Consider the following 69,941-nt stretch of genomic DNA (forward strand, 5'->3'; position numbering starts at 1 on the left):
AAATACCGATAACAAATATTCATGTATTATAATTAAAATACCACGATATTAACTTTCATAATAAATATTATTTAACAATTCAAGATTATTCCAATATTTAAATATTGTTTTTGTCTTAATAATTTGAAATAATCAAACATATGCATAAATCAAATTGATTAATCCAAAATATAAAAAAAGGTTATGAAAAGATAGTGTAAGACAAGTTGACTCCGTAATTCAATCATAAACTATAAATCATTAGTTCATTAACTTTTAGGTAAGTTGTGGTCATTAAACTTTAAAATATTAAAACTTTCAATTCTTAGAGAGAAAATATATTTTGCATTGATAATGCAAAATAATTTATAAAAAGTTTAAAGATTTTTATAACTATTCACCATAAAAGTCATATTAACATAATGTTTCATGCGTAAAGAAATTATGATTTTTCATTAATTAACAATATAAAACTGGTTTACACATGACTATCAAATTATTTTTCAAAACCGCAATCTGACATATTAAGAAACCTAATTTTGATCATATAAAAGTTCAAACTTTAAACTTTATCACTACCACAAAAAAAAATCAACATTATTAAAAAAAATTTAATTATGAATCTAAATCTGTAGGGAAATTTAATATTATCTACTGATATTATCTATAGACAACATTACTTACGGATATTATCCATATATCTGAATTCGTAGGTAAATTCAACATTACTTACCAATTCTTATCCATAGATCTTTATTATCTATGAACTATTACCCACAAATTTTTTTTATTATCTACCAACTATTATCCACGAATTTTTAATTACCTACCAACTATTATCCACAGTTTTATTACCTATCAATTATTATCCATAAATCTCTATTACCTACCAATTATTAGCCACAGATCTCTATTACCTACCAATTATTATCCACAGGTCTCTATACCTATCAACTATTATCATAATAATTATATACATAATATCAAAAATATTATTATAATACGAATAATAATAAAATTATAACTAATGTTCATAAATAATAATAAATATACATATTATTAATATTATAAAATTAATAATACTAATATAATAATATAAATAATATTATTAGAATTATATTAATAATATCAACAATATTCTTATTAATAATATTAATAGTATTAGTAATATTAATAGTATTAATAATATTAATAATATTAATAATATAAATAAAATTAATAATATTAGTAATATAATAAAATATTAATATTATTTATAATATTAACACTATTTATAATATTTAATAATACTATTAATATTTAGTAATATTAATAATATTTAGTAATATTAATAATATTTAGTAATATTAATAATATTTAGTAATATTAATAATATTTAGTAATATTAATAATATTTAGTAATATTAATAATATTTAGTAATATTAATAATATTTAGTAATATTAATAATATTTAGTAATATTAATAATATTTAGTAATATTAATAATATTTAGTAATATTAATAATATTTAGTAATATTAATAATATTTAATAATATTTAATAATATTAATAATATTTAATTGTATTAATAATATTTAATTTTATTAATAATATTTAATAATATTAATAATCTATAAAAAAAAATTATTTACAAAATTAGTTCTTATTTTGATCCTTATTTCAATATTTATTTTGTTATTTCATATGAATTACTTAAAAAATAAAATTATTGTTTAATTTTTTAAACTAATATTAAAATACAGTTTTTATTCGCAAACTAACTTCTCCCCTCTTTCCTTAATTCCTTATTTTAAGGCAACAATAGAAAGAAAGAAAGAGTATACTCTCACTCATTCCCACACCAACTAGTGTTTATGCTAATATTTAATAATATTAATACTATTTAATAATATTAATAATCTTTAATAATATTATGGTATTTAATAATATTAATGATATTAATAGTATTAGTGATATTAATAATATTTAATAAAAATATTTTAATAATATTTAATAATATTAATAATTTTTAATATTAATAATATTTAATAATATCATTAATATTAATAATATTTAATAATACTTAATAATATTTAATAATATTAATAGCATTATTATTCAAATTAATAATGTTATTAATTTGAATAATAATAATATTAATAACATTATTAATATTTAATAATATCAATAACATTAATAATATTTAATAATATCAATAACATTAATAATATTTAATAATATTAATAACATTAATAATATTTAATAATATTATTAATTATTAATAATGTTATTAATTTGAATAAAAATAATAAAATAAATTATGTTAAATATATGAATAATATTAATAATATTTATATTAATAATTATATTAATATTGATAATCATACTAATAAGTATAATAATAATCATAACATGACAACAAAACTTGAGTGATGTAATGGGTTAAAACTTCTTTGGTCATTCTCCAAGAGACTTGGTATTCAAGTCCCACTTGCTGCTATATAATATATATTAATTGTTAATTATAAATTAGTAGATATAAATCAATTTTAGACACATATAATAATTAATTCTTTTTCCTAAAATAAATTTCAATTTAATAATTTTCTAATAGTTTATAAGTTAAACTTATATACATTCATCTTCTTAAAACATTTTGGCATTAATTCTTTTCTAGATGTAATAATCCCTTAGATATGGGTTGAATCTATCAGTATAAAAAAATACATTGAATGAAAACAAATTCCATAAATGGATATGAAAAAACATTAAGAAAAAACAAAATCATGGTAGGCATGCATGTGCATTGTCCTAACTAGATACCAAGTAAGAGTTATAACTTTGTAATTAATGAGGTAGTTAAATGCATTTACATTTTTTTTTCAAATTTTTTAAATTTTCTTCTTCCAAGTCTCCTTTTATGACTACAACGTCTTTTTTTTTTTTCATGTTCTTTCACACAACATCACATAAAATCATTTTAACCACTTATTTTACATGTTGTTGAATATATAACAATACAATAAATTATATTGAATAATAGCGTAGAAAAAGTTTTATGTTGATACTTAAACCTTTTGATAAAGATATGTTGTTAAAGTCGTGGATTTGGAGAGGTTTTGAAGAAGCTAAACTTTGATTAAGTTGAATCTTCCAGAGCTTGTTGAGAAAATATCGAGTGAATGTTAATTTGGAGAAGATTTTCCAATGTTGAAGTTAGTAAAATTTTAGGAATTTATTTTAGAAGTATTTAATAAATAAATAAAAAGATATTGATTAAGTATTTTATAGAGAATCATGTTATAATTATTAACTTTTGGGTATAGGTTAATATCCAAAGATAAGTTGGATATTTCACTAATCAATTTGTTATCAGAAAGGAAAATGTTATTTTGACAACTGCACATTGAAAAGACATTAATTTACAACTGTAAATTTACAATTTTAAAATTGTTCCATTTCAGTAAAATATTATTTTTCTATCTTGTTGTAATATGACTGAGGATTATTAACATATCAATCATGTACGATCGGAACTAGACGGGTCCTATTAGCCTCGGTACCTAGTTCTGATCGATTGATATGTTTAAAATACATTACTTTCAAAAGAAAATTAACAAGACTAAGTTGTACGAAAAACTAGGTAATATACCTCTAGTCAATATCCGTACGTTAATCTCGACCCAACAATAACGATGTTCATTACAAACATATAAATAAGCACAACTTTCAAGAAAATGGTACGTCATTATTATGCATTAATTGTACCGAGCATTGGATACTGAATACTTATTTGAGCGTCAGAGTAACTTTTGCAGGTGTTCTCTCAATCCAGAGCCTATGAAAGAAGCGAGAGTGAAGAAAGAAAGAGTTAACCGAACAAATATGAAAAGTGAATGAAGATATAGATACCGACTGACCAAAACGAAGAAGGGAATTGTTTGGTCGGTAAAATTTCTCTCAATCTATTTTATATGAAAATAAATACTTTATAACAAAATCACATTTTCAAGTTATTCTAAATTTTTTGGATTCACTTAATAGTAATAGTTGGGTGGTACAAGATAGGTCGAATTAAAAATCATTTTATGCATGGTTTTTAGAATATTACCATGATGAAATTAAAAAATTTACTATATGTAATAAAACATGATCGAAAGATGATAAGAAAATGAATTATATTGTTAGTCAATATGCATTAAATTAGTACTTTGAGTTTTTCTTCTCTCTTATCATTTGCTTTATTTTATTAATTAACTTCTTCATCTCTATCTAATTATTTGTCTCCCAGTTTGTCACTTTCTTTGTCCTGTATTGTCACTCTTAGATTCCCTTCTATTTATCTTCACAACCGAAACAAAATCACTTCTGTTGGTTCACTTCTAGATTTTGTTTTTCCCCCTTTTTCTGTGAAGTCAAAATGCACTTCAGTGGTAACTGGTAACTCATTCAATATTCAAAATGAACTACAATTTCAAGAAATTTATTCATTAACAGAAACTACACAATACTATAAAAATTAACATAATCATTATACAATACATGATTATACGACAATGTCTGCTCATCAAAATTGATTAATATTTGAAGGATCCTAACTAAATTAATAGAAGAGGATTAGATACTGGGATCATCAGTTAGATTTTTGTGTGACTTATGCATCTTTTAAGAATTGTTGTCCAAAAATATAAAAAAAAGTCCACTTGAGTTTAATTAAATTAGTAATAGTTTCAAAATTTAACATTCATTTATTATTTGTTATGGTTGTAATCAGAAACTAAATCCATCTTATTTGTAAAGAATAGGAACTAAATACATCAACTACAAAGTATAGGGATACTAATCCATTCTAACCAAAAGTTGTAAAAAAATATTATATGCACTAATAAGTGATACAATTTAAGAGGAAAGGAGGAAAAGAAAAGGTGAAAAAAAAAATAACACCGTCATGTCTTGCAGCTTCAAAAAATGAAACAGCGTTGAAATATCTAAACATAGCAATGGAGACACTGTTGTAGTGTCTTTTCGATGTTAGCATGGTGAAAAGGGTAAAAGGTTCATCATTATATTAAAATTATAATAATTAAAAAGGGGGGAAACATCTATAAATTAGTAATAAATTAAAAAACAGGGGGAAACGTTAGTTATTACTAAATTGTATTATTACTTTGTTGAAAAATTGATTAATTTTACTACAGTAAGTTTAAAAAAATTACTGTAAGTTATTTATTTCTAATGCATAAAAATGTTATTAGAAGGCCTAAAAGTACCACATAATTTTTTTTAACTCTTAAAAAATAAAATGAAAAAAAATAAAAACAGTAAGTAAAAAAAAGTAAAGTAATTCTCTTATAATTAACTATTTAATATAATAAATAAATAAAAATAGGTGGTTTATAGTATATTGAGATATAAAAGATATAATCGTGAGTAATCTGTTGTAACATTGCCCTTAACCTGTTGTAATCCTTAAAGAAACTCAATTTTCTACTGTGCCACATTTTTCTAATCTTTGTCTTATGTGACCCTTTTTGTTTTTGCTTATTTTCAAAAGGCTCTGTTACCATTCCCTCTTTATCCTTATAAAAAGGCTATGCACATTCAGTTATTCACTCATACACCTTACAATTTTGTACAAACCCTCAAACAAATGAGGATTTTTCACAGCCTCACATGTTTGGTTCTTACCTTCATCTCCTTCAACCCTTGTAATGCTGAACAAGCACAAACTATTTTAGATGTCCTTAGCAGTAAACATCTCCTACAGAAAATATATGAATGGGGAAATGGTGCACAAGGATTCCAAGAAGCCCAGATTCAATTTTCAGGCCCTATAGTGCTGGCAGGAGTATTGTGTTTCATTGCTTCTTCTATATCCAGTGCTGGTGGTATTGGTGGTGGTGGACTTTTCATTCCAATATTGACTATTGTGGCTGGCCTAGACCTCAAAATAGCTTCAAGTTTGTCAGCTTTCATGGTCACAGGAGGGTCTATTGCAAATGTCATGTGCAATCTTTGTGCCACAAGTCCTAAATTTGGTGGCAAGTCATTGATTGACTATGACATAGCACTTTTATCAGAACCATGTATGCTGCTAGGAGTGAGTATTGGAGTCATATGCAACCTTGTATTCCCAGAATGGTTGATTACTATGCTGTTTGCTGTCTTTCTCACATGGTCTACCTCAAAGACTTGCAACAGTGGAGTGCTGTTTTGGAAGATTGAATCAGAAGAGAGGAGGAAAAATGATGGATTTGAGGGGCTTGAAAACAGACTATTAGAACATGGTGGTGGTGAAGTAAGGGAAGGGGGAATGAAGGTGAACAAAGAAAAAGAAGGGATGAAAAGTGTTGAAGAACAGGTTCTGGTTCCTGAAGAAAATATCAGGGTGAGAATCCCTTTGCTGAAATTGGTGGTCTTACTCTTGGTCTGGTTCACTTTCTTCTCCCTCTATCTTCTTCGTGGCAATAAATATGGACAGGTTAGATTTTACTCTTCCTTACTTTTGGCTGTGTAGTGATGTTATAGATCAGTTATAAATAAGCATAAGTGCAGGAGAACAATAATAGGGTCCCTGAGTTCACTAAATTCAAGATTGAGGGTGTCTTTAATTTCTGTTTCAAAAAATTAGTTTTAGTTAGTACATAAGCAAAGTTGCTCAGATAACTGGTGGAGGGTGGTGCAAGGTATACTAATGGAGCAGGGTGTAGAATTGAGGAAGTGAAAAATGATGGAAACATATGTGAAAACATCTTACTTGGTTTCTGTTTTTCATTTTTAAAATATTTGCTTTGAAAACAATCTTCAAAATTTAATAAATTTTAGATGAGAAATTGATGCTAAGTAGCATATAATTAAATAATTTTTAAAAGCAAAAGGTGAGAGAAAATCAAATCCTCAGAATTCTGTTGTCTATTCTTCTCTCTTTTGTTGTCATTTCAAGTCCTTTTCTTTGTGGTGGAATATAGTGTTTGGAGTTGTGATTATACATGCATAAGATGAATGAAGTTGTGATGCAATTGTTGTAATAATAGAGTATCATTCCAATGGAGCCATGTGGTGTGGGATACTGGATTCTTTCATCAGCTCAACTCCCTCTTGCCTTATTTTTCACTGCTTGGATTGTATACAGAAAAGATAGCCATGAAGATCAAAATCTCACGCAAGAGGTTCGTAAAACATCATACACTGAAAACTAACACTTGAATGTTGCTTAAAGTTACAACCTGATTCAATCAAATTGGATGCAGGACCCATGCCTATCCTCAAGGGGACCATCAAACAAGCTTATTTTTCCAATGATGGCACTGCTAGCAGGGATATTGGGTGGTGTCTTTGGAATTGGAGGTGGAATGCTGATAAGTCCACTTCTTCTGCATGTTGGAATAGCTCCTGAGGTAAGTTTCATGAACATATTAACATCAGATTCAGATGTACTTCCTTCTATCTTCGACATAATAAAAACAATAATCATACTGAATAAAAATGATAGTTAATTTTATTTTTTTTCTCAATCTTATTTAAAAAATAACTTCATTTATAAACTTACCCCTTTATGTTACTTGATGGAAAACTACAAATTTATGAAAACTTGTTCCATTTTAAAGGTCTTGTGGTTGATATCAAAACAAACAGTACTTTGAGATGATTTTGTTAAATAAGATGAAAAATTAGTTGATATTGATAAAAAAAAATTCTTATATTCCATACAAGATGAAGCAACACATCATGATGATTAACATAAAGCATTAGTGGCTAGTCCAATTCATCAACTCACTAATGATTACAGTGCTTGGCTAATAAACTGGCATTGACTAAGCACTCAAATTATTTTGTTGCATAGGTGACAGCAGCAACATGTTCTTTCATGGTTTTCTTCTCATCTACCATGTCAGCATTGCAATACCTGTTGTTGGGCATGGATCACATAGAGACTGGCCTAATCTTGGCCATAATATGCTTTGTTGCATCACTTCTTGGGTTGTTAGTGGTGCAGAGAGCAATTCAAAGCTATGGAAGACCATCCTTAATAGTATTTTCGGTTAGCATAGTGATGACTTTAAGTGTTGTTCTAATGACTAGCTTTGGAATGATTCGAACATGGAAAGACTATATATCAGGGAGATACATGGGATTCAAACTACCATGTTGAAAACCAATTTTGTTCAATGAGTGTCTCATTCTATGCTAGTTATGTCTCACTAAATTTGAGTGTCAACATCAGAGTATAAAGTTATGAATCAGGTAAATTTTTTGGACCTTTTGTATTTAATGCAAAACACTTTACTAGGGAACACTGTGTGCCTATGATATTCTCGGATCAAGAACATGTGACATCTTGCCAGAAAAACATATAAATGAAAGTTGTCATCTGTTAAAAGAAATTCTCTTGACATATTCTGTCACAAATAAGAACCTAAAAAGTGTTGGTTGAAGAAAGGATTGAAAACCCTGCACAGGTGGTCTTGGTTCCATCACAAGATTTTTATGTTACAATGAAAAAATACAGTTGAAAAGAGTCTCATTTTCGCTCCCAACAGTTCCTGTAAAGAATCAGAACACCAAAACATAAGAAAATTGAGGAAATTGAAGATCTATGTTTTCAGTTTTCAATGCTCTACGTATCTTTTACCGGAATTATGAAAAAGTGAATTTCTCTTCAAAGGAAAACCAAATCCTTTAAAGAATTAATTCTAAACTTTTAATCACTTGTGTGTTTACCCGCATTTGTGTATAATCCTGTAACTGAGGATCATTTCATAAAGTTAAAAAGTTATTTGAGTTTTGCACTAATTGAATCTATACCGTCCTTAATGTTAAAATTACAACTTCATGATCTGAAAATTAATTATTCATAATAAATTTAAACTTATTTATGTTAAACAATTTGTCAACAGCGTAGATTATCATTTTAGTTATGCAGTCCGTGATACAAAGTTCACCTTTTTAATTCATATGATTAAAAATCATTCCTTTTACTGTACACACATTTTTTAATCTCTATTTTACATTATCTATACACTTAAGAATTAAAAAAGATTAAAAATACCATGATAGAAGCTAAAAAATATTAAGTGTAAAGCTTATACTTTTATTTATCTGTGAAAATCAAATAAGGTATCAAATTAATGTAAAATTTACACCCATATATATGAAATAATCGTTCATCCGTATCAAATTTCATTATTCCTCATTGACAAATCATATTTTGAGTTTTGTTGTAAGGGTTGAAATTCAGATAAATCAATTTTTATTCACTTGAAAGTAATAATTGTGTCATATTTCAATTACTCAATTTGACTTAATTCAACCCAAATAATTAGGTTGATGATTTATTGAAACTGAACTCAATCTGATTTAATCTTGATAAAGTATTTATGTGAAACCCAAGATGTAATTTCATTAAAATTATCAAGTAACATTAATAAAAAAATAGCAATATAAATATTATTAAACTTATTTTAATATTTTATTTACCAAATGTATATTTTTTAAATATTAAATAAGAGTCTATCTTAAAAAAGTCTAAAAAAGTGGTTTGAAAATTATCAATTTTAAGAAAATATTACAAATTTTATGATCAGAAACTTAATATTGAATTTAATAAAAAGATATATAGAAATTCAATTCAATTCAACCCTACCCTAAATTCTTTTATTAGAATAGATGAAGGATTTATCTCAGTAGCCAGCCTATAAATATAAATAAATGGATACACGGCAAACAAAATTGCTCAAGTGGGATTGAATCCCACCGCCCCCCTTGTTGCGTTGTTCAAGGCTCATCTTACAGATGTCATCTAAAATTATGTCCAAACGAAGCTTAACCTCTTAAATAGTGAGGGAAGAAAAGGACCAAGAATTTTGCTAACATCCTGGGGGCAAAGAATGCTTTCTTAGCAAAGAATCATTAGAATAGCAAGTGCTAAATATAAATTAAGAATTATCTCATGTCGCATCTGAATGATAAACAAAGTATTGGTAGTACATATATTTCACTGGAGGCTAAAGCCAAGCCTCTACAACCAATTTACACAAAAAGGCTAGATTCTCTTTTACACTCTCGTACAATAGCAGCAAAAGGAATATATATTTTTTCTTCATTCTGCCGCTAAAGCAGGACAAATAAACAAAAATAATTTTGGTCATGGTTGAAACCTATTGTTAGGCAAAGCTCTCTTTTAACCATAGCTCAAACGGGAGGACAAATAAACAAAAATAATTTTGCTCATGATTGAAACCTATGGTTAGGCAAAGCTCTCTTTTAACCATAGCTCAAACGGGATTCTGAGGAGCGTGTTGATGAAGTATGAGTTTGACGCCGTGGAATCCCAATTTCACATGCATTGACTCTGGCTGCAAAGCGAAGAGAGCATAGTGACTCACTAGTGGAAGATTGATCAGGTGAGATGTTGACAAACATCAACGTTTTGGAGTCGCCACCTAGACATGGCTGCCATGAATAATAGTTAAGAAGCATTACAAAATAAAGCAATTTTAAACTAAGCATATTTAAGTAGGAGTTATAACATTTTCAGTTTTTAATTTGAATACAGTAAGAGCAACTACATCAATTTATCAATGAAAATTTTAACAGGGGCAAACCTGAAGAAGGTACGTCAACTTGGAATTCCTAAAAGGAATATGCTCTTCTTTCTTTCCTCCCAAAGCAAATATGACATCGCTTAAAGACGATAGACTTTTGTTGATAGCCTAAACGAGACCGTAAATAAAATCACTGTTATTACAATAAAAGTAGAATGGTTAGTATGCTTAATAGCATGCAGATCAATAGATACCTGAGTTTCCTTCAACCGATCTCCCATTGCCCCACTCCTTGAGAGTCTTTCACTCCCCGCAAGATCAATCAGGTTCAAGACACCTTGGACTTGTTGTTCAGTGTTCTATAAAATAGAGGGTGTCACAAAATAATTCAGGAGAAAAAATGAACATAAACAAAAATATTGTACCTCATTTTTCCCACTTATACGCAAGGTAAAGACAAAGTGGCTTCTCGATGACTGTTCATTCATTTGTGTTCTTCCCACTGACCTGAAAAAAAAGAGTCTCACAATTTTTTATTTTCTTTGTTTATGATCCAATTATACATCAATTGTAGACCAATAACAAGAGCACAGTGTCCATAATAAATTATTATTAGATTTTCTAACTGTACCATCTACAGAAACTTAGCAGCTTCTATTGTTTAGTTGAAAAGAAATAACTAGTCATCTGACATTCATTGTTGCACACATCTATCCAGAAAGGTCAAAGAACCTTTTTCAAACAAGGAAGACATATACCTGCTTTGTGCAGCCTGCTGTAAGAGGGAGGAAATCTCATCTGCGCTACAAACATCCTTTATGGTAAGGTCCGAAACATGTGTGTTTCCATTTGCATCATGTTTGATAGTGTACTGCTTGCTGCTGGAAGCACCATTTTCCTTTCGTGCATATGATAACAAATCTCTGATGGTCTCATTATATATTTCGAGTATTGATGCCTGGAATTGTTTAATTAAAATTTTCAGTTTCCATCGGTAGATGTGGCCACATGAAAATTGAAAATCAGATGCAGTATACTAACCTGCATTGTGTACTTCCATCCCTGGTCTTTTAGAGACTGGCTAGTCTGGAATATCTGTTCTAAAGAACGTGGTATCAATCCTTTCAGATCTGGCGCATCAGGCCTACCCATCATAGTATAGGTTTTACCTGAACCCGTCTGTCCATATGCAAAGATGCACACCTGCCATAGTAACCATTGCCCTCAGTGTCAAAAGACTTTAGACCCAAATCAACACAAACAAAAACAAGAAAAAATATGAATGAAAAGGATAAGCCTCGTGCGAGGCATATTTAAAATTGTATGTGACCCATTCCTCCTCTGTTCTGCATCTCACGACTGAGACAACTTTTCAAGAAATAAACAGAACTGAGTTGTCTTCAGCCATCTTAATAGTCTATTTGAACAAGTTCATAATAAATAACAAATTTAAAGAATATGTGCTTGAAGCGTTGATAGTATACTCAACAAGAGATAGTTAACAACAACCAAAGTAATCATTAATTAATGATTTTTTCCTATAAAGGGCAAAAGACAGACAATCATACACTACAAACAATAATAATAACATTAATCTTTATCCAACACGCACTGTGTTTCATTTAAATAAATAAATAAAAAGTATCCGAAAGCTAAGTCATCCCTGTATTTTAAAAAATGAAAATCATTGTCCCAAACATAGGCACTAGGATACGGTACTTTTTTTTGTTCCCAACACCAATGGCTATTTTTTTTCGTGCTCATTTTGATCATTATTTCTTGTGTACTGTGATCTGCCACACAAATACAGATACTGAACAGAGGAGGCAAACTAGAAATTACCTTGTAGCCATCAAGTGCACTTTGTACCAGCTGTGAAATCTCTACAAAAACGTCACGCTGAGAAGCTTCCTGATCGAATACCTTATCAAATGTGAAATTGTACTTCTGCCCTGCTGAATAATATTAATGGATGGGATTGTAATGCTCGTCAAAGCATGTATTTGTAAATCATAAAATACAATAGCTGTACAAAAATGTTTGTATATATACTGCTTTGTGACAATTCAATGTCCCGACCAAGCGCTTCTGTTGACGTAGGGAAAGAAACAACCGTGTCTGTTCCCGTATTCTCATCTGGTAGGAGCGGCCGTACACGGCAGAAAACACGAATATTTCCTTTTAGTTCCTGAAATATAATTTAATTAGAAACCATTGACCTATAAGTGGAGATTTACATCATAAAAACCAAAGTAAATATATATGAAAAGCAAGCAATACCAGAATAGTGTTATGCAGTTTTTTCCTTAGCTTCTCTCCTTCAACTACTTGAAATTCTTTATCTGCCAAACGATCCTGTAGTTTCTGTATAATTTTATTCTGCTCTTCAAACACTATTCTTGTTTCTGAAGCTGATAGATCAGCATTCTAACAGAAAGAAAATAAAGTTGTTTCAGGTCTAGTTGTATGGTAAACAAGAAAATTAGAAAATTATATGGTAAACAACTATTCCATGTCAAGAATAAAAACCAACGACATTACCTTTAACTTTTCTTTTTCCGCAAACAACTGCTTCTGCAGTATATGTATTTGATCTTTTTGAGATGAACAAGTCTCCTATAAAGAAACCCCACAATAACATAAATCCACCGGACACAAAAGTGCAAGTTAATGAACCAAAAAAACAAAATATATAGAAGTGAACAAAACAAATTAACAAACCTCAATAGCATTTGTTTTAATCGTCAACTTATCTAAGTGTGTACATATTTTCCCAGTATATTCTTCGTGACATACTACTTTTTCGGTTAATTCATGTACTTGTCCCAATAAATGGTCACGATGATCTTTAATTTTCTTTAAGTCTTCGTTCTGCTTTATAAGCTCGTTATGTGAAACCTAAAAAAAAATTAAAAAAATTAGAAAAAATAAAGGCAACGAACACAGAAAGGAGAGCGACTATCAAGATACTTCAACGACAACAGGGAGTTAATGCTAATAATAACGGTACCAGTAAAATACAATAGGTTCTTCACAAAGGTAAGCTATTTCCAGTTAATCACTTCCATTTCGCACCCAATGTAGCAAAATAATTATCAAAATGTTCACATAATAATTCATATGGTTTTAAAAAATTATACAAATCAGTGGGAAAAATTCACAAAACAACACAGTTCACGGACAAAAAATCATACAACACTTTAGAGAAAGAGAGAAAATACAGACAACTTACTTTAAGAGATGACAACTGATCCTGCACTGCCTTATAGTGGCATCTTACATTGCTAAGGCTCTCAACAATGGTTGTTTTCTCTGTTTCAACTCGTTTAAGGGCCTCGTTACATGTTTCAAGTTGAGATTGAAGTCTACTATTGTACTGCAGTAAGTTCATATTATACTCCTGTGAGAAAGTGGCCTGCAAAACTCAATAGTTTTAAAAGGAACAGATAATGAGGGAGGCTGTAGGATTCAAATAACAGAAAACATGAAAATCTTTTTTAAGTGCAGAATTTACCCAAGAGAGCAATAATTTTGTATAACTCGGAGGTAAAGTTCAATAGTCCAATATTTTACCAATAATAATCTTATACAGAATATAGCATTAAATCACCTGCTTCTCAGCAACTGATTTCTCATCCCGAACTTTCTCAAGCTCAGCTGATTTCTCATCCCGAACTTTCTCAAGCTCAGCTGATTTCTCATCCCGAACTTTCTCAGCTTCAGTTCTGACTTCCTTTTCTTTACCATAACAATTAATCGCTTCCTAGATTTGAAGTCACAAAAAAATATATCATTGGGAAATAAAGTAACTTCTCTTGAGATATTCCACAACAAAGATAGCAGGCAGCTTTACCAATTTATCTGATTCTTCCTTCACAATTCTCTCTTCCAGAGAAGAATTTTTCATCCTCAAATCAGATAGAGTCTCCTTCAACTCATCAATCTTATTCTTCATCTCAGTTTCTGAGAAAACAGAAATGTATGGTGATAAAATAATTGTGCTTTCCATATGAATTTTCTGAACTGACAACTAAAGATAATAAGTTCTATCCGGACTTTAAGGGACTATAGAGTCAATCTTATTCTTCATCTCAATCTCTGAGAAAACAGAAATGTATGGTCATAAAATAATTTTCCTTTCCATATGAATTTTATGGTCTGACAACCAAAAATAATAAATTCTATTCGGGCAAAGGACTATAGAGTCAATCACAGAAAATTTAAAATAAAAATTACTAAACAAAATATATAATCCCTCAACAAGCTAAATACATCACCAAATGATTACAATAGCCATATTACTATTTCACTGTGTATTGAAGAACGAACGTCTCTATCTATGAGTAAACTCTACTTCACCTAAATCCCTACCTGCTTCTAGCCACACAGCAAACTATACAACAATATACAAATACCTTCTCCCGCTCAACACATAAGTACAGCACAAATAGTAGCTAGCATACTTCAAGCGCAATTTTAAGAGATTTTCAATAGTATATCAGCATATCGACTCAACTTATTCTCAAAAATTTCCGAAGAGATGAAACTCACCAGTATCATTGCACTTCTTCTCAGAAGCCTCTAGCTCAGACTGAAGCTTTTCCTTTTCTTGAACATGCCCTTCTTCTATCCTTTTATACCAGCGAACGCAGGCCTTAAGGCGCTTAATAAGAACCGTCATCTGGTCCATATTTTTCTGCCAAACAAACCACAAAACAGTAAAGAACAAAAGGAAAAAAAATTGTTGACTAATTGATTAAATTAAGAACATCACAAAACAAACCTTATTATTATCATAGGTATTCCCCTTCTTCTTTTCCTTCTTTTCATTCAGCAAAGTCTCCACCTCCTCCTTCGTGAAATCAACCGCCTCGGTGACATCACTCGTCGTGTTAAGATCGGAGCGATTGGTGACAACGGAAAACGGTGTTCTAGCCCTCCCAGCAGAAGCGGCACCGCCCTGTGGCTCCATCTTCTCAGCTCCGATGCCCCTGCGACGCATGTTCGGAGTAGCTTCGTCGGGGCCTAACTTTTTCTGGAAGCAAAAACGAAGTGGTTTAGGGAAATGCTGCAATGTTTGGATTGTAAGAAAACGAAATAAAGATTTGAGTTTGGAGGAGCAAAGGCTTTACATACATTACTCTGATTGCGGGAAGCCATGTGAGGCTTCGGAAATGGAGGTTGTGAAGCGAGTTGGTAGGTTAGGGTTCAGAGAGAGAAGTGCGTGGAGCGCGAATTTTGAACTTGGATCTGGCGGTCAAGGTACTCTTCCGTCTTCTTCTGTTTATGGAAGTAAGTGCTGTTACTCTTGTTTTCAAATTATTATCAATTTTGAAACCAACGTTCACATTCGTCGCTCTTCAACTATACAAGAAAATAAATAATTCTCATAATAGTCAGTGGCTATTATTTAAAAAAATTTAAAATAGTAAAGTTTTCAATTTATTAAATTTGTAATTTTCAAATTTTTCCTTTCTTTTCTTGTGTGCCTTGTATATCTCACGTTCATTTCTATTATTTTTTACCTTTTATAGTGTGGCGTTTGTCAATGCCATTCTATCATAATGTTACTGTAAATGCCATGACCAATGTGTTATCATAATTTATTACATTAAAATGGATAAATTATCTTCTTTTTTATGTATTGAGTATATCAACTTTAGTCTATGTTTTGTATAACGTGATAATATATGAAAGATTATTATCTCAGAATTTTTAAAAAAAAACATGTATATCTATAGGCTAAATTAAAATTTCCTTGATATTCAAAAATAGAATTATCAAATAAATTCACCCCAATATACATTTATTGTTCGAGCAATATAAAAAAAAAAAGAGGTTATCATATTTTCACAAACAAATCAATATCAAAATAATTAAGACTAAATATAAAAAAAAAATATAGTTATAAATGTGGAAAAAAGTGCTATGATTTAGTAAATTGATAGTTTTTGTACTACAAACTATGATTTTGTATAAATGGAAAAACATGTGCAAACTTAAGCAGAAAGAGGGATTGGGAATTAAAGACATAGAATTTATCAATAAAGATTTTTTACTAAATGGAAATGGAGAATGGGCTCGGTGAGCAAGGCTTATGGATATATATATATATATATACTAGAGTCAAAATATGGAACATTGAGAAGTCTTAATGGAAAGAGTCCTGATATATTGATACCCTCTGCACATGACACACATTTGACGCTATAGACGTGATAATGACTTGTCAGAGTGAGATTGCGTGCGAATGAGCAGCGCGAGCTCCAAAATAGGATAAAAAAAGAATATATTACATCGGTTCTTAGAAACAACCGATGTAATATATTTTTTTTTAACTCACAATGACCCATATTACACCGATTAAGTCATCTAACCGATGTAATATATGACTCATATTAAAAAAATTGATTTTTTTTCATAAAGAGTGGGTGGATCATAAACATCACATAGGTAACTACTTTCAGACACACAGGTAACCAATTTTGCGCGTGCCAGAACCTGTGGCTGGGAACCAGCTCTGGTAGGATTATTACATCGGTTAAACTATCTAACCGATGTAATATATGGTTTTTATTAAAAAAAATTGATTTTTTTCATGAAGAGTGGGTGATCATAAATGTCACGTAGGTAACCACTTACAGACACACGGGTAACCAACTTAGCGTGAGCCAGTATATGTGGAAGAACCTGTGGCTGGGTAGTTCTGGTAGGGTTATTACACCGGTTAAGTCATCTAATCGATGTAATATATGGTTGTTATTACAAAAAATGAATTTTTTTTCATAAAGAGTGGGTGACCATAAACGACACATAAGTAATCACTTACACACATGGGTACCCAGTTTTGTGCGCGTCACATAAGTAACCACTTACAGACACACGGGTAACCAGTTTTGCATGTGCTACGAGTCATATATTATAATATAGAGCCAGTGTCACATCCTCACCAAATGTCATGTCTGCAGCGTTAATTAATGTCACGCAAACAGTGTCAAGTCTGTATTAATGACAGAGGATGCTAATAAAACATTTTTCTAATGGAAAATAAAGTAAGTAATATGAGTCATTCTGGTAGAGAGATTTATGAGAGGTACGTGGGGTTAGGGCATTAAGGGAGGTGTTTCGACAATAATATTGAGTGGTAAGTGGGTAAGGGGACTAAAATAAAGTTTTTGGAAGATAATTGTGTGGGAGAAGTTTCATTAATTGACAAGTACCCTGTGTTATACGCTAATTCATCGAAAAAATGGAGCATAACTTGTATTCTTCGGGTACTGGTACAATAATATGTAGGAATGGAGTTTGCCTTGAAGGAGAGAGTGGTTTGAGGGTGAAAGGAACCAAGAAATTGAGTTATTGAAAGACATAAAAGAGAAAGACTTATGCATTGATAGGGAAGATATATTGATATGGAAAGACATGGAAGTGAAAGGGTACACGATAAAATCTGCATACTCCAAAATGCAACAGGTAGTTTACAGGGAAGACTCTGAAATGTACACTACCCTTTGGAGTATAAGGGTTGTGCCATCTACATACCACTTCGTGTGGAAGGTATTATTGAATAGACCTGCAACAAAAGGGAACCTTAGAAAAAGATGTACAGATGTAGGAAATATATTGTGTGTACTGCATCCCACCTTCGAGTGGTACAAAACTATATACGAGACATGACTAGATACTATAGATTTTGGACAACTGCAAGTTCATATAATGTGTTGGACATTTCGGATGGTTTGATCTAATGTGATGTAGATAACTATGATGACGTAGTTATTTTGTTTGAGGAAGAACCACAAGATGTCCTACCATATATGCATTAGTACATATGTTCCATAAACAGTGATCTTTGTGGGTCTTTGGCACATTAGTGTATTGGTGATTGTGTCATGTAGCTAATGCTAGATAGCTCCATGGAAGTGAATATTTTAAACAAAAATTGGTAATCATTTCATGTTAAAATTGGAGTTAAAAGCTTGAATTTCTAAATTAAAACATTTTAAACAATCGGAAGTTAAAGGGTCACACCATGTTAATCATTTCATATAAAATGTTAAAATATCTATATTGTAAAATTTTTATTCAAACTAAAATATTTAAAAAAAAAAAATTAAAAAATAAATAAGAACAGATTTCTTATCTAATGAATATAATAGTTGTACATTTCTTGTCTAATGAATTGGTAACAAAGAGAACGGTGATTAAGGATGGCCAACAATGGGGTTTCCTTGCCTCTTTTCTTCCCTTCTTGTGGCAGTTACAGAGACATAATAGACAATGGTGAACAAGCCATGTATGAAGCACAAAATCCCTCCAATCGATAGAAAACGACTGTTTGATATTCCACACGATTCTCTTGATCTTGAGTTGGCCAAGGTCCCTAATACCAGCAAGGAGAAAGAAATTGCTAATACTATCCTGCAATGAACACCACTATTCAGTCACTAACAATTGATTTCAGTATCTAACAAGTGATAGAATCAATGAGTATCAACATGGATCAAAGAAGAAACTTGTGGTAACATATGACATGAGATTTGAAGCAGCAGTATAAAGAGAAGCAACACATGTTGAAAAAGACTTACCATGATAAGATTAGAAAGGCCACTGCTAATTGTCTATTGGCTGTGGCTCTCTCGCATTCTTCTTTGGACCGCATGCAAATGCACCTACCAAGCAAGTGAGCAAATGCATGAGCAAAGACCAAGAAAATGGAAGCACAAACTCCTAGCTTGAAGGCTTCATAGTTAGGGTCCCTACACACCAGTGCCCACATCTTCAAGTCCTTAACCTGTTTCCATCCCAAAACATCAAAACAAGGCTCATTGCTAAGAGTTCTCTTCTCTCACCAACATTGAGATTTCAGATATATATACACATGTTTTTGGTCATAAAGAAGTACCTTGTTTTGAGCTATTTCTGCTTGAATTCCAAGTATGCCAGCAACAATATCCAATACCAAGACAAAAATGCAGACAAGGAAACCATAGTTTTGGGCCATTTTCACAAAATTCAAGGCAATGCACTATGGCTAAGATGTTAACTACAGATAACTTGTTCATAACTCCTTACTTTAATAGTGGAGCAGTGTGATATTTAATAGAGGAATACGAATAAAGGTTTGCTGCATATTATCATATATGCATGAAATTAGCTGTGATCTATGGCTAAAAGCTGCTTTCCTCCTCAAGTTTACACTTTATTCTTCGTTTCTCTTTCTCTTTCCCTTTTCAATATTCCTTCCATGAGGGACAAGGAAAACAGAGTCACCAAGCCAAGGTCACATCCATGGCTTTGATTATGGTTGTTAAGTTGCTGCAATATTATGCTGTGAATTAAAAACTGATTGCAGTTACCCATATGCTAATCAAAACTTGTATGTATTAAGCTTTTAGACTTTAATCCATGAAATTTTGTAAATATATAATTTTGATTCTTATAAGTTTGATAAGGACCAAAGTGGTGTGTTCTCCATCTTCGATAATCCACGTTTGTAATTCGTAGATTTCGTGTTCCTTTAGTAACGAATAATACTGCTGTCTACTATAGCAAATAGATTTGAAGCTAAAATCATAAACATCGTGATATTGGTTTAAATTAAATTAAACACAATTTCTTTAAATTAAACAAGTCATTTACGTACGACTCAATAAAATAAGACTTTTGTTTATAAATAACATTTTTGTTTATAAACAATTCTCAGAAATCATTTTCACTAAAAAGCTGTTCTAAGCACCTGTTAAAAATGATTTAAGTGTTTTTAAAAAATGGAAGACTCACATTAAAATAATATTTTTATATTTAAATGACTCTTCTAAATCATTCCCAATAAAAATGTTTTTAACATCTCTCACTCGAAATGATTCAAGTATTTCGCGCTTAATATAGCCTGAACATCTCCCATTAAAAGTGTTCTAAGCATTCAAGAAGAGAAGTTAAGAAAAAATTAATAAACGAAGAAGAAAAACTACTACATTATTAATTAAATGATTTAAATTAGCGTAAAAATATAAAAAAATATTAAATAAAAAATAATTTTACATGAAAAAATAATTAGCTATTATATTGATTAAATTAAATATAATTGAAAATTAATAAAATTATTAATTTTTAAAGTAATTTCTATTATTAATAAATAATTTTTAAATTAATATTTAATTATCAATGTTTTAATTACTAAATATTTATATTTTAAAGTTGATGACTAAAATACTAGTACTTAAATATATATCAATTTAAAAATTATTTATTAATAATAGAAACTAATATAAATACTAATAATATTTTTATTTTCTAAAAAATATATATAATTTAATAAATATAATTATTAATTATTTTTAATTTTTAATTAGTAATTTTTTTAGTGGAAATTAAATTATATAAATTTGATGTAAGGAATGGTGTGCATAACATCAATGTTGTTACTTAAAGCACCTTATTTCTTAACTACTGGAAAGAAATAATGAGAAAAAAAACTAGTCAAATTTAGGTTTTTTCGTTATGCAGAAGATCAGGCTTAAAGAGTACTTATATAAGCAATAACAACTTTTAAATTTAACTAACAAATTATGAAGAAAAAAAACAAGAAAAATATTTCCACCTTGTGTTTAGATAAAAAAAAAATATACTCCATTATTTAATTTTTTTTATATTATATTAAATTTCAATTATTTTTTTCATTTTTTAAATATTTTGTATGTAACATCTCTAATTTTTATCCTTATATAATAAAATAAAAATAAAACAAGCAATATGTAATGTGTAGAACTATCTCAAAAAGATATTGCTTTTCATATATACACCAAAAGTTTTTGAAACAAAAACAAAACATTCAAATGAAAGTTATCTCATCCTCCAGCTTGTTCATTAAGAAATTTTATTACCTACAACCTCATCTGCTCTTGTGTAATACGATCATCACAGATAAAGAAACAAACACAAACAAAGAACATGTAAGTTAACTATATAAATATTTCTATATAATTCATCAAGTCTTATACAATTTCTCAAACCATTAAGTGTTTATTAAAATTCATAAATTCATCTTTCACATGTCAAACTTCTACTGACTCACAACACATAGACACTTGACTCTACTTCCGGAAGACTTGTGCGTTGACTTAGACTCAGAGATTTACACCTGTTATATTATCTCAATGTGAAATCCACACAGTTATGCACATAAATAATTTCAATATCATCTTTCCTAGTATCACAGGGTTAACTCATATAACAAGTCAAGTTAGTTATCTTTCAACAACTTACTCATTCATATTAACCTCCCTCAACTCTCACCACATGAATAACTTCATCTATATGATTTTATTGTCTCAAGAGAGTCAGGATATCTCCGTCTAGATGAATCCCTAGTCAATGCACATCCTAAACAATCTTAACACGGTATTTTCTTTCCTGAAAATACTATGTCTTGATTAAAATTCATATTCCACATCTCACAATATCCTAAATGTCACAATTAAATCATACCAAAGCTTAGAATTTCATTTAACTCATAATTTCATAAAACTACACATGACATTAACAGTTCATGTTCAGCATTATACAAGCACTCTCATTGATTCAATTAGCTATTATGTCAATATATATATATGATTTCTAAACCAAAATCATTTAAAATCAAACAATCAATTCTCATCAAACATTTCATTTGAATTAATTCAACAAACTATTCAAATACATTCAATTTCAAACTCATACATTCTACAACATTTATTATATCTACACTTTCACATTTCAATCTCAAACAAATCTCAATCTACTAAAAAACAAGAAATCCTGCAAGAAAATTTGAGATTGGTGACCACGTCACCCCACATTCAGATCTTCTAGCCTAGGATTCTATTGACAATTTAAATTAGCTTCCCTTACCTGAACTTGAGCATATGCTCCTTAAGAGCTCTAAACTACCAAAAGCTCAAGGGTAACCTAACCTGTACCACTGAGTCTTGATAAAAAAAAATCTAACTATACCACTAGGACTCTGAGCTAACATAGACTACTTTTGAACATAAAAGCATTACATGCAAGCTTAAACTAAAGACAAACCTAACCCGATCAAAACTAACTCAAAGAAAAAGGAGTCAAGAATGAACTTACTTTATCTAAGATTTTGATTGGGTAATCTTGTAGAGTTCACAACCAAGAGTCCAATGGCAGACTTCGATCGTTAAACTGATAAGCGAGGAAGTTAGAATCTTAGAGAGAAAGGAGAGGAAAGAAAAAAATTAACAAAAATGAACTTATTCTATTACAGATTTTGATCGGGCAGTCTTGTAGTCTTTGTTGCCATGACTCTAATGGTGTATTCTGATCGTCAAACTATCAAAATCTTAGAGAGAAGACAGAAGAAAAGAAAATGGAGTTTTTAGAGAGGTGATGATTCTTTTAAAATGAAACCTTAATAATAATTGATTTTTTTTATATGCTCCTTTAAATTTAATAATAGAATATTCAGGTGTCATTTTATTTATACCACTTCTACTATACAATTATTTTTTCGGTCCTTCCATTATATATGTAAGAAAATGATTAAACTTTGATTATTGTCAACTATCACTAAATAAAAAAAATATTAAATAATGTTTAATAATTTAAAAGTATTAGTAGGTGATGTTTTTTCTAATCTTAATTGATGTAAGAAATAGCATAAACCTAATATTCTCTACCGATTTCTTAATATTAAAGAATTGTAGTTGACATGAGTTTGAAAAATGATATCAATGATAATACCCTAAGTGAGGAGGCAAAGTTGACAAAATTCTAATCAAGAACGAATAATAATAATACTACAATAAGAGAGTATGAAAAGAAGAGATATAATCGAGAGAAAAAAGAGAGTATGAGAATTTTCAAAAATTTTGCATTTTTAACTGCAATTTTAAATTTTATAGTTTTAAACAATCAAATTAACTTTACAAATATATGACCTTTTTTAAAAAAAAAAATCTATCCAAAAATATATTTTTACTGTAAAATGGCTTGTGAGTTTTAAGTAATGGAAAAATTAGAAGAAAAATATTCTTTGACATTACCTTAAAGATCTTAAACACTTGACCAAATGGTTTTTTATTTCATCGAAGAGACAAAAATATTTAAAAGTTCATATCAACTTTTCATTAGTAAACCTAAGTATAATGGGAATATTCATCAATAAAAATGATAAAATAACGAAATTCAAAGGATAAAACATAACTTAAATTTCAAATATTAGAATGAATAGAAAAGACAAAGTAGTACCTGAAATTTGTTCTTTTTGGAAAAAAATCTTAAGTTTGTATAGATATTTATGATTACGAATTATTCTCTTATATAAATATATTAAAAACTTACAATTTGTTTTAAATTTAGCTTTATTTTATTATATTTTGTATGAAATTATTATATTCATATTTGTCACGAGATTATATAATATTATAGAAAAGAACTATAACAAACAAAACTACGAGTAGGGACATCTCAATACCTTGCTTCCCCTTTTTTTCTTTATTGATTTAAAGTTGGCTATCTAAGCAAACATAATAATTGTTATTCTTTAACTTCTATTTTTTATTTCTTTATATATATATATATATATATATATATTTGGGAAATATGGAGTTTCAAGAAAATATATAAAGATTATTTATATGTTAATTTCAATCTAAATATTTTAGAGTGTTACACGTGTTAGCAAAATCAAGTTAGTTCATTATATTCATTCATATTTTCTAGCTAACTATGAATTATCACTTTCAATGTAATAATACATTTGTATGGTGCTGCAAATAGTTTACATCATAAGGTTTATACAAATTGAAAAATATACTGTATAGAGTGCTTAGTGTTTTTTTTTTTATCAGCAATAAATAAATAAAATTATGAGGGATACTTAAGGGGTATCCCAACCCGTATACAACAGCCACATAGTTACTTCTTCGAACGGGAAGGATAATCAAAGTGTGACATATCCTGCAAAAGCTATATCCCCAGCCAGTTCACAAAATTGTACCAACATGACAGTAAACTACAGAAAAAACCAGCAGCTTCCCAACCCCAACACCATTCCAAAAGATATAGCAGAGCATCTCCTAGTACTCCCCCTGCACCCTGCAATCCAGCCCTCTATACCAGAGTAGATTTTCGTTCTTCCGTCTACCAACCCCGCTCCAACAGTCTCTACTTCCTACTTTCCTTTTAATACCAACACACCACTATAATTGTGCACCCAAGCTCGCTCTTTGCTTGCTTAACAGCTATAGTGACTTTAGAATAAGTGAAAAGCACAAGCACATCAGCCTTTTTCCTTCACCCACCATCTCCTTCACCTATGTATTGACCAGCCAGCAACCTCCCAAACCTGCCAGCCGCTACAAATCAGCCACGAATTTACAAAACACCATGTTACCACCTTACTTTCTCTGCATAGTAACATCACGCCCCTATTCCAGACTGAGTCAGACCCCCTGAATAGCGTGATGATGACTTTTTACGGCAAGTGCACCGCGTTTGTCAGAAGTAATAATTGTCCCTAAGGACGGATATCGATCCCACAAAGAACAGTGAATCATCGAGTACAATATTCGTTAAATATAACAACAGAACAATAAAAAAGAGTGTGAAGTGATTATGTTGGCACTGATCAATAAGAAAACAAACAAAGAATTAGTTGCTTCAATTGGAAAAATTGGGATTAAGTTTCATCTCTCTCACTCTCATGTATTTTGATTAGCATGTTAATATTAAGTTCTTTAATTGAAATTGATGCCCGTATAAAAATCATTTATATCGATTCCTCGCATATAAAATCCTTAAGAATGTTCCCTAACTATCGATCCCTCGCATACTTATAAGAACAACTTAGAACGAAGCTCAGACGTTTAATAGCAATTAACATTTCAAGTCTATTCCTAGCACTCAAATATGTTAAGTATTGTTGTTTAGGTCCGAACCCTAAAAATACCTCCCGGTCAGATTTAAGATTCTCAATTTGTCACGGAGAATTAAAAGTAAAACAACAATACCAATAATCAATCAAGAACTGAATATTAATATATAAAATATCACCTCAATACATAAGAGTTTGAGCAGATTACTCCCAATCCCAAAGGGTAGAATTAGCCACGCATACTTCTATCACCTTCCATTCTCCCAATTGGGTTACAATTCACTCTATGGTGTTTTCCTCTCAATCTGGCACCCTAAGGTTGAGCCTCTAGCCCTCTATTTATCCTAGTTTTCTAGGGTTAGGTTGTTTATTGTGTCGCGCTAATGGGCTAAATGATAAAACACATAAAAAAGGCCCAATCTTTCTTTGCATCTTTTTCATTCTGGGACCTTCTATCTTTATCTTTTAAGCTCAAATCATTCATCTTTAATCCAAATCTCTAATCTTCCTTAGAAATCTGCAATTAACACCAAATTTGGGAATAAAATACTCTTATTCAAATAAAGATCATAAAAAATGTAAAAAGGTATAAATTCATAAATTAGGGATTATTTTATATGTAAATTAGCAATAAATCCTCATAAGTGTCTATATTTTAATATGAAATATTACTGAAATTAGATACTTATCACGTGACAATTCCATCCTCAGAGAATCGGCTGCACCCATGGTATCACTTCAAACAGCCACCCCTCCTTTGGTACTGGTGCGTCACACCCATACCAGCGTGCTCCCTTTTTAACATATATGCTCTCCTTAACAATCTGCTTCTGATTCCTACAAATAACATTAACAGAGGCCACCCCCGAAACAAGAAGCAGCAACCCAATTCCCTGCCTGGAGAAAACCATCTAATCCATAAGGAACCCAAACCATCACTATAACAGATTCCTACCTACCAGAGACTTCACATGAGGCCAATCCAGAAGTAACAACCATCTTCTTCATAACCATCACAGACGCATGTAAGCCAGAAAATTTTAGCAGCTTCTAATGCAAATATTTGGGTTAAGGACCCAATCTACAAAGGAATAAGAAAACGAGCGAGCTTTATGCTTCATCCACAACCAAGACTTCAGTTGAGCCCTCTGGAAAACCTCCTCAGCATCTACTACCCCTTGCTGGAATGCAATCAAGTTCCTCTGGTCCCATAAACTTCTAATGACATTTGCCCATACCCCTTTCCAGATCCTATTCTGCTTATTACTAACTTGAAACAGGTGAAAACTTTGGAAATGCAGCTGCAGATCATGTTGATGTACGAATGAAATATCTACCCACTGAAAGCATAGAGACCAAACCTTCTGGGCATATTTACACTCCATGAAAAGGTGATGGCAGGTCTCCTCCTGTAACTGGCACAAGGGACACATCATTGAGTTCACCACTACCCCTCTCCGGCTCAGACTCACTCTTGTAGGAAGTCTTCCCATCAGTACCCTCCAGGCTGTCACTATCACATTTGGAAAAGCCTTCACCCTCCACAAGAGTTTATACACTTCTCCCTGGTTCCCTCTACCATGCTTAGCTAGACAGTCATAGGCAGAGCTCACCGAAAACAACCCCGGAACCTCCTTCCCCCATACCTGGGTGTCCTGGACTCTTCCTGAAACCACCATTTACCTCCTCCCTCCTTACACATCTTAGAGAGGTCTCTCCACCACCAAGATTGATATTTGACAGGTGTAAGACTGCTTTCTACTCCCAAATCGTATTTGGAGTCCAACAACTTCTTCCATCTTCCATTCTCTTCTGAAAGACACCGCCATCTCCATTTCGCTAAGAGAGCTTTATTAAACAAATGTATATCCCTACACCCCAGCCCTCCCTCCTCTTTTGGTCTGCATACATCTTTCCAGCTAACCCAAGCAATTGGCTTAGTTAGTTTCCCCCAACCCCACAAGAATCTTGTTTGAATACTGATAATCCTTTTACACACCGAGGTCGGTACTCTAAACAGGGAGATATAATACAAGGGAATAGCAGTTAGAACAGAATTGATTAAGCAGATCCTCCCTGCCATGGATAAAAACCTCCCCTTCCAAACATTGAGCTTTGCTTTCAGTTTGGTTATAATTGGGTCCCAGAATTGTTTCTTTCTTGGATTCCCTCCCACCTTCAGTCCTAGATACTTGAAAGGCACCTCCATCTGGATACAATTCAACGTCTTGGTGAAACACCCTATAGTACTGCTTTGTACGTTAATGCCTGCTAACCTTGATTTATGGAAGTTGATCTTCAATCCTGAGGCTAACTCAAAGCCCCTCAGGATGGCCTTCAGGGTTAACACATTCCCAAAGGTATCCTCACATAGAAAAAGAGTATCGTCCGCAAACTGTAGAATACACATCTCCACCTCATGCCTTCCTATCTTAAGGCCCGTCAGCATATTAACCTTCAAAGCTTGTCTTACTAGCCCAGCAAGTCCTTCAGCAACCACAATGAACAGAAAAGGTGCTAGGGGGTCGCCCTGACGCAACCCTCTAGAAGGCTTAAACTCCTCCGTAGGACTCCCATTAACTAAAACTGACACAGTAGCTGATTCCAAGCAACCTCTGATCCACAAGATCCATACAGAGTGGAAACCCAGTTTGTGTAACATAACATACAGGAAATCCCATCGAACCGAGTCGTAAGCCTTCTCAAAGTCCACTTTTAGGCAGATACCACTTCTCCCCTTTTTCCTGAGATCCTCCACCACTTCATTTGCCATAAGGACACTATCCAAGATTCCTCTACCCTTTAGGAAAGCTTATTGGTTTTCATCTATGATTGCAGGCAAGACCTTCTTCAATCTCCCAGCCAACACCTTAGTAATGATTTTATAAATGACACCAACCAAAGAAATGGGTCTACACTGCTCCAGCTTAGTGGGGTCCCTCACCTTCGGGATAAGCGCAATAAATGAAGCATTACAACCCTTCGGGATGTTTCCAGTCGCATGAAACAAAGCCATTGCTTCCATTAAATCTGCTTTAACAAAGTCCCAGCTTTTCCGGATAAAATTGAAGTTGAACCCATCTGGACCAGGGCTCTTAGACCCTTCACACTGCCACACTGCATCTTTAACCTCTTTTTCTGTGAAACCAGCCACAAGCCTCTCATTATCTCTCAAAGTTAGAGTCTTAAACTCCACCTCATCCAACCTCACCCCTAGATCTTTCGTTGCATTGAACCTAGCTTCAAACAGCTTTTTCGCCTCCAACCGGACAGTACCTAGTTCCTCACACCATCTGTCACCCACCTGAACACCCTTCACTTCATTCCTGAGTCTTCTCCACCTCAGAGATGAGTGAAAGAACCTAGTACAAGAATCACCACTCTTGAACCAACTTGCTCTAGCCTTTTGGCACATAAGAGATTCGAGTTTTTTGTCATTTTCTACCAATCGACTTGTCAACGCTATTCTATTAAGCCTTTCACTTTCCTTCAGACCCCCGATACAATCTCTGTTGTCTAGCTCCTCCAGCTCCTGTAGAATCCTCCTCTTCGCAGAATGGAGGTTACCAAACACCTCTCTGTTCCACACTTTCAGCTCTGACGTGAGGAGTTTCAATTTCTCCTTAAAATTAACTATTTCGTTCCCTTGGACTGGGAAGGATTTCCATTTATCCTTAACCATGATGTTAAACCCCCTCTCCATAAACTAAGCGTCAATCGATCTAAAGGGTTTAGGACCCCAATCCTTCTCCACAGATTTTATCACCAAAGCACAATGATCAGATACTTCCCTTCGAAGAACATACTGTTTGCACATGGGCCACTTCAATAGCCATTCTTCCGTGACTAGCCCTCTAACAATTATACTTTTAGCTGTTCCATCCGGTCTAAACCACGTATAATTCTTGCCAACCAATGGTAAGTCTAACAAGGACATGTAATCAATGAAGCTGTTAAAACCATATATCTCTCTTACCTGATCATTCCTACCCCTGACTCCTTTCCTCTCAGACCTGCTTCTCACAGCATTGAAGTCACCACAACAACACCAGATTGATTCTTGTGACGCCATTTTAACATTAGAGAGATCCTCCCATAGAGTCTTCTTTGCATTCAGTGCACAGGGAGAGTAAACGTTGGCCACAACACACCTAACGGACGATTTTACATGTTGACCAACAACCACAATAAAACCTTTCCCCATCAAGTGGTATTCATAACTAAAACCTTCTTTGTGCCACATGGACAAAAGGCTTCCACTCCCCTCCTCCCCTTTATTGTGTAACCAGCCTACATTATTATCACCCCACAAAGCAAAGCACCTAGCATCCGAGATGTCCTTAGCCTTTATTTCTTGTATACAAACAAAGTTCGCCTCCTCCCTTCCTATTAAATGCCTCATGTACCTTGACTTGGTACCACCCCCAGACCTCTTATATTTAAACTGACAATAATCATAAAAGACCTCCCTTCTTCCCTTCCTCTACACAACTCATGGTCTTCAAATCCCTTTCCTCTAGACTCGAGAACTCCTGGATAACCTCCTGTTCGTCCTTACGACACCTTATCCCAACTTTCCTACTAATCTCCCACAGCTTAATCGGTTCCTCTGGCGAATCAGACTCACGCAGCCTTAGGTTGCAGTTATCAATATCTCCATCAGAAAGAGAGACTATGGGCATACCTTGTCTAAAAAGAAAGGATAGAGCATTCTGCGGGCATTTGTTTCTGATTCTAACAGATCGCCTTGGGTGTGACTTGGAGCCTTCCAGATCAACAAGGGCTTTGATTTTCCGCCGACGCTGTGTGGTTGTGACTCCCCTTTCCTCATGCCCACCACCTTCTCCGCTCCCCAACAGCAACCCTCCTCTTCTGCGGTGAGTTCCGATCCCAAGAACATCGTCCTGGGTTTCGGAAGAGACGTTGCCAGCTTGTGCCCCTTCGTGCTCCATCGGTTTCTTCTTCTACGTACTCTCCAACTCCAGATATATGTTTCTGCTACCTTCCTTCACAGCGTTCTTATTGTTCCACTGTTCTTGCGAAGCATTCATTCCCTCTCCTCGTGCTCCCCCCTGTCTTCCTCCAGTTCGAAATCTCGTCTCCAACTCGGATCCATGGTCCGACAGAGAATTACCAGGCCTTGACCCGGAATAGCCCACTCCCATACCCGTCTGCAACACTTCTTCTTGGGCTTCCTTTCTACCCTGGCCCAAACCTAGCACGTACATGTCTTGGTTATACATACTTTCAACATCCACCACTAATCTGGCCAGCTCAGCATGTGTGGAATAGCTACAAAGAGAACGCTTGCAGGCCTCGACAGCAGCGTTGCCAAAGTCAGGTTCCTCAAATAGCTTCTGCCTTTGACTTTCCTCATCAGTGAAAGGATTGCCACCTTTTTCCTGACACGAACAGAACCCTGCAGAGAGCTCCCCTAAACGAACATTCAATCGTTGCGCTTGACCTTCGTCCTCTTCTCCACCTCCGACCACCTTCGACCACCTTCCCCTTCGTCTGACTCCGTACTATAGTCCTTCCGACTCCCCCCTCCTCGTTGCTTTTCACCGAGAAAGTCGATTCCTCCATGTAGGTTTCGGTTGAGGTGATACTGTCTGAAGAATCATAGATACGATGTGAGTCTTTGCACTGGCCTGCTAATACCACTGGGTGTTCCTCCTCAATAAAAACACTTATATTTTGATCATTGATCCTATACTTCCTTGCCACCCTTATGAACCGATTATTCTCGATTCTCACTTTCAGACGTGCGAACTCTAGATTTTCCCACATCAACGTGGCATCATCAATATCAATCAGCATAGCTATGTCTCCAACCACTCTAGCGAAGCACTCTCTGTTTCATAAGGTTATTGGCAGACCAAGACACCTTACCCAAACCACTCTATGACTCACTGTGAACGATGCTGACCACGACTGCATCTTGACAAAAACATTATCAAACCATTCTCTGTTTAAGTTTATAATCTCCTCCATCTTCTCCCCACCTCTTGATGTTAAAAGAGCAAGGTTATCCCCCATCGCTCTTACTCTGACCATGCTCATACCTCCTCTAACGAATTCTTCTCCTAACTGTTCAAAATCCATATCAGCATTGAAACGCCTTACCACACTTCCCTCCATCCACGGCAATGACTGTTGCTTTGCGGTAATGACTGGTCCCTTCCATGCCCACCTTTCCTGTCCTCTAACTGCATCAACAAAAGATTTCTTCTCCCCCTTCTCCACCCAGACCTCCTTCCCTTTGTATGACTTGTTTACCTCCGTTTCAACCCGCTCCTTCACCCCATGCTCAAGCCTCCCCGTCTCCACCGAGCTTTTGTTCCCTCCTTCCTCCCTTGACACATCCACACGGTGGTACTTCGGTATGTTCACAAAGAGTTTTGTACTCCCAATGTATATTTGGTCAAGTTCCCGCTCTAGTTTTTCCACATTCTTCACATCAAACAGCCTCACAAACCCAAATCTTTTGCCCCACTTGTTAAGCCTTCGTGAAATAAAAACATCTTGCACCCTTGCCCACCTTTGAAAGATTTTAAGCATGTCTTTCTCTCCAAACCCGTTGTGAAAATTTGAAAAGAAAAACGTTGTAGATTTACTAGCCTTACAAGGTTGGAGGTTTGGTTTCCGGCGAGATCTCTGCTCACCCTGCCTATCAAAAGAAAACACCTTACTATTCCGATATACTCCCCACTCCCTCCATTTTGAATAATGGACAAGTTCACAGAGTGCTTAGTGTTAATATTTGGAGTTCGGTGCATATGTGTGGCATATGAGTGGGTAGGTCATCACGGTAACTAAACCCATGATGTGGAGAATGAGTTTTGGCTCAATTATATTAGTAAGTTTGTTAAATAATAATTAAAATAATATTCTTATTATATACTAATATAAAATTATTAGTAGAATATATTTGATCTAAGTGTGCGTTTTAGTGATGAAGTGATTAAGTTATATATATTGAAAAGATAACGTTGTACTGCGAGTAAAACATTTGACTTTGCATAATATTATTATTATTATTATTATTAATAAGAATCCAAATCGCAGTTAAATATAAATCAAAGGAAAAAAAATTACACTAAAAGATTTGCAACGGCATAGAAAATTAAAAAAAAAAGAAAAAAAAAGAAGACAAAAAGTTAACTTTTTTTTAAAAAAAAAATTCAATAAATTATGGATTTCCACAAACATTAAAATATTAATGTTTAGTAATAAGTTGTATACTTGCGTCAGTTGTTTTCGTATTTGTTTTTATCATTTGTTTATGTTCTGATATTTCATATTTCACTGCATTCGTTTTTATCTATAAAACCACTCTTTAGATAATTTGCTTTTTTAAGCTATTTTGCAGTTGAATAATGTATAATTATTATTTTTATAAGATATTTTTAATTAATCGACATGTATTTACTGAAAAAAAATTAATAAGTATTTGAAATAAATTTTCTCTCCTGATTTCTAGAATATAAACATGCATAAATAATTTAGGAACAATAACGGATTTATTTATTGTTTCAAGTAATTACATTACATTATTATTACAAAAAGCAAATACATAAACACGTGTAACAGCGTCGTCGTACTTGTGTTGGATGAATAGCAATTCCTCTTCGAGCGTTTTCTAGAACCAGCTTCATTCTTCTCCTCTGTTCTCATGATAACTACTCCTATCTTCTTTCTCAGGTAAGAAAGACCGCGTTTGGGAGAAAGGAAGGGGAAATCCAAAGCAAAGGAATACACGGAACTGGAATTTCTCTTGTAACTACATAACAATGTCTGCGTCCCTATGGAAGAGGAGGTATGCATTTAACGAGGATCGTCTCGACAAGCCTCGTCGTTTCGGCGTCACCGAGATTCCAGTCCCCAATTTCAATCCTTTCTCACGCAGCCTTCTTCAGGTAACACCATTTCCCTTTCATTTCATCACTCTCTTTTCTCTTCAATTCCACTTACAAACTTGGCTTTTCATTACTACTATCCGTTACCATGTTCCCTATGTCACTACACTTGTTTTTATTGACCTATCTGTAATTAGTTGTACTCTTTTGGAATGTTTATTGCAGGATATTTTTGAATCTAGGGGGGATTATGTTGATGGGTTGAAGTTACCTGGAGGTTCTTACAGCTTGATGCCAAAGACTATTATCAAGCAAGTGATTGATCTAGCCCATCAGCACGGCGTTTATGTTAGTACTGGTGATTGGGACGAGCACGTGATTCCCAAAACTCCTTCAGATTTCAAAGAATACGTGGAGGTCTCTGCCCGTCTTATTCAGTAATCATTTTGTTATTACTTTTATTATTTTATGATGAGTTTTGTTTTGTGATTGCTGGAGTAGTGGTTTGGTTACATGGATTTTTGTGTTATTATAGGAATGCAAGCAGTTGGGGTTTGACACAATTGAGCTTAATGCTGGTTCACTTGGGATTCCTGAAGAAACCTTTCTGAAATTTGTCCGCTTGGTCAAAAGTGCTGGTCTGAAAGCTAGGCCTCATTTTCAAGTGAAGTTTAATGCGTCTGATATTCCCAAAGGTGGTAATAGAGCCTATGGAGCTTATATTCCCCCAGAACCTAGATCATCTGGTAAGGACATTTGACTCTGCATATTGTGCACGTGCTTCTCTCTCTCTAATCTGAATTGTACCAATAAAGTATACTAAAACAGTAAAATTTATATATAACAAGTGACGTGATATAATCTTAAGAGTTTAATGGAATGACTTTAAAGATAGTCATTGTTTTACATCATTATTGCAAAACCTATTTGTAATGCTACTTGCTGATGTAATTTTGGTGAATGCAGCAAGGGGAGTCACATAAGGATGATATCTTTCTATCTTCTTGCCGTTTGATCATTCCTTTCCAAATTTTGAGCTAAAGCATTAGTTTTTATGTTCTGAAGAATTGTTTTATCATAAGAAAGTGTACATGAAGGGAAAACATCTAAATTTGGAAGTTGAAAGGGGTTTTGGTTCCAATTTGGATAAACTGCTTAATCAAATGGATGAATGTAGAAGATATATGCTTATTATGGATAAACTGCTTCACATAAATTGGCTGTGAATGTACATAGCATCAAATAGGTAGAGGGGGAGGCAGGGGTTCAGTACCGTATGAGGTGTATTTATTTGACATTTTAAATTCTACTATTTTCTTGTTTGAATGGTGTTATGAAATTTTCTGTCAATACCGAAGGTAAAAGTGTAGAATCAACGCAATATATTGGTTTAACCTTGGTTGAATTTTTTTCCTCAGAATTTGTAGAAGATGTGGATCTCTTGATCAGAAGGGCCGAGAGATGTCTAAAGGAAGATGCAGACATGATAGTGATTGATGCTGATGGGGTCAGCAAACATGCTGATAACATGCGTGGGGATATTGTTGCCAAGATCATAGGGCGCCTTGGTCTTGAGAAGACTATGTTTGAAGCATCAAATCAGAGAATATCTGAGTGGTTCATCAAACAATATAGTCCAAAGGTAAATGTTCCACAAAATAATTTCATTTTATTTAGTCTTATTTTTCCTTATACTAAACAAGAATAAGAAACCTATGTTAATTGACATTATTTTTTCGCTTTGTTCAGGTGAACCTCTTCATTGATCATTCGCATGTGCTGGACGTGGAATGCATCAGGGGACGCAACTCGGGTAGCAATCATGCTTTTGTCTTTGGCCCTTCATCTCTGTTCTAAAGTGATGGGAGTTCGTCTAGCATATTAGAATCCACTGGGATTGATTTGTCTGTAATACTATTATAATACAAGTTTGTGTTTTATTTGGTGTGTTAATATTTCCATTAAGATTGGGGAAGTTTAGACGGAGACTCAAATAAATGTAACATTGTCTTCCATGAAATTTATTTCCCTTCTTAAATTTGTCTTGGATTATTATTCATTGAAAAAACACCTAATCCTAAGAAATAATAAATGTCAGTAGAGATAGAATTCAAAATAACATATAAAAATAATTCCGTATTAATGTCATGGTTAATAAAATTTGACAAACTCGTAATAATATACCTTACAGCTTTCTAACTTATCGTGATAGTTTAAATATTGGTCTGACTTGTCAAAGTTGATGGTTCAAGGCTTTTCGGCTCCATTTGTAGACCAAGACAGTGTTTTTGTCGTGCTCTTAAGGGCTAACTTTCGCAGTTACTGTAGCCAATTAGGTAAGTAGTTTTTAAAATTATAAAAGTTAACCTAAAACTATTAAAATGTTACTTTATTCTTGAAATTAAAATTGTTAACTATAATATTATTTATTTTTATATTTTAAGAATTAAAGTGATATTTTTGTGATTCAAAATTAATTTAACTTGCGCTAGTTTTTTATAATTAATTTAATGTATTATTCCAAATAAAATGATTTTTGGTATTATTTATAAATTTCAAAAATGACAAAGATGAATTTAGACATTTTGCTTGAGTTGAACCAGATTAGTTAAGCATGATTATTTATTTCTACCAATGCAACTATGTAAGAAAATCATGAAATAAAAATTAATTTGTAGAAATCAAAATAATTAGTTGTAACAAAAATTAAAAATAATTAATTGTAACAAAAATTAATTTGTAGAAATCAAAATAATTAGTTGTAACAGTAACTAAATTAGAGAGCATTTTAAAAACTAAAAAAAAAATTTATTTTTAAATTTTTATTATTGTTAAATAGTTTCTAAATTGGTATCTAATTAGCAAGATTTTTACTATCAAATTTAGAAACTAAATAATTAGTAGTTAAAACCTTTGCTAATTAGATATCAATTTATAAACTATTTAACAATAATAGAAACTAATTTAGAAATCAATTTTCTTTTTAGTTTCTAAAATAATTTCTATTTTAATTTTTATTGTAATTAATTATTTTGATCTTTAAAAATTATTTCTATTTTAGTGATTTTTTAAAATTATAGTTTAACAAATAATTTAATACGGCAATAATTGTAACCCAGGATCCCAAATATAATGGATAATTGTGGTTTCGTCCATTGAATTTTTTGTGTTAACTTATACTTAAAATAATTTAAAAATATGTTCAAATCCAATATATGAATATCATATTTTTTTTTTCATTTTTTTGTAATTACAAAAAATGAAACAGTAGAATACAATGTACACCAATATCATTTAGTAAATACATAAAAAAAAATGTAGTGATTCTTTATATAATAAAATTAATATATAAATTATTTAGCAAAAAAATGTGTTGAAGAATCAAGAATGTATAATGCTGATAGTTATCATTTTTCCAGTAAAATGGACGTTCTGTATTTTTTTAATAAAGTTATGAAGTTTTGGTATCATGAGAATTTTTCTGTTTAGCTTGTTGTACTAGTTCAATATATTACTATTAGAAGCATAGTACTTTACTATTTGCAATTATAACCCTTCAAAAACAGACAATCAGTAACTTTTAAAAATTGATAACGGTAATTAAATATTATTAATTAATAACATTCTTTAATTCATTGCCTCGATGCGCTGACATAAATGCTTTAATTACAAAAGTTGATATGGTAGCTTACCTCTATTTGTTCTAATAAAAACTTTAAGAAAAAACTATTTATAAATGAAAAATAAAATTAATTTATTTAAAAACAAATCTATAAGTTAATTTATAATTTTTTAAATAATATTTATATTTTTTATTTTCAATTTATGTTTAAATTAATGTTTTTTATTTTTATTTTTTTCTAGATCTAGTTTGGTTGGATAAGGGCCACAAAATTCTTTCAAAACTTTTGTATTAAATTTTTGTTTTTAACTACAAGTTTCTTCAACATGATTTATTCAATGATATTTATTAACAATTTAAATTAAACTATACAATGAGTAATGGAAGTACAGAGCTACTAAATTATTGAAAAATGTATAAATAGTTAGACAAAATTAGCAGTTATGGATTGATTTAAAAGTAGAATTTTCTTAATTTTTCCATTGATCTATTTAGTGTAAAGGGCCGTTTAACGTTATTGGTTGAAGATGGTTCCTCTAACAATGGCATCACACTCACCAATTTTCCATCTATGGTTGTTACATTACAACCTTAGTGCTCTTCTTCACGAAACAAGCGCTTTTTTCACGACCTTCGAAATCAAGGGTAACGCTTTTTCTTTTCTTCTCTCTTCTTCACTCCACTAACCTTCTCATCCATCATTTTTAGCTTTTTTCCGCAGATTTTCCGATCCCTGTCTTATTTTTAAACCCCCCCCCTATCTTGTTAGGTATGCATTGAAAAATGGGGATTTTTTTCCCCTACGGCTATTGGAGCAATTAATTTTACCCAAACCAAGTGTTTTGGTTCAGGTGCTCTTTTGTACAAGGTTCGCTTAATTTTCACTACGTTCTTCACCATTTTAATTTTCTGAGCTAGTTGTGTGCATTTTGCATGATAGGTAATTCTCTTCTTTTGATTGGGATATGGCTTTTAGAAGATTGGATCAATGGGGTTAATGTAATTAGGAATTGTCAGCGGGGTAGTTCTGATTAGTGGGTGAGGTTCGTGTTAAATCTGATATGCTGATTGCTGAGGAATGCAACCATGTTGAGGCATTGTATTTCAAGCTTTTGATTTTTCTTGTGTTGTGCATCTTGATTCTGTTGAATGTTAATTTACTTTCCCCACATGTTATTGCAATTGTGGCTGTTAGACTAGGTTTGGGATTAAAAATAATTGATGAAATAGAAGGAAAATAATTGTGGGAGCATATTAATGGAACTAGTCTCAATCACACATCTCCATGAATTTATCTGGTAGTAGTTCCTTTTATGCTTTCACTTGATGCGTCTCTTACATATTATATTATTGCCAAGTATCTGCTATCCCTCACCCCAAAAGAAAAGAGTATGAACTTTATGAAGTCATATATATTTCTAATCCAATTGGAATCGTGTGTGCCATTAAACTTCATCAAAAGGGAAGTCATGACTAATAATATTCCAAATAATACAGTTTTTGATTGAATCCAATGATGTTTTATAATACATATAGCTCACTAACTTCATCTAATGGGATAAGAGTACTATTGTTGTTCTTATTGTGCATTGAATTTTCTCTCACTCCTGCTAATTTTGACATGTTGTGGAGATTCAGGCAGTGAGTCCTAAGTAAGTTACTGTAGAAGCCATGGTTCTTGAGTCCATTTTGGCTACTCCTGGTCTGAGGTCACCATCTTTCAAGAGGCAGTTTACAAAGTATGAAGTGGGTAGTTGGTCAGCTATGGTGAAGAGGCACCGATTCCTCTTATATGCTCTTGCTCTACTAACTGTCCTCTGTACCATATATCTATATTTTGCGATTACATTAGGGGCCAATGACTCCTGCTTCGGGTTGAGTGGACCTAAGAAAGTTTCCTGTCAAATGGAGCTTGCTAAGGTTTCTGCAGCCAATGGTAAACTGAAACAATTATGATTTCAATACAAGTCATGGAGACAGTTTTTATCTTTTCCTTTAGGTGACATGAAATCGAAATATAATTTTTCGACTCAATTTTATAATATGTAATATTTATCTTAGTATTTTGTGAGCCAAGATGTACAGAATGCATATAGAAAGCAATTTCTTGATTGCTTTATTGTGGCTAATATAAGATCGTTGAGCATCCTAGCAGCCCAAATGAAGCTTCAGTTTTAACAATGTTTATGCATATTCACTAATTTGAAACTTCGCATTTCTCTTTTTGTGTGATACTGTTGGTTCATTTTCAAATATGAACAGAAAATTTGTATAACTATTGCAATGAATTGGGAGAATGATGCTCCGGGTTAACTTACTTGCATGTTAGGTAATATAAAAACCACAATATTTCTATTGTTGAAATTATAGCAATTATATAAATTAACTTGAGCATGTGTTTAATTACCCAAAAACATTACTGTAGATGACACAAGAATTATAATATAAGTTACGATTTTATATGTTTATTAAAAAAACATAACTGTAATAATACTATTTAAAAACTCAAAACGTTCAACAATGTATCGTAATATTAAAATTAAAGCTTTTGAAGCAATTGTTGAAGTACTTAGTCTATTTGTTTGAGTTATTTTAAGAAGTTTTTAAATTTGAAATATTATATAAAAATTGGATAATGCATTCATAATGCAAAACAAAGACATTTTGGTATTACATCGTGATGCAACATTAGTTGAACAACTCTTTCTTTCTCATCATTAACTTGAAAAGCTTATCACTATTAATTATTTTTATAATTGTGAAATTTCTTAAGAAGAACAATTCATAATACAATAATAATAATATTAAAAAACATATTTTAATTTCTATTGTTTTCAATTTTTGACTTATCTTATTTACATTCAAATTAAGTAAATTTTGTTTCTTACTAATAGATTGCACATATTTAACGATTATTATATTATTTTGTGCCAAAAATAAAAAACCGAAATACCTTTTAATATAGACAGAGAAATATATATTTAACTTATTTATGGTATTTTGGGTTTTTCATATTGAGATTCGAAGATAAAATGAGTAACGAAGATGTTATTACTGTTCCCTGATACCAAAACTTTTATTTAAAAAGAAGATGTTTTTTCTGTTACTCTGAACAAGGAAAATTTAGGAGTGTAGGAGAAAGCAATTGGTATTTTAAGTATTTTCAAATATACAGATTTATTATAAAATTATTCAAAATAAATACACATTTTGAATATATATTATAATAATAAATATTTCTTAATATTACAAATAAATTTATAATATAATACATAATATTTTAGTGATACAGAATCATTTTAATTGGTGATAAATTGTTTTAAAAACGCTAATATATAATTTGGAAATATAGAAGAAAATTTGAAAGAAAAGGCAATAAAAAAATTAAGTAGATGGATAATAAAGATAAAAACTTGTCATTTTCGAGATTTTTGTATTGATAAATAAAATAAAAATAATATTAGTAATATATTTGAAAGATATAATAAAAAAATTAAGTATTTCATATATAAAATTAGGATAAGATGTATATAATTCATCATGGAGAACAATTATTCAGTAATGGCTTTTAAAAATACTTTTATTCAAATAAGAGGATAATAATTTTCACATATAAGCACTCTTATTATAAGAACTATAGTCCTCAGCTTTTTTTAAGCATTATAATCCTTAGCTTAAATAATATGACTTTTTTTGTCTTTTTATTTTTTCAATTAAAAATTATTTTATGTTTTTTATATATGTAGGAGCTATTACTAAATGAGAATGCTTATAAGATTTATTTTTGAACTAGAATATTTTTAAAATGTTATTTTTATTCTCGTTAAGTAACATGTTCTATCCCAATTTTATAAATAAATTATTTAATTTGGAATCTTTACTTCTATTCTTTTAAAATACTTTTTTATTGGATCATCTTAAAATATTTTTCTTTTATCTTTATTTATAAATAAACAATTCTTTAGACTTAATGTTTTAATAATTAAAAATAATATTGTATCATAATATAAATTACTTATCTACATAAAGAAAGTTTCTTTATTTTGTACACATTTTACGTTATGATATATATCTTTTAAAATATGTAAAATCGTTGTTTTGTTTTACTTTCTATTGTTAAAAATATTTTTCCTTCACTCCTCACTTTTTTATTTTTTTTTATAAACTTCAACTTTTCTCTATTCGTTTTGTTTCCGAGGATTACTTTTAAATTGGTTCGATGTCAATTTTAAATATCTTAGATAATATTAAAACAACATAAAAATAAATAAATATGTATTAAAAAATATTAAATCTAACATTAATATATAAAATAATAAAAAGATTACAATAATTAAATTTTAACTTAATAAAATTGCGGATGCTGCTGTTACATCGGTGCCTATGTTTTTCATAGTGATTTTAGAATATATTTATAGATCCAATGGTTTTAAATAATTGGGAAACGCAGCTGCAAGAGAAGATCTTCCTTTGTTTATGGGGCAATGACGTCCTCGGAGAAGAAGGAAGCTTCAAGCTCTACCCCTAATCGCAAAGTATCGTGCACTGCTAGCTTCGACGCGCTCTGGTTCTGCTACTGTAATACCCATTTTCCCAAAACCTAAATAAATCCTCATGTCTTTTTCAATTGGGTCATCCAAGTTGCCGTAAAGTTTGTGTCTTTATTGTTTGCAGCGCCGGTTCATCAAATGCAGCAGTATTACAGGCTTGGTGTTCTTGACAATTGTTCCCGCCAATGGAAAACCATGGTTGATTGCTTAATGCTCAAGACAAAACCCTCATCTCAAGTCCAGGTTGCTCCCTTCTTCTTCCTCGTTAATTTATTTTCACCAATTGTGTTTATATTCTGATACACTTTTTAGATGTTGGGTTAATTTTTTTTTGCCATGCTCTATCCACTTGTGAATTTGCTTTTGATGGTCTTTTTGGCTATGTTATGGGCTTTCGAAGAGGGTGGATTTTTTTGAGAATTTAGCCTCCAAGTTTAATTTTATGGAAGTGAAAAAGAAAGGAAAGAAAAAAACTCCTTTTAAAATTAGCATGTAACGTTATACCTACCTTAAATTCAGGGAGTTAAGATATAATACATTTCAATTTTGATTTGAAACAAACACATTTCATATAACATATTATTCTATAGTATTCCTGTCCAAGAATGTTTTGACTAAACCACCACATGATGTGTTCATGAGATAGTAAGTTCTTGGAAACTGTGTCTAGAAGGGGGTTGAATGCTTCTAGCATATAACTAGACTAGACCGTTAAGTAAACAAGCAAAACAAACACCACAACTGACTTTTATACTAGTGTATCCAAACAACGGACTTTTACACTGGTGTACCCAAACTTATGGACTACTTCCAGTTCTCTCCTCCTTAAGCAGACTACTTAAGAAGTTTAACTAACAATTAATCGATTACAAACAGAGTACACAAATCATTCTTAGTTACAAACTAGTACACAAACCATTCCTGGTTATACTTTCTTAATCTCATCTCCTGAGATTAAGAACTCTCTAAAGAAAAGAACACTCTTAGAGAGAGTACAATTCAAGTTCACTGGGTATACTTCAATATGTGAAAGATTACAAAAGCTCTATTGCTCAGCCACAAAAAATACTATAAGATCACTGTATGATAGAAAGAATTGTATATTTCAGATGTGTTTTTTCATCTTCAACTTGAACTCTTTATATAGGCTTGGAAGATGATCATTGCAGCTTTGATTTAACACACTTGATCTTTGCTGATCTTCAATGAGAATCTTCCCCTTTATTGGCTTAGATGCTTGATGAGGATAGTTCTGATTTAAATCTTCAAAGTGCATCTGCCACTGTTTTGTTTATATGAATAATTCAAATGATTTTTGCATATATAGCCGTTAATCACAATTATAAGGCCATTTATCATAAGATGTGTTCAAACATGGATATTATAGATGTTGAGAATAAAGATTTAAACACTTAAAGTTTATCTAAAAGACATCTTACCGCTTGTTTATAACTTAAATACAAGCTAAGAATTCATATGGTCTATTATTAAACCCTCTATTGTGAGACATGTTATACTCACTGAATGGTCAAATGTGTCCTTCAACTGTCATAAAACACATGTTAGATTGTTCAGATAATATATTCACATTCAAGTAGATAAAACACTTTAGAGTGTTTGTTATTATCAAAACTTATAGATGGTCTACTGGTACTAGACCGTCTAGTGGGCTTATATGGTTAGACCGTCTAGGGTCTCAATACAAGCAACTAAGCACAATACTCCCTAACTTTGTTAATGCCACTTTAGTGCTTAATGATAGTATAAAAATGTAGATAGAAAAGACTGAACGCTATTTTTGTTTGAGTTAGAATGAGGTGATCAATGCTTACAATCTCATTTGCCAACATGGGGTTCTCGGTTTTTTCATTTTTAATGTTGTATTGCTTTGTAACTGAACTTCTCCAACTGTTTTGGCACAACCACCTTATTTTTATGCTGGAAAAATGTTTTAGAACAGTGATGTGCAAATATCTGGGCTAAGTATAGTCTTGAATAAGCCTGAAAGTACTTCGGGTGCTTGATTCTACCTCAGTAGAACAGCTGATGTTCTTTGTTGTAGTGAGATTAAGACTTAAGAGGAGTCCGAGTTCTTATGGTTTGTGTACTTATGTACATTTCAAATTTGGTTGTATGCTATTTCTCTTTTGTGAGTACAGAGTTAAGAACCTTCGCTACCAACTCTATCTCACATACCATCAAAGAAAATGATTTCTCTTCATTGCTACTTTTGCTTTTCTAACTGATGGCGTTTTGCACTTGAATGAATGGTGAACAACACAGCACCGTAAAATGAGCAAAAATTTTAGTTGTAATTTTTTTTTTATTCATCGTGCTACCATGTGCCGCCGCACAGTTGCGAGGTTTAATTGTTTTGGCATGACAGTTTATCTGATTTTTCTTTTGGGTAACACATTATATTACTCCTGGGTGCAGGAAATTCTGGAAACTCAAGAGAAATCAAAGTCAAAGTCTCACATCTGGACTTTTCGGACACCAGAAGAAGCTTCTTACTACTGGAAAGAACTTTATGGTCATTTAGACGACGAGTCTGAATGATGAAAATAAAATTGTGCAAATAAATCTTATTTAGTGCCTTCTGATTTGTCAAAATGTTTTGATTATTAGGAAGTTGAAGAACCCTCATAGTGAGTTTTATTTTCCTTTTTGTGCAGTCATCACTTTGAATACTGCATTTGGAATTTTGGATGACTTTGCATATTGAGTTTCTAATAATAATTAGAAATTGTGATGATTTTTTTTTAATGGCTCTTTTGAAATACTGCACTAGTTTTGAGGCAAGCCAAAGCTTTTGGAGTTGAGGGGTAGAAGATCCATTCCTTCACTCGCCAGGTTTTTGGATGTAATACCTATTTGTCCTCAATTGAATCAAAACAAATTCACAGCACAAGATAAGAACTTAAAAGAATTTATCCGAAGTTTTGTCTCTTGGCATTTTGATGTGATGGAAAAGAGACCATCAGAGATTTCTGTAATGCATATTCTTGGACCAAGTCTAGTGATAGGATGAGAAAAAAGATATTGGCATGGAAGCAAATAAACTTAACATTGGGAGGTGGAGTTTGCCTTGTTAACTCTACTATATCTATGTGCTATATGCTATTTTTTTTTTTTCAGGGTACCCATAAAGCTAGTGGATGTGATATAACAAGTTTATTAAATTTTATCCAAGTTATTGGATATTTTCTTTAATTATATAATATATACGAATAATTTTTCACTTTTTATGATAAAATAATTATAATTATAAAATTTAAGAGTGATTTGATAGATATGATAAAATATTTTTTTACTTGATGTATTTGTAAACTGATTATACTGATTTTATTGGTCTCGTTAAGATGAGGGTAGCGACTTGTAAAATAATTGTAAATTATTTCATACCATCAATATATGTAATAATGTAAAAAATATTAATTTTAAAATTGAAATTCAAATAAAATTATAAAAAAATATTATAAAATGTTAATACCAAATTTAAACTAATTAAAACTTGAAATAATAAACTTAAATGGAGGCAAGTGTCACATTTCAATACATGAATAAAATTAAATATATAAATCTAGAAGGAGATGACACATAAACAAAAGTTAAATTATAATAATTGACATAAAATTAAAAGAATGACATTTATTCTCAAGATTTCCGTAATTAATCATATCTTTGTTCAAGATCATCAATTATTTGATGTCCTCTCTCAAAACCTCTATTGTATATTGAAGTTGAAACTATTTAATAATTTCTGTAACTTTTAGATGTCAACCCAAATTTGTAAAAACATATACATGAAAGTGAACTTTGGATTGTCATATGATATCCCCAACATCATCATTGATGCTTGGAGGGTTTTATCATTAAAATATTTTGTTGATATTGGTTGACTCATTAGACATAGTTTACATTAATGACATTTAATTTTAATATTTTTTATGTTTTCACATTAAATCAATATAATCAACCTATGTTATCTGGAGTCATGATTAATGTAATAAGAATGTCGTATGAAAGAGATATTTCATTATTTTTTTTGTTTTATGATATGATAAATTCATTTGATCTTGTTGTTATTTGTAAGGCTTATAACATGAAAAATATCTTCTTGCTATAACTAAATTGTTTTATTGGGGACTAAAAAAACACATACACATAATGCAAAGTTGGTTAATATTAAAACTACTTACATGTATAACATTTCGACCTTACATCCCTCATCTCACCATGAAACTCAATATCATATCACAATTGTACTATAACTTATTGAGATGCCTGAAAATTATAGATTTAGTCTTTGATATTTGAGATTAGCCATAGCAAACCAATTTCCAAGTTTGATTTTGATTTTTGTCTTGTTCACCTCATTATACAAGTGACCAACTTTCATTACTTTCAAGTTTGAGTAAAATTGATAAGATTTTCATAGTGTAAAGTTGAGTGGGTGACAACAAGTTCCAACCATTGGAATGCTAAGTGATAATGGAAATAAAAAAAATTATTGTTCAAAGTATGAAAAGTCCATTAACTTCAAGGCAATAATTATCCTGTTGTAAAACCCCTTAACATATTCAACCAGTTGATCATGTTTGCTGAAAAAATGTGTTTGATCTAAAATTCCACTACTAGTAGTTACGGATGAAAAACTCTATTAATTATTACTATAAGAAAAATAGTGTATTTCGTGGACTAAAAATGGACACAATCAACGAAAATCAACAAAAAACGTCGAATTTGCATCGGCCATCAAACAAACAAAAATAGTGTGAAAACAAAGTCCATTTTCCGTCGACTAGCACTAACGATGCTAGTTATGTCGGCTTGACCAACGTGAGATGAGCGCGAATATCGTATTGTTGGTCTGTCTAACGTATAAAGGGACGCAATATTGTCGACCGAGCAAATATACCAGAAATGCCTCCATGTCTCGGCTTAGCAAACGAAAAAAACAGACATAATATCATCGGTCAAGACGATAAATTCTTTTTAAAAAAAAAGTGAAATCAAAGTTTTACGTAGTCCAAACCAATATAAAACGAAAAAAAATAAAAATAAAAACTTGTATGGCCAGACCCATGCATAAATGGAAGAAAAAAAAAATTGTCCAATTCATTCTTCTACCCATAAGTTTTATTCTATGCAGCCCGTATTTATTAAGAAGAAGATATTATTTGATAATATATAGTTTTCTGACATAAGTGTTGATCCAACAATTGGTAGAAGGTGAGGTTATGAGTTTGTTAAAAAAAATTAATAATTTATGTTTTAAAGTTATTCATATAACTTATTTTTAGAATATAATATAATATATATATATATGTATATATTTAAAATTCGTAATTGTCGTTTCTAATAAAAACAATTGTTGTTTTTCTCCGTAGTTTTTCAAATTTTAAGATAACATAATATTTTTTTTTCAATTACAATCTTAATTCGATTTTAATTATTAATTAAAAAGTGTTTGAACGTTAAATAGAGAGAAAAAAAAGTAATCCACTTAAAATTACATTAAAATAAAAAGAATTTTTTTATTTTTCTTACTTTTTTTATAAACACATATAGCAACATATATTACTTATTATAACCGTTATTAATATTTTCTTGAAAATTAAAGATTCGAAAACAAAGTATTAACGCATTTGGGGTTCATTTACTGAAACAATAAAATATTTTCTTGAAATTCTTTTGGGTTTATTTCATTAAAACTATAATTTGTTGAAAACAATCGTTACTTTAAGTACTAACAATTTTGAATAGAATTTTTCTATTCATTATTTATTTACAAAATTAAAGATGATATTAGTTATTTTTTTTATGAATTACATATTTGTATGTTTTTCTAACTTTATATAATTTCTACATGCATTAATTATATGGTGAAGAGAAAAAAGTTAAAATAGAAAAGTATACAAATATTTGACCACAAGTAATAAAATTAAAAGTTAAGATAAGTGTAAGGGGAGAAAGTGATAGTAAAATTGTATTCCATTGTAAAAAAGGGTTACACCATAAATGGAAGAAGAAGAAGATGATGATAAACATATATATTAATTTATTTAAAATATGTATTGATGGAATGGAATTTAATCACATATGCACATGCAACGACGAGGGATGAAACCTCTGCATTCGCCACCGGGCCTACCTTCTCTCGTACATTCATAATTGCAGTTATCGCTCTGAAAACACGCACCTTTGAAATTTGCGCTTGCTTTCATACAATCTGCTTCAGCTCTCTTCGCACCCACATCTGTTAACACAGTATTAATATATATATTAAATTTCATCTCATCATAAAATAATCACAACGGATAATATTAGTTACTGCACTAGGACGACCGAACGACTAAGTTAGTTGTTAGAATTCTAAACCATCTGACCACTATAAAAGGTTAAGAGACAACATGTGATCGACCGATCTATGACTACGAGCCATAAATTGACCAAATCAGCATGGTTAATCTATAATTAAGAGTTGTTTATCGTAACCTTAAACACAAATCAACATTCTAATTTAGCCCACCAACAAAGATCTATTAAGGTAATATAAATAGTGTAGATTTCAAAAAATCAAGTATGTCATTATCTACAATACTCTGACAACCGAGTGCCGATACTCTAACTAACTTGATCGTCAGATTGTCTTCTGCAGGTACTATCCCAGTCTGAACCAAGTAAAGAAAGTAGACAATCGTTCTCTAGACCCAACACCCGTTCAAAAACAATTATATTTAATAAAATAGTTATAACTAAAAAATTAAAATATTATGTAACATCACATTTATCATCTAATACTCAATAGTTCCAGTATTATATCATATTATATATGTATAACTATGTTCTTACTGGAAGCTAAGACAAGGAAGAAAAAGAACATAAATCCCAATATTTTTCTCTCCATGTCACGCAAATTGTTGAAGCTCTACCGAATTCAGAGTGATGAATGAAATTCTTATTTTTCTTTTTCTAACTTGTTCATTTATATAATAAGAGCGTCGTTTGTAAAGAGGTAGTTTCACATGCAAAGATTGCTCCCGTATATAAATGAAAACTATTACTCCCTCAATTTCACTTTAAAAATGATACGTCACTTATTATAGTTTTTTAATTAGATATTATTAATTAATAAAATTTCATTTACGATAATTTTTAAATTAAATGTCAGTTATGTTAAATTTTAAATTCAATATTATTTATTAATTAAGTATTAGTTATAAACTTTTCAATTATTTACATACAAAATTAAATCATAATTACCTAAAAATAGTTGGAAAACAATATTGTTGTTAACAAATATTATATATGACTATGATTATCTCGTGAACCTATTCTCTATCTGTACCAAATGTAATCTTTGAAGGAAAAAAACAATTCTGCAAAAATAATAACTATTCAACAATTTAGTTAATATACGCTATAAACATACGTATCATGTTAAAGATCTTTATATGGAACACATATATAAAGATATAAAATAATATAGAAATTTCGTATGGAAGATTCATATTAATCACGTTTCCATCAAATATTAATATTTGACACATTTAAATACTTTAGGCATACAAATATTATTTTCATAAGACATCAATATCAGTATATATTAAAATTCTTCCTAAAATTTTCACCACATTGATATTTAAATTTACATATATAATTTAGATAAAGTAAGATATCTCTTTCAATAATAAGTTTTATCCTTAATATTTTGAATAAATAATTATATCATAATATAATCTCATATACGTCATTTCAAACCATTCAAATAAATTAACCTTCTATCATTTCAAACATAATTTGAATATGGAATATCAATATTCATAATTTACACATGGATAATGATTAATAAATTTAGAATCACACAAGTAAATTAAACACGTATATGTAAAAGTGTGTTTTCCTTGAACATAATAAAAAAATTTGTGCGAAATTAATTTGTAATTCCTCCTTATTGCCTTTGAGTTAAAATCTAATGGGTGAAATTCTAAATCATTGTGTGAATTTAATTTAGAATTCCTCCTTATTGCCTTTGAGATAAAATTCAATGGATGAATTCTAATTTGTTGAGAGAATTTAGTAAATTCCCTAAACATGTAAGAATCCTATGAGCAAATTAAGATTGAGAGTGAAGTTGACTGTCATGATGAAATCTGCTAGAGAAATTCCATTTGTTTCGTATATTATGCAAAATTTTCTCAAGATCAGTTTCACTTCTAAACAAGAGTCAATCTTACCATTCTAGCCAGTTTCAATGGTACTAATTAACTTTTATAAGACACAATTTGATATAGTAACCAATATTTCTCAAAGTACCTAACTTTTATATTGAAGCCTAATAATGCACAATTCAATCTAAAAGTACCTCACCAAGTCTCCATAGTCATTTGAAACTTGTTTCCAAACTCAAGGTCCGTATATAAAAATTCAAACCAATTCTTGAATATGTAGATGATACCCTCATAGTCAAAAAGAGGAACTTGATAAGTTAGTGGAAGGAATGCTTTAAAATGGATTATATAGCCCAATAAACGTACCTTTTCCTCACCAATTATTTTGGTAAAAAAAAGATGGATCATGACGAGTGTGTACTAATTATAGGGCTCTAAATGCTATAACTATCAAGGAAAGTTTTCCTATTTCTATAGTCAATGAGTTTATTGAAGAATTGTTTGAGGTTGCATATTTTTTCTAAGCTAGATTTAAGGTATGTTTATCGTCAAATATTGCTTAACCTAAAGGATAGATACAAAACAACTTTTAAGACCCATCATGGCCATTATGAATGGTTAGTAATGCCATTTGAATAAACAAATGCACCAGTCGCTCCAAGGCTTAATGAATGACATTTTTGTTGGTTGTGTTAAGGATGTTTGTCTTGGTGTTTTTTTATGATATTATATTTTATAATGCTACTTGGAAGGACTACTTGCATCACTTAGAGGTTGTTCTTTAAATTTTAAAACAACATCAGTTGTATGCAAGGTTTTCTAAATGTCCTTTTGGAGTCAAACACATTGGTTATTTGCGTCACACCTTTGAAATAGTTGAGACGTTTTTTAGGCCTTATAGGTTACTATCACATACTTGTTAAAGGTTATGCCAATATTGCATCTTCTTTAATTGATCTCCTTAAGAAAGACTCATTTTCCCATACTCATGCAACTTTAGAGGTGTTTAGAAGGTTAAAAATAGCTCCCACTTTGCTCCAGTTTTGGCAATTTCCAACTTCAGTGCTCCTTTTGTTTTGGAAAAAAATGCTTCAGGGTTGAGAATTGGGGTTGTTCTCAGACAAGAACATAATCTCATTGCTTATTTCACAAAAAAATTATCTCTCTACTTTAAAATCAATCGACTTATTCCAAAAATATTTATGCATAACTGAAGCCTTAGCTAAGTTAAAAATTATCTCTTAGGCCACAAGTTTATTATCAAGATAGATCGGAAAAGCCCCAAAGAATTAATGGAACAAAAGTTACAAACTTCTGAGCAACAACTATGGTTGCCCAAATTCATGGGTCACATTTTACTATTGAATCTAAACGAGGAAAGGATAATATTCAAACATATACCTTATCCAAGAGTTTTCTTTTATCTTGATCAAAGCCCACAAAATCATGGTTGTCACGAGTGGTTAGTTTAATTGCAGCAGATCCAAAACTATATCAAATGGATCACTCTTGTATGAGAAATTATGTCATCTTGATTACACTATTGATAAAGAATTACTTTTATATAAAAAAGGATCGTGTTTCCTAATGATGATGACCTGCTTTGGATTGGTGCTCAATTCTTTTGGCTTAACATGCAATGTGATACATGCAAATATGTTAGAGCATGTCAAATTTTTCAACAAGCTAAGAACGATCAAGCTTTACCTGCATGTATTTTACAACCTTTGCTTATATCTTCTTAGGTTTGGGAGGATATAATTATATCACTAATTTGTCATTCTTTCATGGGTTTTTTGTTATTTAATTGATAGATTGTCTAAATTTGGCCATTTTATTCCTTTAAAAAGGATTTCACTAGCAAATTAGTGGTTGAAGTTTTCATTGCTCAAATTGCTAAAGTGCATGGTATTCCGAAGTCTATAGTTTTAGATTGGGATATTATATTTATTAGTTCATTTTGGAAGCACTTATTCAAAAGCTCAAGTGACAACATTATCTATTGATCTATATCAATATGAGGATCAAATTGAGAACTTAAATAAAATCTTGAAAATGTATCAGTGGTGTTTTAAATTATAGAATCCTAAATTGTGAGTTTCTATGTTGGATTGAGTCAGATAATAATATAATTTTTATCATAGTTTAAAAAGATAAATTCTCTCTGGACATTCATACCTTCCCATGCATTTCTATATTTTTTTCAATTTCAAGAATATGTTTTTGAGCATGGTGGAGAGTGTTGTGCATTCTTCTTCATTTTTAAGTGGTGAACATTGGTAATTAAGGTAAGTTATGTAGTGTTTTTATTAGTGTTTTTTTTTTTGAAAGCCAAAAATCCAGAAAAAAAAATTATCCAGGTAAAAAAATAAAATACAAAACTAAAAAAGAATTATCTAACGTAACTACGCTCAAATCCCGAATTTGTTTTTAAAATGTTGCAACTAAAAGAAAAGTATAAAAATAATTATTTAAATTTTTAAAAAAAGATAAAATCGACTTTTTATCATTAGTAGAAGGTAGAGAAAAATTTACCTTTAAAAATAAATTCTTAACAGGTTATTTTTGGGAGGAATCCTAACTATAATTCAGTTTGACGTCAAGTGATAAAAAACGGTTCAAGAGACACTACAAAATAGTTTTACTAGTTTTACAAAGGTTGGAAAATAAAAATTCAAATGATAGTATATTTAATATATTGGTTATATGAATATTCTTATTTTTGGTTGTTAAAGATAAAACAAAAAGAAATATTAGAAAGAAGATAATGATGGGACAAATTAAGTTAAAAAGTTGTTTTTATCTTCAGTATAAAATATTCAGGGGGAATAATACATTACGAGTTAGTTAAAGAAGTAGAATGATTCAAAAGGAATTTAAGTCTCCCTTATAAGTCACATAAGTTTTAATTTACTTAAATTTAAATTCACGATATCTCATATTATCGTAGAATTTAAATAATAATTTTGTTTTGATTCACTTAAATTGCAGATACAAAATATTTTTTTATCTCCAACATTACTTGAATTGAAATTACAGATATGTTATTTTATCTTATGATTTCTATATATACCTACACTTGAAATGGTTTGAGTAGTTTTTTTAATAAGTTGTTTGAAGTGAGCGTGTGAAGATGGGAAGCATGAAGGCAATGGGAAAGAAAGCGTGTGTGGTGGGTGGAAGTGGATTTATGGCCTCTCTCTTAATTAAGAAATTGCTTAAAAAAGGTTACGCAGTGAATACTACTGTTACAGATCCAGGTTCCTCCTTCTATCTCCTTTCCTTTTCAATTTTTATTTCATTATATATACATATATATTATGCTTAATAAAAATAAGTGTGATTTATAAAAAACTGCTTTTTAATATTTATATTTTTCTTATATGTTCGAATTGATAAATTTGATTCTAAAAAGTATAGCTTTAGGCCCTCTTTTTAAAAAGTATAAGTTTTCACATATTTTTAATGTTTGATGGCCAAATTTAAAGAATAGGGATTCTAATCGCATTTCGTTAGAATATAATGACTAAACCATATATTTTCTCTTTATAAAAAAAACCTAAAGAAATAATAGTGGAGGGGTTTAATTATTAATTTGGTTCTATATTTGTTCCCACATTCTTATTTTTTTATAAGCCAAAAGAATATTTCACACATTTGTTACCTCAAATGAAACAAGTACTGTAGGTCAATCTCTCCCTTGGAGTTGCATTGAAGAGTAGAGATTATATATGTGAACACAATTTCATGCATATCCTGCAGGTAATCCCAACAAAATATCTCACCTAGTGGAACTGCAAAGTTTGGGAAAACTTGAAATCTTTGGAGCAGATTTAGGAGTTGAAGAAGATTTTGATGCCCCTATATCTGGCTGTGAACTTGTATTCCAATTTGCTACAACTGCCAACTTTGCTTCTGAAGATCCTGAGGTACATTCAATCCTCATCACGCATTATAATTGGATGCTTTTAGAACTATACATGTCTGAGTTGATAAAAAAATTAATCCAAAAATGCTTCTGCAAACTATTATTCAGAATGACATGATCAAGCCAGCAATCTCAGGCGTATTGAATGTATTGAAAGCATGTGCTAGAGCAAAAGAAGTCAAACGAGTCATCTTAACATCTTCAACAGCTGCTGTAACTATTAACCAACTCAATGGGACAGATTTAGTCATGGATGAAAGCAATTGGAGTGATGTTGAGTACTTGAGGACTGCAAAGCCACATGGTTGGGTAAATCACCAAACCTTAATCACTTAAGATATGGGCTTGTGCCATTCCTTACTGAAAATGTTAATGCCTTGCTTGTTTACTGTTTTTGAAGACCATTTTTGTTTTGTAAAATTTGTTTGCCCCCCAAGCACTCGTTAAAACCTTTGTTTGTCTGCTCATCACATTTCTTTTTTCTAGAAGTTTGTCTCTTGAGCAGATGAAGAAAAACACTTGCAGGAAGATAATGCCAAAATAGCTTTTCAACTGTCTGTGTTGTTTTTTTTGTTTTAAAACACTTTTTTGAAAACCTTTTTCAGAACTTGATATAATGATGGCTGAGTAATGTGAAATTGTGTTTGGAAATGGTTTATTTTAACAAATAGTAAGAAGATCTTATTGTTATGAAAGTAAAGTTCATGTATATATGTGTAGGGATATCCTGCCTCCAAAGCACTGGAAGAGAAAGCTGCATGGAAATTTGCTGAAGAAAATCACATTGATCTGATCACTGTGTTACCTTCTCTCACAACTGGTCCTTCTATCACTCTAGACATCCCCACCAGTGTTGCGTTGGCCACGTCCCTTATAACAGGTTCACAAACTACCATATCCAATAAATTTAGCACCTTTCCACCTCCTTCATTTCTAAGCACCATACCAATTGATTTATGAATGTTTTGGTGGCATTTTGCTGACACCTTGCAGGGAATGATTTCTTCATGAAGGCTTTCAAAGGTATTCAATCTCTGTCAGGTTCAATATCTATCACACATGTGGAGGATATCTGCAGAGCTCATATGTTTTTGGCAGAGAAAGAATCAGCTTCTGGCCGATACATTGTCTGTGCTCACAATACTAGCATTCCTGAACTTGCAAAGTTTCTAAGCAAAAGATACCCTCAGCATCAAATTCCAACCGAGTATGCTTCTAACCTTAAAAAAATTGGTGTGAAATGTCTATAGCAGTAAATACACTTGCCTCTTGCCTCTTTTGTCTTGCATTTTTTCCAATAAATTTCGTCCTTTCGAGAACTTTTAGGTGGATCGTTACCACACGTGAGAGGCAAAGGACGAGAATTTTGTTGGAATGAAATTGACTTGAAAATTACGTCGTATTGCTCTTTCGTGGTAGAAACATATCTTACATTTCTATTGAATCTAAGCATGACTCTTTAATTGCAGATTCGATGATATCCCCTCCAAGGCAAAGTTTGTCATCTCTTCAGAGAAGCTTGTAAAAGAAGGGTTCAGTTTCAAGCATGGAATTGAAGAAATTTTTTACCACAGTTTGGAGTACTTAGACAGTAAGGGGGCACTCAAGAACTAGATTTTGATTATTTTGAAGTTTGTTACAGACAAGATGTAAATACTCTTATTTATATTTATTTTTATTATAATTATGGGGCCTTAACCTCATTTTTTGTTTCATAATTAAATTGTGATTGTAATTGCTTCTTTCATAAGTGATATAGTATGAATGGAGTTTAATTGATGGTTCAAGTTGAAGTTATTATTTACATTATTTGGCAGATATGTTTTCTTTAGTCATTTTAATGTGATATCGTTACTCTGATATTCTCATAGATCGGTTTATACTTTGGTTTTTGTAACTATTTGTTCGTGTTTCTGCACTATTAGTGTATAAAGACACCTCTATATTGAATTTATATGGATCTCATAGTAGACACTGTTAGATAAGTGTGAAGGAGGAGAATGGAAGAGGGGCATAGAAGTGAGAAGAAGCTCTGTTACTCTGTTTTTTCCTTGCATGTGGTGTATTTTTATCAAGTTGTTCAAATTTTATTTTCGAGAGCATGAAAGAGAAAGTGTGACAGGAGGTGAGAAACATTTGTTTTGAAGAGTTTTATTTGGATTATAGAAACTAGGACCAGTGTATAATATTTTTTATTTTTGTTATTAACGTGTATTTGTAATTTTTATTATTTTTATTATTATTATTATTATTATTATTATTATTATTATTTATTCAATTTTTTATTTCTACTGTATTTTTTTATTATTTATATATATTATGTTTAATATTAAAATTCTAATAAACAATTTTATAAAACCTAGTTTGAATATTCAGCGAAACACTGTTGTTGTTGGGTGATGGTGATGGTGTTGCACATCTGTATCTTTATCTCTGAGGGCAAAATAAAACTTAATAAAGGAGGACATAATAATAGGTATCTTTAATTTTAAAATAGAGAATAAAATAAAATCAGTTTAAATCAGAAAAGTAACTTATTAATCTCTCCACACTCTCCACATCTAACAACGATTGTTCAAATTAATTAATATCTTATCATTTTGTTTGTGTTGATCTTTTATTACTTTTATTTTTTTATTTAATTATATTAAAATCTGAAAAAAAATTAAATGCAAAATTTAATCAAATTAAATAATATCTCACTATTTGTATTAATCTTTTATTACTTATATTTTTTTATTTTTAATTAAATAGGTTTAAAATAATTAAATAATTATATTTTTTAATTAGACAATTTTAATATTATTTTTATCACAATAAATCGAATGTAATATTATTGAAGAACTTAAGATTTTAACAACCTGTTACCCACAACTGCAATCTGCAACTTGCTACGTGCTACTTGTAACCAGCAACTTACTACCTGCAACCTGCTACCTAACACATGCTACCTACAACCTCCAACCTACTACCTGCTACCTACTATCTACCTGCAACATGCTACCTACTATCTACCTGCAACATGCTACATATTAATTGTTACCTGCAACCTGCTACCTACTATCTATTACCTGCTACCTGCTACCTCATAACTGGTACCTAGTACCTATTACCTGCTACCTGCAACCTCCTATCTGCTACCATCTACCTGCAATCTCCTACCTGCTACCTGCTACCTGCTACCTTCAACCTTCTACCTGCAATCTACTACCTGTTACCTGTACTTGCAACGTGTTACCTGCTAGCAACTACCATCTACCTACTACATGCTACTCGTTACCTGCTACCTACTACCTACTACATACAACCTGCTACCTGCAACCTGCTACCTGCTTTCATCTACCTGCAACTTATAATTTGCTACCTACTAACTGCAACCTGCTACCTGCTACCTACTACCTACTACCTGCTACCTGCTACCTGCTACCTGCTACCTGTAACCTGCAACTTGCACTCAACAACTTGCTACCTGCTACCTACTACCTACTACCCCCAACCTGCAACCTGCAATCTACAAATTGTTACCTGATATCTGCAACCTGCTACTTGCTACTTAACACATGCTACCTGCTACATTGCAACCTGAAACATGTAACCTGCAATCTGCTACCTAGTACCGGCTTCCTACTACCTAGAACCTGCAACCTACTACCTGTAACCTGCAATCAGCAACTTGCTACCTAATACTTCCAACCTGCTACCTAATACTTCCAACCTGCTACTTGCAACTTCCAACTAGCAACTTGATACTTGTAACCTGCTACCTGCTACCTAACACATGCTACCTGTTACCTGCTACCTACAACTTGCTACCTGCTACTTGCAACCAACAACTTGCTACTTGTTACTTGCAACCAACAACTTGCTACTTGTTACTTGCTACCTACTACCTGCAACCTGCAACTAGCAACTTGCTACGTGCAACCTGCTACCTGACACATGCTACCTGCTACCTGCAACTTACTTCCTGCAACCTAGTACCTTCTACCTGCAACCTACCTAGTACTTGTTACCTCTTACCTACTACCTACTGCCTGTTACCATCTACCTGCAACCTTCTACCTGTTAACTGTTACTTGTTACTTGCAACCTACTACCTGCAACCTGCAACCTGCAACTTGCTACCTGTTACCTGCAACCTACTACCTACTACCTACTACCTGGTACCTACAACCTCCTACCTGCTACCATCTACCTGCAACCTACTACCTGCTACCTGCTACCAGCAACTTTCTACTTGTTACCTGCAACCTGCTACCTGCTATCTGTTATCTGCTACCTGCTACCTACTACCATCTACCTGCTACCTGCTATTTGCTACCTGTTACCTATAACCTGAAACTTGTAACCTGCAACCTACTATATGTTACCTAGTTTCTACTTCCTACTACTTGAAACCTGGTACCTGCAACATGCAACCTGGTACCTGCAACCAACAACTTGATACCTGCTACCTGACATATGTTACATGTTACGTGCAACATGTTACCTGTTACTTGCTACTTGCAACCTGCTATCCACAACCTACAACCTACAACTCACAACCTGCAACCTCCTACATCTAATTGTTACCCGCTACCTACAACCTGGTACCTGCAACATGCAACCTAGTACCTGGTACCTACAACCTCTACTTGCTACCATTTACCTGCAACCTCCTATCTGCTACCTGCAACCTGCTACCAGGTACCTGCAACATGCTACCTGCTACTAGCAACGTGCTAACTGTTACCTGCAACCTGCTACCTGCTACCTGCTACCTGCTACCTTCTACCCACAATCATCTACTTGCTAGCTGCTACAATCTACCTATTACCTGCTACCTACAACATGTTACTTGCTACCTGCAACTTGTTACCTGCTACCTACAACCTGTTACCTACTACCTGCAACCTACTACCTACTACCTGCTACCTACTACCTGCAACCTACAACCTACTGCCTATTACATGCAACCTGCTACTTGCTATTTGCTACCTGCTAATTGTAACCTATTATCCGCTACATGCTACCTGCTACTTGCAACTTGCTACCTGCTACCATATTTTTCACATTTCACGTCGTTAGTCGTCCATTAACCCACATTTCACGTCTATCTCTCCACTCTCCTCTAATAAAACGGTACACGTTTCTCAAATCATTTATTCCAAATTTAATTTTCAAACTTATTTTTTTAAAAAAAAATCAATTTAAGTCACATTTCCAATTTTACCATTTTAAAATAAATCAAATTTATTATATTTTAATATTATAAAGGATAAATTTAGAAACAAAATGTATACACAAAATGACAGTTATAAAGGGAAAACCTTTTATATATAGGTATATATTAAAAAACTGCTTATTTAATAAAGAAGAATATCCGTTTAAAACAAAAAAGTATTCAATCTCTCCACTCTCCTATAAGTAAGAACAAATAAATTAAAATTAAAAAATTGCTTTATTAACTTCTAAAATATAAAATGTCCAAATAACCAAAATAAATTAATAAAACAAAATATTAAACAATAAAAAAATAAAAAAACAATTTAGAGCGGTTAAAGTTTTGAATCCCAAAACTAAAGTACATATAGTTAACAAACCGTTATAATACGAACCATTATAATACATACACTTGATAAATCATTATAATGATATAATAATATTTTAAATTAAAAAATAATGAAAATATTAATTTATTGATATATAAAGTGTATATATTTTATTCTGTATGATCTTAATATATCAGAAACCTTAATGTAAAAAGTTAAACAATGGACACAAAACATTTCTTACATATACAAAAGGATTTCTATAAATTAATTTATACTTAAATTAATAAATTTAACTTCAATTGTTTTTTCTTTTATGTAAGAAGATCGTCCTTAGATATCTTACAAAAGTTGGTTTTAGTTGATAGGGATAACCATTTAAACTTATATACATTCCTATGCTTGATATGTAATTAATATGTGAATATGACAAAACGAAAATAAAAAAATAAAAAAAATAAAAATTATCTCATAAATAAGAAACTAGTTTATATATTTGAATATTTTAAAAGCTGTTTAGTTTTTAAAAATGTTGAGATCTTATATTATAAAAAAGGTTCAATTAATTTCTCTTTATTATTTTTTTTATTCTTATAAACATTTATGAAGTCTAAATTTTTTTAATAACCAATTACATTTATAACTGAATTTCATTAAAATTCATTAGAATAAAACCAATATAATGCTTTTAGTGCTGTAAATGAACAAATACTTAAAACTATATGTAGTTGTTTGGATTATATAAAAAGTATTTAAGCAATATACTGAAAACAATATATATAATAATATTTATTAAATAATCTTAAAAATGATAATCAAGGTGGGAAATTTGTTAGAATTGTCCAAGAATATATATCTTCCTATTATATTTATAAAAAGTTATGTGAATTTAAAGATAAAAAAAAGCTAATGTTATAAATAAAGCTAAAAATTTATATTGTATTTTGTGAAAAAAAAGAGAGTATAAACACAATCAAAACTTTTTTCCTTAAGTTTTTTTTAATTCGAATAAATTATATTGTGAAATTTAACACATGCACAGTCTAAACGAATTTTTTATATAGAAAATTATGAAAGTACATTTATTTGTGCATTGTCAAAATTCTGCCTTTGACTGGAAATAATGTAAAAAGAGATTTTGAGATACTAATGGAGCATGTTAATGAATGAAAAAAAAAATAACAAATATATATATATATATATATATATATTATTTTTGAAATTTAAGAGGAAGAAAAAAATAGAAAATAATAAAGAAAAATAAGAATAAGTAGTATAAAAATAGAGGAATAAAATAAAATAAAAAAATGTGTTTGTTATGCAGTGTTGTGATGACTATCATTATATATGTGTTTGAAGTAGGAGCTTGTACAAGTTACAAACAAACAATTGGATTTTCCCACAATTTAAACAACCTTGATGCGGTATAAGTAATGAAACCATGCTGGTGATAGTGAAATATGATAGATATGTAGTTTATCACCATTTATTTTGTTATTGTGCTTATGATTGAATGTTAGAGATGGAAGATGAGGTGTGGATTTTCAATTCAGTTTGGCATTTTGAATTGAAGAATGTATAGTGACAGACAGATGAAAAGGTTTTTTTGTTCTGCAAGACTTGTTGTTGATGTTAGTTGTTGGTGACAAAACCACCAAACACCATCACGTGCTCACCTTCAATTAAACTACACTCAGACGAAACGGTGTTTTGGATTTAGTAGCTGAAACATTATTATTATTTAAGAACCTTCTCTCCTTGGGTAACATTAAAAAACTTTCCTACTGTAAGTTTCATCCTTCTTGAGGTGTGAAATCATGGCCACTGTCAAGAAAATTGGAAAGAAGGCATGTGTGATCGGTGGAAGTGGATTTATGGCCTCTTGCTTGGTAAAGCAATTGCTTCACAAGGGTTATGCTGTCAACACCACTGTTAGAGACCCAGGTTCCTCTCTCTCAGTCAAATGTGTCATTCTAAAGTTGTTTCTTGATTTTGTTCACAAAAAACTGTTTAATTATTTAGAGGGTAACACTAGAATTACTATCTATAATGTTTGGTTAGAAGAACAAAAAAGAATGATTTTTTTATTCTGCAATGATACAAGTTTAATATTTATATATGGTACAAGGTGTACGTACAAGAGAGTAAAATGGTGGACACTTTTCTTCATTCTAAACTTTTTTTTCTTCTATCCCTTTGGCTTACTGGGTATCGTTTAGAAAGGTGTCCATCACTTATAATAAGTTTATCTACGATTATAATTTATTTTAGTCTTATTATGAAAAAAATTCTTGACTTAAGTGTTCTGGTGCAGATAATGCTAAGAAAATATCTCACCTTTTGGCCCTGCAAAGTTTGGGCGACTTGAACATATTTGGAGCAGATCTAACAGGTGAAAGGGATTTTGATGCCCCTATAGCAGGCTGTGAACTTGTCTTTCAGCTTGCTACACCTGTGAACTTTGCTTCTGAAGATCCTGAGGTAGATTGCACACCGAACAAGAAACTGCACTATAAATTTTACAATCAAATGCAACATATGTGTGTTGAAGAAAAAGACTAATGAGAAATTCTTTTGCAATTACTATTCAGAATGACATGATCAAGCCTGCAATCTCAGGAGTGTTGAATGTGTTGAAAGCATGTGCACGAGCAAAAGGAGTCAAACGAGTCATCTTAACATCTTCAGCAGCTGCTGTGACCATAAACCCTGTCAAGGACACTGGTCTGGTTATGGATGGAAGCAACTGGACTGATGTTGAGTTCTTGAACACTGCAAAACCACCCACTTGGGTAAAAATCAAACCTTATTTTGCACCTATCTGGATCAGCTTTTGCCCTATTAGTTTGAAATGAAATTGATTTCCAAGTACCTTAGTGATTTTCTGTTAGATTATTTTAGTTTAAAAGCAACTTACTAAATTGGGATGAGGAATGGCTCTTCAAGGTGCCTTACCTCATTATTACCCTTCCTAGATGGAAAAGATTACTACTAATCATTGAATAGACTCTAAAATAGAGTGTTTCTTCATCCCAACATGTAGGGTTATCCTGTCTCCAAAGCACTGGCAGAGAAAGCTGCATGGAAATTTGCTGAAGAGAATCACATTGATCTCATCACTGTGATACCAACTCTCACAACTGGTCCTTCTCTCACCCCGGACATCCCATCAAGTGTTGGCCTGGCCACGTCTCTCATAACAGGTTCAAATATGCCAAATCTACTGGTTTAAGGGCTTTCTAGACCAGTTATATAGTTGTACTTTTTTAGGACCATAGTATATGTTTCAGTGCCATTTTTGTTTTACCTTGCAGGCAATGATTTCCTCATAAACGCCCTGAAAGGCATGCAGTTTCTATCAGGTTTAATATCCATCACCCATGTGGAGGATATTTGCCGAGCACATATATTTGTGGCTGAGAATGAATCAGCTTCTGGTCGATACATTGTCTCTTCTCACAGTACTAGTGTTCCTGAGCTTGCAAAGTTTCTTAGCAAACGTTACCCTCAGTACAAAGTTCCAACTGAGTAAGCTTATACATGCTTTTTCTTTCTCATTTTCAAGGAATCCCTTTCCTTAATCATGGATTTTCTGTTTGCAGATTCGATGATTGTCCCTCCAAGGCAAAACTAACAATCTCTTCTGAAAAGCTTGTGAAAGAAGGATTCAGTTTTAAGTATGGGATTGAAGAAATTTATGATCAGAGTGTGGAGTACTTGAAGAGCAAAGGGGCTCTCAAGAACTGAATTTGGAAATTGTTATGCTTTAGCAAACCCAAACTCTCCGCTTGTTATGTAGAAGCTGTTTGCCTATAATAATTATAATAATAATCAAACTCTCTACTACTTTACTACCACCTTCTTAAATTACTAAGTATTTATTGAGTTTGGATTTCATTGCTTCTTGTTTAAATTTTAAGTCCTTTTTACCAAACACTGACAATAAGTGATTGAAAGCTAAAAAAATCACTAAATATTTTATTAAATCTACCAAATGAATAGCAAAATTACTAAAAAGAGAGTGTCACAATCATTTCTCATATAAATATTAGCTAAAATAGTCGTAAATAGATCATTCTTCTTAAAATAAAACCAATATCGAAATTAGTTTTCAGTTTTTTTTAAACTGGTTTAGCAAATAAATGGAATTTATTTGAATAAATTTTTTATTAATATTTATAGAAAAAAAGTAATTACATTAAGTTTTTTGATAACATAAATTATCTTAATTTTTAAAAGTAATTAAATAAAAAAATTACTTGAATATATAAATTAGTTTTAGTTTATATAATTTACTTTCTTATAAAAAAATTTATGCAAGAACAAAGTCATATTTTCATATTAAATAATTCATCCAAATAATCCAATACAAAAAGCAACACCAAATCCTTAGTGTACTCCTACCCAACTCCCAGATATTCAAAGATAATATATATAATATTATTTAGTATCTGAACAATTCGGATATAAGTATAAAAATATATATGAACTAAAAAATTATTACATAAAAATTAATTTTAAAGACAAAAATAATTATTTATTATATTAATTAAATTAGATATTATTTTTAAACTAAAAAAAACTATTGATATATATATATATAATAGTTTATATTATTAATAAAATTTATAAATTAGATACTAATAATTTTTTTAGTCTTTAAAATAATATTTAATTTAGTCAATATACAGATCATTTTATCAACTAAAAACTTATTGGTATCTAAAGCAATTGTTATTAATAAAAATTTATAAAATAATTTCTAAATTGATATCTAACCATTATCTATCAAGATTTTAGTTATTACCTACTTTATATTCTAAATTAGTTTTTATTAGTCTTTTAGGATCAAATTTAGAATCTAAAATATTAGTAGCTAAAACCTGGGTAGTTAATTTAGATATCAATTTAGAAATCATTTTATAAATTTTTAGTAATAATAGAGATCACTTTAAATATCAACAATTTTTTAGTCTCTAAAATAATATTATTTAATTTAGTCAATATAGTGTACATCTTAGCAAATGCTTTGTGTCACCTTGACATTAGGGACTTAGACTAACTAAGATCTAATGAATCCAGAATATGCATTTAGTTATGACATGATGTGTGATTAAATATTGGTTCATTTGCATTCACATGCATAATCTCAACATATGTATTATGAATTAAACATGATGTAAAATGATGATATGTTATATAATAATAAATATGAATGATATGATACATGATGATAATATATTAATGATATAGTATATGAATGATATGATATATGATGATAACATATTAATAATGATGACATATGATGTAAAAAAGGATGATGATACTATTCATATGATGTTATGTTTTGTTTACATTAATTCACCCTTACATATGTTGTGTCTGTAAATTGTTACATATGTGTATGTAAATTGTGAGAATCATACATTTTACCTGAGCTAATTTTATTGCGGGTGGAAGTAGAACTAGATAGCTTCATGATGAATTACTACTTGTACCATAGGAATGTTGTATCTATTCATTTGTAAACTTAGTCCTAATGTTTGATTAAAATATATGTACATACTATATAATTTATATGTACATACTATAAAATTTAAAATGTATTGAAAACCTCACGTCGACTAAAGATAACAACATTTCATAATATTTAAGTAGGTAAATCTTACCTTATAAACAAATTTTATAAGTTTGATTTGAGTTTAAAATTCACTTCTTAAAAAGATATCAAAGTCATTTAGAATTTATCTTAATGAGAATTTGTTGGACTTATCATATAAGACTATTATCGGATGACACATAAATATATAATGTGACACACGAGTTTAAGAAATTTATGAAAGTAAAAAAGTTCAGCTATAAAATCTGTAATCTAAAATATAATGCATATTTGAGTGGATGTGAAATCACATTGGTCACATAATGTAAAAGATGTATAGTTTTGAAATTCATATGATAAAATTCAGGCAATAAGTGGAAAAATCTAGTGGTAAAATATGAAAATATGCCGATAGCTAACTAAGTCAACAAAATAGAAAGGAGATAATTAGATTCCAAACTGCAAAGGCACTAGCAGATTCACCAAAGATTCATTAGTTCTGCAATTACCTACATAATTCCAGTATGTTAAAAAGGTTATATTGTTAATTGAGAAAACAAAATAGGAAGCAGGTATATTCACACATCCAAAAGCACTAACATCATCGACTATGCATTCTGGCCAATATATTTGTACTGGCAGTTGATGTAAAGTCCTTAGTTTCAATATGGTCCACTTCAATACACACATCCTTTAATGCAGCAGCAGATGATATTCGACCAAGATTTTTACTTTGCCTCTTACAAAGCTGAGATAATGCTTGAACAATGTCGCACATCGGTGGTCGGCTTTTGGAGACTTCATTAACACACATGAATGCAAGTGAAGCCATGTCATTAAGATTATGCACATCATATTTTCCATTTAATTGCCCATCCACAATTTCTTCCCATCCAACCTTACCCTCACCTTCCATGGCTGCCTAATCATAACCATAAAGAAATACTCTGTCAATCTTAAGTATTTACTTGTATATTTTCAAATGCATCAAGATACATGCATGCAGCACAGCACCAGAACACAAATAGAAACCCACAAGCAGATACTGTTCTTACTAGTTTTACATATTCCATGAGCCCAAGCTGCGGATTCCTGCCAGTGATGAGCTCAAACAGTAGCACACCAAAGCTATAAACATCACTTTTCTTAGTGAAGGTTCTTGTAGACAAATACTCAGGATCAAGATATCCAAAAGTTCCACGGACATTTGATGTGCGAGGTTTGATCATCTCTGGTCTGGAAAGCCCAAAGTCAGTGACCTAAACATATAGAAAAAAAAAAAGGTTTTGAGCTTCAATATAGACAGAAGCAAGTGAAGGGATATGATGAAAAAGAAAAATTGCAGCAGAAATCTTTACCAAAATAAGGTATCATTTTCAGGAAAGCTTATGCCAGCATCATTTTGATGAATATATATAGAAAAGAAAAATTTATGAGATGCTATGCATAAATGGAAGAACAAATAACAAGAAAAAATGGCACCCAAACTAATAATGCCCGCATGAATGTGTTAAAGCATCACCAATATCCCTCTTAATCTGTGGGAACTAAAAGTGCAAAGGTCACCTTGGCCTTCATAGACTGATCCAACAGTATGTTGCAAGATTTGATGTCACGGTGCACAACAGGTGGAGAAGCCTGCAACAAGTTCGTTTCTGAATAATAAGAAACCAAAAGGAAACTTATTCCACCCCATGTTTTCCATGTGTAAGTTTACAATTTTAATTAGTATAATTTGAGTACTATATATACCCCACAATGTAGATATTCCAGTCCCCTAGCAACATCTAGTGCTATGCCAAGCCTCAAATTCCAATTAAGTGGCTCGTGATTTTTTCCAAAATCTGCAACACACGAGGGTAAGTTAACACAGAACAAAGAAGAGTACAAGTAAAAATGCTTCTAAGCTCTGGAAGAAAATACGAATTTTTTTTCCTAGAATTATCTTTTACAAATATGATAAGTAGTCTGTGTCAAAGTTGATGGAAAGCAGCCCAATATATAACCAGATTAAATTGATCTCCTCATATATGTGGTGATAATTTTGTCAGTAAAATACCTGTGGTTTAAAGCTACAATAAGGGAATAAAAGAACCGCATTATGAACAGTAAAGCATGCCATAATATATAATCACGGACTGGACGGCAACTAAGAAAGTAAATATAAAAGTTCAGACAGAGGATAATCAAATGTTCTATTTTTCAAAAGAGAATAGTCAAAACAACTAAGATTTCAAATTATCGAGTTAGAAGTTTATTGATATATCATTGATACAAGATAAAGCCAATACAGATGCTTCCCAGAATTTAGACAAAATATTCAGGTCAAACTATTTTTTTGAGGAGCAAATAATGAAGTCACTTGACACTGAGAACATCTACTCCATTCGGCACAGTACAAAAAAAAAATCGCCTACTAGTATTAGTTACAAGAAAAATTGGATCTCTTTCTAACCATACAAATGGGAAGCAACACTGCCATTGCTCATGTAAGTGTAGAGAAGCATATGTTTTCCTCTTTCTGCCACATATCCCACCAAATCCACAAGGTTTCTGTGATGTAATCTTCCAAGTAATAAAACCTGCTAACATAAAAGGAAAGAGTATTAAGCTGTCTTAGTCTTACCATCCAAAATCCTCAGTCAAATTGTAAAATCTCCGCAAAAAGAAAATAAGAGTAAAGAACAGTTTGATAGTAGCTTATTGTAAATTAAAGGTAGTTAGCACTAAAGTAACCGAAGAAACAGTTAGCTGTAACTGTTACTGCCACAAGAAAATAAAGTAGAAGAACTAGTACAAGATATAAGGGAGGGACATAGGATGCATTAATGTGTGTGAAAAGTTGTAGCCTTGTACATATATTGACACAACTCAGGTGCCAGCCTTGAACTGATCTAGAATTTTTTACCAGCTTAAACTTCAGAAGATTTGAAAGGGGAAAAAATGAAGATAAAAGTATAATTACATACTAAGAAATACCTTCCAAATTCATCCAGAGAAGTTTTAAGTGAAAAATAAAGTAAACATCAATACTGTAAAAATTTAAGACATTGTAGTATGCACAGACTCGTTATTTTTCCTCAAATATTGAAGTAAACTTTCTAGAAATACCAGGGATCAATTAGTTTGGTAAGGTGATATTCTGCAGTATATATAATATATGGCTAAAGAGTGAAAAATGAAAAATGTAAGAATTTCCAAATATATTTTTCAAGGTAAAGAATCAGTAGAATTCACAATACAGAGAATCCTACTGGGAGGCTATATCCTATTGAGAGCCTAATTCTATACAAAATTCCCCATTCAATACAAAAGCAAAAAGCAATTTATAGACACATCAATAGAAACCTAAGCATATCATTTACCTCAGTTAAAAATTCCTGCTCTCCTTGTTTTGAATTAGTACCTAAGACTTTAACTGCAACTGTCTCACCTGTAGCCATGTGCGCTTTATAAACAGGACCAAAGGCTCCGTTGCCAATGGTGGTGGTGAAATTAGAAGTAGCCTTTTGTATATCTCTGGAAAAGGTATCACAAGGTCATAAAAAAAAGATTTAAAACGTGAGGAAATACGCAGCACAAAAGGCAACAACTAAAAGGAAAATAGAGAGATGACAACTTCAGACTTAACTACTAAGAAATATATTATACAAGACCAATATATTCAATCCAAGAGAGAAAAAAATTCTAAAGTTAATGATTAATAGAGCTAAAAAGCTAAGAGATTATAATAGCTGCACACTAATTTACAGTAACTGTAAGTCAACAAAAAGTAGAAAACAACAGTGCAATAAAGGTTATCGTACTTGTAAGAATACTTGGGAATTCCGCATGCTGATATCGCACTGCTTCTCCTAAGATTTTCCAACCATAAAGGCGTGTTACTCCACTCAGATGTCCTGGGTGACTCCTCACCCTCTGATAATGTGGAGTTAGAACCAGACCCTTTCTCTTTAACAGGAATGGTCACTGCTCTGTGAGAAATGCTCTTATCAACCTTTGTGTGCTTCCTTCCCCTCATGCGCCAGAATACTATGGATAATGTCAAACTCATCCCAACCACAAAGCCTATACAAATTCCTATTATGAAAATCAAGGTAGGTCTGTTCATCTCATTTAAACTCCGAATATATTCTTCCTACTTCAGTGTCTGCCCATTGTACCTGAAAATCACAAATACTAAAACTAATGAAAGCCACCCAACTATCATATCTGTCATTAGATAACAACGGAAAACCAATATCTACGTAATTTTGTATCAACAAGCATTCCTTACCGCTAGTTACATAATTAGCTTTGTAAGTAGCATTTCTTCATTGGTTATACCAAATTCTCAACAGATTCATTTATCTAAAGTTTTAAAAAACTGTGCACCACCGATTACACATACGAAGAGCAGGTTTTTTTGCATAAGCCGCATTGTTTGTAATTTCTCACTATATGAAAAATGGCTAGGAAACCACAATCACCACAGTAGATTAAAACATTTATTATTTCTCTGGGGGTAAATCACAAAAATAGACATTTTTTTTTGCATCTGAGATGAAATCAACATATGGTGTTTCCCATTTCCCACTTTCTCGACTGCTTTCAATCAAAGAAGATTTTGCAAATGATAAATTCTCTCTCCATGTTCTGTAAGGTAGCCTTTTCAAAGGGTCTTGTATGTTTCGTATGCATGCACAGGGCTACTCTTTATACACTGTCTGTGCCTTCTGTATCAGTGTGTTGTGTTTCTAACTGTGATATATACAATCCTTTCTTCTTCTTTCCTTTTCTATCTCTCTCGTATCATCACATGTATCAAGAGCTATTAACCTCTTTCATCCTTTACTCCACATACTTTTAATTGATGATGACAATTTTCTTCACTCCAAGAAAGAGGAAAGCTGAAGGAGAGAGCCTCACAAGGCTTTATACTTTCCGTAAGGATAACATCTCAAAAACCTCAAGCTTGCCTTAGCTGAATGGCTCTCATCATCCATTCCACTCAACTTGCTTAAAATTTAAAAGCTTAAACAATCACCACACATTGGTGAAATGAACAATCCGTGAATCAGAATCTCATTGCATAAGAAGAAACAAATGGCAGGCACTTAGGATAAGCAAATTGAACTCGAAAGAATATAAAATAACGATTTGTTTTAGTCGTGACTCATCAAATAATAAAAAGAAAGTCAAAAGTATGTGCCTAAACACAGTTACATATCTAAATGTCTAATAATAAAAAATTACAATAAAATAAAGCACATGAAATTCTAATTGTAGTTAGAAAATGAAAATGC

General features: G+C 31.4%; 10 protein-coding genes and 1 long non-coding RNA gene across 14 annotated transcripts in view; 6 read left to right on the top strand and 5 right to left on the bottom strand.

The window, feature by feature from the left end:
* The first annotated feature begins 5,472 nt into the window (after positions 1-5,472).
* Positions 5,473-8,343, top strand: LOC137811937 (sulfite exporter TauE/SafE family protein 2). Its single transcript, XM_068613802.2, has 4 exons — positions 5,473-6,440; positions 6,994-7,128; positions 7,210-7,356; positions 7,803-8,343. The coding sequence occupies exons 1-4, from the start codon at positions 5,553-5,555 to the stop codon at positions 8,109-8,111; spliced, it is 1,479 nt and encodes a 492-aa protein (XP_068469903.1). The 5' UTR covers positions 5,473-5,552; the 3' UTR covers positions 8,112-8,343.
* A 1,507-nt stretch (positions 8,344-9,850) lies between these two features.
* LOC137811936 (kinesin-like protein KIN-14C) lies at positions 9,851-15,855 on the bottom strand. Of its 3 annotated transcripts, none has more exons than XM_068613798.2 (17): positions 15,640-15,855; positions 15,287-15,538; positions 15,055-15,199; positions 14,357-14,466; positions 14,114-14,266; positions 13,736-13,918; positions 13,225-13,401; positions 13,045-13,119; positions 12,784-12,930; positions 12,556-12,691; positions 12,346-12,455; positions 11,545-11,706; positions 11,262-11,461; positions 10,929-11,010; positions 10,758-10,862; positions 10,564-10,671; positions 9,851-10,411 (listed from the first exon to the last, which is right to left on the bottom strand). In XM_068613798.2, exons 1-17 carry the CDS (start codon positions 15,661-15,663, stop codon positions 10,223-10,225), a joined length of 2,358 nt encoding a protein of 785 aa, XP_068469899.2. In that variant the 5' UTR covers positions 15,664-15,855; the 3' UTR covers positions 9,851-10,222. The 3 variants fall into 3 exon arrangements, with proteins under 3 accessions (XP_068469899.2, XP_068469898.2, XP_068469902.2); XM_068613797.2 differs by having other exon boundaries at positions 12,346-12,458; XM_068613801.2 differs by lacking the exon at positions 13,225-13,401 and having other exon boundaries at positions 12,346-12,458.
* A 2,761-nt stretch (positions 15,856-18,616) lies between these two features.
* Positions 18,617-19,575, bottom strand: LOC137809754 (protein DESIGUAL 2). The gene is made up of 3 exons (XM_068610838.2): positions 19,409-19,575; positions 19,092-19,297; positions 18,617-18,924 (listed from the first exon to the last, which is right to left on the bottom strand). The coding sequence occupies exons 1-3, from the start codon at positions 19,505-19,507 to the stop codon at positions 18,708-18,710; spliced, it is 522 nt and encodes a 173-aa protein (XP_068466939.1). The 5' UTR covers positions 19,508-19,575; the 3' UTR covers positions 18,617-18,707.
* Positions 19,576-29,096: 9,521 nt separating this feature from the next.
* On the bottom strand, positions 29,097-29,792 carry LOC137809475 (uncharacterized). Its single transcript, XM_068610583.2, has one exon. The coding sequence runs from the start codon at positions 29,790-29,792 to the stop codon at positions 29,097-29,099; it is 696 nt and encodes a 231-aa protein (XP_068466684.1).
* Positions 29,793-32,976: 3,184 nt separating this feature from the next.
* On the top strand, positions 32,977-35,287 carry HSA32 (Aldolase-type TIM barrel family protein). Its single transcript, XM_068613803.1, has 5 exons — positions 32,977-33,309; positions 33,475-33,666; positions 33,785-33,995; positions 34,668-34,891; positions 34,999-35,287. The coding sequence occupies exons 1-5, from the start codon at positions 33,184-33,186 to the stop codon at positions 35,104-35,106; spliced, it is 861 nt and encodes a 286-aa protein (XP_068469904.1). The 5' UTR covers positions 32,977-33,183; the 3' UTR covers positions 35,107-35,287.
* Positions 35,288-37,373: 2,086 nt separating this feature from the next.
* LOC137811939 (uncharacterized) lies at positions 37,374-39,146 on the top strand. 2 transcript variants are annotated; one of them, XM_090298783.1, is made up of 3 exons: positions 37,374-37,516; positions 37,641-37,739; positions 38,510-39,146. In XM_090298783.1, the coding sequence occupies exon 3, from the start codon at positions 38,543-38,545 to the stop codon at positions 38,825-38,827; it is 285 nt and encodes a 94-aa protein (XP_090154909.1). In that variant the 5' UTR covers positions 37,374-37,516; positions 37,641-37,739; positions 38,510-38,542; the 3' UTR covers positions 38,828-39,146. The 2 variants fall into 2 exon arrangements, with proteins under 2 accessions (XP_090154909.1, XP_090154910.1); XM_090298784.1 differs by lacking the exon at positions 37,641-37,739 and having other exon boundaries at positions 37,382-37,516.
* A 2,104-nt stretch (positions 39,147-41,250) lies between these two features.
* Positions 41,251-44,187, top strand: LOC137811941 (uncharacterized). The gene is made up of 3 exons (XM_068613804.1): positions 41,251-41,449; positions 41,546-41,664; positions 43,858-44,187. The coding sequence occupies exons 1-3, from the start codon at positions 41,356-41,358 to the stop codon at positions 43,978-43,980; spliced, it is 336 nt and encodes a 111-aa protein (XP_068469905.1). The 5' UTR covers positions 41,251-41,355; the 3' UTR covers positions 43,981-44,187.
* Positions 44,188-47,387: 3,200 nt separating this feature from the next.
* LOC137809755 (uncharacterized) lies at positions 47,388-48,398 on the bottom strand. The gene is made up of 2 exons (XR_011080806.2): positions 48,280-48,398; positions 47,388-47,683 (listed from the first exon to the last, which is right to left on the bottom strand). It is a non-coding gene; the product is annotated as an uncharacterized LOC137809755 (long non-coding RNA).
* Positions 48,399-52,698: 4,300 nt separating this feature from the next.
* On the top strand, positions 52,699-55,313 carry LOC137809756 (anthocyanidin reductase ((2S)-flavan-3-ol-forming)). The gene is made up of 6 exons (XM_068610839.2): positions 52,699-52,858; positions 53,361-53,527; positions 53,635-53,835; positions 54,247-54,406; positions 54,520-54,733; positions 54,996-55,313. The coding sequence occupies exons 1-6, from the start codon at positions 52,732-52,734 to the stop codon at positions 55,138-55,140; spliced, it is 1,014 nt and encodes a 337-aa protein (XP_068466940.1). The 5' UTR covers positions 52,699-52,731; the 3' UTR covers positions 55,141-55,313.
* Positions 55,314-60,819: 5,506 nt separating this feature from the next.
* On the top strand, positions 60,820-62,911 carry LOC137811942 (anthocyanidin reductase ((2S)-flavan-3-ol-forming)). Its single transcript, XM_068613805.2, has 6 exons — positions 60,820-61,001; positions 61,372-61,538; positions 61,649-61,849; positions 62,101-62,260; positions 62,372-62,585; positions 62,660-62,911. Exons 1-6 carry the CDS (start codon positions 60,875-60,877, stop codon positions 62,802-62,804), a joined length of 1,014 nt encoding a protein of 337 aa, XP_068469906.2. The 5' UTR covers positions 60,820-60,874; the 3' UTR covers positions 62,805-62,911.
* A 2,223-nt stretch (positions 62,912-65,134) lies between these two features.
* The window catches only part of LOC137809757 (calcium/calmodulin-regulated receptor-like kinase 1), a 4,979-nt gene continuing 172 nt past the window's right edge, over positions 65,135-69,941 (bottom strand). Inside the window, exons 2-8 of the mRNA XM_068610840.2 lie at positions 68,463-68,819; positions 68,022-68,175; positions 67,112-67,238; positions 66,409-66,500; positions 66,223-66,294; positions 65,712-65,915; positions 65,135-65,578 (exon numbers count right to left, since the gene is read on the bottom strand). Coding sequence (XP_068466941.1) covers positions 65,258-65,578; positions 65,712-65,915; positions 66,223-66,294; positions 66,409-66,500; positions 67,112-67,238; positions 68,022-68,175; positions 68,463-68,767 — 1,275 coding nt within the window. The 5' untranslated portion in view covers positions 68,768-68,819 and the 3' untranslated portion in view covers positions 65,135-65,257. The remainder of the gene's footprint in view (positions 65,579-65,711; positions 65,916-66,222; positions 66,295-66,408; positions 66,501-67,111; positions 67,239-68,021; positions 68,176-68,462; positions 68,820-69,941) is intronic.

This window comes from Phaseolus vulgaris, chromosome 2 (genome assembly GCF_051622355.1).
Source record: "Phaseolus vulgaris cultivar YP4 chromosome 2, ASM5162235v1, whole genome shotgun sequence".
In the NCBI taxonomy this organism is placed as follows: domain Eukaryota; kingdom Viridiplantae; phylum Streptophyta; class Magnoliopsida; order Fabales; family Fabaceae; genus Phaseolus; species Phaseolus vulgaris.

Excerpts from the sequence above, each read along its gene's own strand:
- LOC137811939 (XM_090298783.1), top strand. The coding sequence starts at position 38,543 with ATGGTTCTTGAGTCCATTTTGGCTACTCCTGGTCTGAGGTCACCATCT.
- LOC137811942 (XM_068613805.2), top strand. The coding sequence starts at position 60,875 with ATGGCCACTGTCAAGAAAATTGGAAAGAAGGCATGTGTGATCGGTGGA. Across the intron at positions 61,539-61,648 it reads TTGCTTCTGAAGATCCTGAG|AATGACATGATCAAGCCTGC; the intron begins GTAGATTGCACA and ends ATTACTATTCAG. Across the intron at positions 62,261-62,371 it reads GGCCACGTCTCTCATAACAG|GCAATGATTTCCTCATAAAC; the intron begins GTTCAAATATGC and ends TTTACCTTGCAG.
- LOC137811937 (XM_068613802.2), top strand. The coding sequence starts at position 5,553 with ATGCACATTCAGTTATTCACTCATACACCTTACAATTTTGTACAAACC. Across the intron at positions 6,441-6,993 it reads GTGGCAATAAATATGGACAG|AGTATCATTCCAATGGAGCC; the intron begins GTTAGATTTTAC and ends TTGTAATAATAG. Across the intron at positions 7,129-7,209 it reads ATCAAAATCTCACGCAAGAG|GACCCATGCCTATCCTCAAG; the intron begins GTTCGTAAAACA and ends AATTGGATGCAG.
- LOC137809475 (XM_068610583.2), bottom strand. The coding sequence starts at position 29,792 with ATGAGGCATTTAATAGGAAGGGAGGAGGCGAACTTTGTTTGTATACAA.
- HSA32 (XM_068613803.1), top strand. The coding sequence starts at position 33,184 with ATGTCTGCGTCCCTATGGAAGAGGAGGTATGCATTTAACGAGGATCGT. Across the intron at positions 33,310-33,474 it reads TCTCACGCAGCCTTCTTCAG|GATATTTTTGAATCTAGGGG; the intron begins GTAACACCATTT and ends TGTTTATTGCAG. Across the intron at positions 33,996-34,667 it reads CCCAGAACCTAGATCATCTG|AATTTGTAGAAGATGTGGAT; the intron begins GTAAGGACATTT and ends TTTTTTCCTCAG.
- LOC137809756 (XM_068610839.2), top strand. The coding sequence starts at position 52,732 with ATGGGAAGCATGAAGGCAATGGGAAAGAAAGCGTGTGTGGTGGGTGGA. Across the intron at positions 52,859-53,360 it reads TACTACTGTTACAGATCCAG|GTAATCCCAACAAAATATCT; the intron begins GTTCCTCCTTCT and ends CATATCCTGCAG. Across the intron at positions 53,836-54,246 it reads CTGCAAAGCCACATGGTTGG|GGATATCCTGCCTCCAAAGC; the intron begins GTAAATCACCAA and ends ATATATGTGTAG.
- LOC137811941 (XM_068613804.1), top strand. The coding sequence starts at position 41,356 with ATGACGTCCTCGGAGAAGAAGGAAGCTTCAAGCTCTACCCCTAATCGC. Across the intron at positions 41,450-41,545 it reads CGCGCTCTGGTTCTGCTACT|CGCCGGTTCATCAAATGCAG; the intron begins GTAATACCCATT and ends TATTGTTTGCAG. Across the intron at positions 41,665-43,857 it reads AACCCTCATCTCAAGTCCAG|GAAATTCTGGAAACTCAAGA; the intron begins GTTGCTCCCTTC and ends TCCTGGGTGCAG.
- LOC137809754 (XM_068610838.2), bottom strand. The coding sequence starts at position 19,507 with ATGGCCCAAAACTATGGTTTCCTTGTCTGCATTTTTGTCTTGGTATTG. Across the intron at positions 19,298-19,408 it reads CAGAAATAGCTCAAAACAAG|GTTAAGGACTTGAAGATGTG; the intron begins GTACTTCTTTAT and ends GGATGGAAACAG. Across the intron at positions 18,925-19,091 it reads GCCTTTCTAATCTTATCATG|GATAGTATTAGCAATTTCTT; the intron begins GTAAGTCTTTTT and ends TGTTCATTGCAG.
- LOC137811936 (XM_068613797.2), bottom strand. The coding sequence starts at position 15,663 with ATGGCTTCCCGCAATCAGAGTAAT. Across the intron at positions 15,539-15,639 it reads CTTCCCGCAATCAGAGTAAT|AAAAAGTTAGGCCCCGACGA; the intron begins GTATGTAAAGCC and ends TTTTGCTTCCAG. Across the intron at positions 14,267-14,356 it reads AGGAAGAATCAGATAAATTG|GAAGCGATTAATTGTTATGG; the intron begins GTAAAGCTGCCT and ends CTTCAAATCTAG.